Source organism: Protomyctophum parallelum, assembly GCF_964188405.1.
Source record: "Protomyctophum parallelum genome assembly, chromosome: 16".
Classification (NCBI taxonomy): Eukaryota; Metazoa; Chordata; class Actinopteri; order Myctophiformes; family Myctophidae; genus Protomyctophum; species Protomyctophum parallelum.
The window spans coordinates 4,398,471-4,470,559 of NC_139711.1; the positions used below are offsets into that span (position 1 = coordinate 4,398,471).

The following is a 72,089-nucleotide window of genomic DNA, read 5'->3' on the forward strand; positions in this document are numbered from 1 at the left end:
CCGAGTGGCGCGATACGAGCTTGTAGGTCTGCTATTTTTGAAAAATCGAAGAGCGACTGACATTTTTAGAATCTGATCTCAGGTCAGAATGGGCTAGAAGAATTGCAAATGTAGCAAATCCCCCAAGACGAGATCTCACCTCTCTCCTTGAGCAGCACGTCCACGGCTTCGTTCTGCACGGTGGTCTTGTCGATGATGAGCGTGGGCAAATACACGTCCGCCCCGAAGTCCACCAGCAGCTGGACGTACACCACGCCGCAGCCGTAGCGCAGGCACGTCTCCAGCACCGTCTTGGGCTGCTTGACGCGGGCCAGGAGCCTCTGGTCTGTGCAGTTGTAGTCCGGGTTGGCGCCGTGCAGCAGCAGGAGCTTGAAGCAGTCCAGGTGCCCGTACACGGCCGAGATGTACAGGGGGCCCCGGCAGGCCGTGGCGGCGCCCGACGCCCAGTCGGGCACCTTGGCCCGGACGTCCACCTCGGCGCCGAAGCGCAGCAGCTCCGTCAGGGTGTCCACGTCGCCCTCGCGGGCGGCGGTGAGCATGGGGGAGCAGTTGTTGTGCGGGCTGCCGTTGGGGTCGGCGCCGGCCCTCAGCAGGGCGCTCACGCAGTCCAGGTGCTTCCCGCCGACCGCCGTGAACAGCGGCGTCTGGGCCTTCACGTCCAGGCTGTCGACCTGTTGGCGGGACACACAAACGCATGAGCAACGTGCAGGCCATATGAGAAGGGTACTTACTATACATTGGTCTTTATCAGAAGTCGCATACACGGGATTACATCCTTGTTTATTGCCATTTCTTTAAGTCGAAATTTTATCCCACGATTTTTGCTATCCATTTTTTTCACCCAGTGTCAATTATCTAATTCTAATGTAATCCTGGGCGCTACACTTCCTCTGCCAACCTGGGGGGGGGGGGGGGGGGGGGGGGGTGGGCGGACTGACCTCATGCTTCCTTCTATGCATGAGGACTCCAAGCTGCTTTTTTTCACCTGACGGGGGAGTTTCCCCGGCCAGACAGAGCGTGTGGAAAGGAACGTTTCGGAGGAACTAATATAGCTGTGAGGTGACAGCACTACCGACTGTGCCATGCACCGTTCCCCCTGTTTATTTCCTTTTAATCATAATATACTTCATTGACAGCCAGGGCTCTATCCATTGCCCACTCCATTTTCCCTCTAGACCCACATACCACAACGCGGTGTATTGAGACTGAGAGCATGTGTAGATCGGCTTTTTTCACTGAATGTTTACCCCAAAACAGGGCCACTATATATAGGGCTTTTCCAAAAGGTTACACCAAGACATTCCACCATAAAGTAACGGTTGGGGGCAGAGCATTCTCACATCATGCCCCCTGTCTCTGGAATGCTCTCCCACAAACAGTAAGAGATGCCAACTCACTAGACATTTTTTAATCTAGACTTAAAACCCATCTTTTTCCCCTGCATTATGGTTCCCCCTAGTTTCACTGAAATCACTATATTCACCGTGCTCTGCACCCTATATTCTATTTTAATAGATCTTCTGAACGCATTTTTAACTGTTTGATTGATTGATTGATTGTTTGAAATATTTATTAACAGTTTGTAGAATTACAGTACATTTCAAGCACAAACTCAATACAAAGACTGTTAACTGTGAGTGGACGACCCAATTAAGCATTACACTTGTTTACAACATGGGGTCCACATTGTTCAATTCATCCTAACGTATGGTACTTATGTCATCCGTATTGGCACATCGTATTAGGCTTGTTATTGTATCATTGTGTTATTGTGCTATTGTATTTTATTTCTGCTTTTTGATGTGTAGCCTATTGTTGTGAAGTGCATAGAGACGTACTTGGGGTGATAAAAATAAACTGAAACTAACATGCCCAAAATATAAGTCCGGGCCTAAAGAGATTAAATGCAAATAATGACGTTTGGACCATTTATTGTTATCGACATTCTAATAGATCCTCGTTTTCTTTTAAGGCAAAACACACTGATATGTGAGCTGACACCTGTAAACAACTGTAAAAGCAAGCAGGAGCCGTTTGTCTCTCACCTCGGCACCGTGCTGCAGCAGCAGCTCCAGGCAGCGCAGGTGTCCCAGGGCGGCGGCGGTCCGCAGAGGAGTCACCGGGATGCCCCACCCGCTACGGGAGTTCACACACCTCCTGTAGCTCTCCTGGGACAGCAGCTCCGACAGCTGGGACGCGTCGTCGCCGCCCACGGCCTGGTTCAACGCCTCGCAATGTTCATGGTCCTCCTCGTCGTCCTCGTTAGGTTGCAGCAGGGAGAAGATCTTGGAAATGTCCATCAGACTCATGTTGAGAGCTCGACTCCTGCACCTGAACTGTGATGGCTATAACTATACCGCGTGCAGTCAAATAAAGTCAAATCCTCTCCATCTGGAATCTGGAATGACGGATGGGATGGAGACATGTCAGAAGTGATTGCACACACAAGCACACACATACGCTGACGTGACACACACGCGCGCACACAACCCAAATGCATTTTTGATATAACAAAGCTCTTTGTTGCATTAAAAGCACCAATCAATAAGCTCCTCAGTCGTGGCAAATTAATTAATGGAATTCTCAAAACTGAACTAGATATTACAGTGGTTGCCAATATGGTGTCCGGAAACCACCAGGGATCCTTCAGAGCGTTCCATTGGGATGCCAGCCAAATGATTCTAGTCATTTCACTATAACTCTACTTAACAGTGCAGGTTCTCAAATGTTTTTGTGTCAAGGACCACCAAATGATTTGGCATAAGCCCCATCTGAAAACATGTTGTGCTAGGGACCACCAGACGAGAACATTTGTGTTAGAAGCTAAATCATTCAAAAATGTTCTCGTAAAAAAAGAAATTATTTTATATATATATAGCAAATGTACAATCTCAAGCTATTTTTGAATGCAATGTATAAAATAGGGTTCAAGACAAGTGGTTAAACTATTTTTGCTATATTTTTTTACAAACTTTGATGACCCTCGGGGGGCCCTCGACCCCACTTTGAGAACAGCTGTCTGTGATTCCCGTAAAGATACATATAGTCACATTTTGAATGTGTTTTGCTTCCTTTTAGAAAGGATTTCTAAACACACACTGCATAATACTGCCTAAAGTACCCATTTCTTCTAAAGTTTGAGATAAACTTTTTACAGCCCCAGAACCTACAATGCTCAACACAGAGTTTGCTGAGTGGAAAGATTTTCATTTTAAACGATAATTATGATAAGAAATACATTGTTTCAGTGTAAAAGATTGTTATGGGGACAGTGTAATTCTATGACGACCCTTGGGTCTCTATTATCTCATTTAGGGTTCCTTCCTTTGTGACAAAATACATTTGAAAGAATACAGGATATTTCAGAGTGAAGTCACAGCAACACAATATTTAATCCGTGTGGCAATTGTATGAGCAAATAAGAGAATACATGCTGTTAATGTTTACTCAAAGATATGACAAAGAACCACCATAAGGGATGAAAATATATGTGACGTGGAATTCATTATGTAAGAATGTTTATAAGACACGACAAACAAATCACTTGACCAAAGCTCTGTGAAACTGACACTGCATACATGTCAACACATCCTCTGACCTTTCAGTTTCCATCAAAAGGCAGACACACACACACACACAAACACACCACATTTGGACTTAAGAGGTTTTCATCCAACAGCAGAGAAATGGAAGTTCAGAGTGGCGTCTGCTTACCTTCATACAGTAGGTTTCCAGCCAATGTTAACACCAAACTCCTTCATAAGTCCATGGATCTGTCACGTGGGAACACTGGGAGCACACTGAGACACTATATGAGCGAGGGTGTGTGTGTGTGTGTGTGTGATGTGAATCTCTGAGGGCTTCACCGTGTGCGCAAGCGTGTGTGTGTGTGTGTGTGTGTGTGTGTGTTACTTACATGTCTGACACTGCAGAGTGGAGAGGGGTGCTCTGCTGCAGGGGGTCTAATTTTAGGCCACAGTTGGGCCAGGCTAAACTTCCATTCTTGGAGGAGTCGGGGGGTCAGGCGTTATAATTAGAAAGGTGATAGGCTTGTGACACTCTCTCACTCACTCTGTTGGTGGATTTGACTGGTGTGTGAGGCTGTGTGTGTGTGTGTGTGTGTGTGTGTGTGTGTGTGTGTGTGTGTGTGTGTGTTGTTGTCCTTTGGCCATGAGTAAACAATGGAATGACTAATGAGAAGAAGGAACAACTGGGGTGCAGTTGTTCCTTCTAACATGTTACAATTTTTCTCTTTTTTGTTATGTTTCTGCAGCTTTTCTTTGCCTTTATTTATAGTTCACAGTGTATATAGTAAGAGACAGGGAACACTGACAGAGAGCAATGACATGCAACAAAGATCCACCAGGCCCGGGTGAAAACTCTGGGACTCGCTGTCAGGCATCAGTTTCTTAGACTTTCTACAGTAGGTGGTACTGCGCCTCAACCACTCTGCTAGCAGCACCCCTTTTCCATTTTATTTTTCACAGTCTGTTGTGTTGTGCGTATACTGTATTATTAGACTTTCCAATAGTCAAAATAAACAAATGTAAATCAAATCCCAGATGAAATGCCGCTCGCAGACTGTATTTTATTTGGTTTATTATTACTCATTATTACTACTGTGATCATGTGATGTCAGCATGTTTCCCTAAATCACACTGAGAGGGGATGTTTTAGCAGGTCGCAGCTGTGTGAATTATATCTGAAGCTGTGACATGGAGGAGCAGGCAGGAATCAGCTGTTCTCTGCTGTCCCCACACCTCCATTTGCCCCATGTTTGGGGCGCCCCGCCTCATTCTTACACCATTTGGCACACGATTACACATTTTTGGCATTTGATTGTATGGCTGCATGGTGAAAAAAAGACTTAAAAGATTTAAATTCGGCGCACCACATTTTGATAGGATGGGTGAGGTTTGCTTTTAATGCAAATGTTCTGACCCAAGAAAACACAATAGCCACAGAAGTAAACTAATGGCATAACTCTGAGACGTGAAATGGCCACAAGAAAATGCATGCCAACATGGTTCCCAACTGGGTAGTAGTTCCCATGCGCACTTACATTCTAGGGCACTCTATAGAGAGAGCATCCTGACCAACTGCATCTCTGCCTGGTTTGGAAACTGCAATGCATCAGACTGGAAGTCTCTGTGCAGAGGGTGGTGAGGATCAGCGGGACTTCACTGCCTTCCATCAAAGCACAGTGCTCACAACCGTTGTCTGCCTCGAGCCAATAACATCAGAATAGACCCTATACCCACCCACATCATGGACTGTTCACTCTGCTGAGTTTCTTCCTCCAAGCCACCAGACTTTAGTGAATACAAAAAAGTACAATACTCCCCCCACATAAGTGCAATATCCTATCCTTTCTCCTACACTGTATGCTGCTGAGGACTCCTTGCTGTGCGCAATATTTCTGTCTCATATGAGAATTTATGAACTGACTGTGATTATCTATCTATCTATTATATATACAGCTACACATATTATATTACATATTATACAGTAAGCAAGGTAAACACGAGGTAATACATCAAATGCATATAAATAGTCATCTAGGATCAGTCATCTAGCCCATTCTGACCTGAGATCAGATTCACACGAGGTTTCCACTGGACACACACTGGTCTGATTAACCCATTCTGACCTGAGATCAGATTCTAAAAATGTCAGTCGTTCTTCGATTTTTCAAAAAATAGCAGACCTACAAGCTCGTATCGCGCCACTCGGTGGCGCGATATGAGCTTGTAGATCTGCTATTTTTCAATAGCTAAAGCACGACATGATGCCGACACCAAAATGGGTGCCCGGTCAGAATGGGCTAGGAACCAAGAATCATAAGTCTACTCTAAACAGTAGGCCTAGTATAGTATAACATCAAAAAGTGGAAAAAAGAAACTAAATAACCTGTACATTGAAATACATACACACTATTGGAGGCCAGGTCTCCACATTTATTTGGCATCTGTCTACGTAACATGCTATCTAAATTACATTTTAGCCTTTGCATAAGCCTGCAAGGTCATCATTGAGTCTTGTTCAGATTATTGCGGAAGATTGGGAGTGAGTCTGCAGTCCTAACTGCAATGGAGAGTTCGTCCCACAGTTTGGGGCCCAAAGGGAGAAGAGTCTGGGACGTGTGGAGCGGTGTCCCAGATGTTTTAGGGAAGGTTCTCCTGGGCGCATGCAAGGTGCAACATCCATGCCTTATCTAGAAGCAGGCGGGAACCCCTTTTGGTGTTATAAACATTATGTTTAGCTATTGAAAAATAGCAGATCTACAAGCTCATAGCGCGCCACCGAGTGGCGCGCTACGAGCTTGTATGTCTGCTATTTTCTTTTAAATCGTGAAAATACGGCGCAAACGAGGAATTCTCTAAAAAGCTCTGAGAGTGACGCCTGATGGATATGATGTTGGAAGCTGTGAAATTCTCCTCAGAGCTTCTTCCAGGAAGGTGAACCTTTCACATCAGCTACTGACCCCTCCCTCCACAATAACAGTCTTGTGTTGTCCTGATGACAGAGTTTTTTTTTAGTTATTCTTAACTTGTCATACTATTTCACACCATTTCTGTTTGACGTATTATGCCTGGTCAAACACACATAGATGATTGTCTTATTTTGTATTGCAAAACAACACAATGTGTATATGCAGAGTGTCACTGGCACTGCACACATTCCTACAGGCTCGGGCACCTGTCAACAGGCTGTTTTGGGCATGGGAAAAGTAGGAAGGCTTTACATCCTCCTGGGGGGGGGGGGGGGGGGGGTGAGTCAGTGAGATAGTGACACAGAAGTGACAGTGGCACAGAAATGTGTGTGTGTGTGTGTACAATAGATATCACCACCCTTTTGCCTTCAGAGGCGGGCCATTGCCCAACAGGTGCAGAAACTGCCACGTGTCTTGGGGCAGCCCAAGAAGGTGCAGCTTTCTTGTTTTTTCTGTTTTTCCTATTCTGACCTGAGATCAGATTCATATGAGGTTTCCACTGGACACACACTGGTCTGATTAACCCATTCTGACCTGAGACCAGATTCTAAAATTCGATTTTTCAAAAATAGCAGACCTACAAGCTCGTATCGCGCCACTCGGTGGCGCGATATGAGCTTGTAGATCTGCTATTTTTCAATAGCTAAAGCATAACATGATGCCAACACCAAAATGGGTGCCCGGTCAGAATGGGTTAACATCTTGCCAAGTACGTACTCCTGTGGATAGGCTTAAATATAAAATGTTAATTTACTCGTATTGACCCTCAAATCAATGTAATATAGGTAAGGTTTTGCCCACTCAAATGGTACTGTGATGACTGGTTTGGCCCATGGACTAAGGGAGTTTAGATGAGTTTACCAGGGGGGGACTTCTTCCGAATCACAAAACTGCTCAACTGAATGTCAGGGGCTGTTCAAACACCCTTTCCAAACATTACAAAAAACATATTTACTGTTTTCAAGAATACCAAATACCCCTCCCCCCCACACACATTATTTGAAGAGCATGCATTTAAAATAATTTGTTGTCTTGCCTTTAGTGTATTCTCATGCCACTAGATGGCGGTAGCGGCTCATTGAATTGGAATGAGTGCCGCTGGAATTAAATACTAAAAGAAGAAGGTTTTCATTCAAAACAAGCTGCCTGGAATGAAGGATTTACACTATCTCCATTATCCAAGGTCTAACTTATTCTAGGTCATCGAGATCAATGTTTTGAGGAGCTCCTTTGATTAAATATGGAAACTTGTTTTACCCTTAGTTTTGTTAGCATTGGTGATAAACAGCGACAGCGTTGAGTAGTAGCTAAGCTAAAGCTATGAGTAACTAGATCTGTTTACTCTCTCTAAAGGCAGAGCTATGGACTAGCTACGTTTGCTACGCTTATAGCTCAGTGGTTCCCAAACCTTTTCATGTCAATTGGACCACCAAAATGACACTAATTAGCCCGCGGACTCCCATTTGAAAAGATATGCCAGGGTCCCCTGGGCCTTAAGAGAAGATTTGTACAGCTCTAGCGGTGATTTTCAACCATTTTCATTTCCCAGTTTGATATGCAACAGGCTACGGACCTCCATTTAATGGAATTTCTATCTCTGAGTGTCAATTGATATTGTAAAATCAATGGTTTGGTTCCATTTGTACACTCTCAGAGTTACAGAAGTAACAGAATCTTGAGGGTCCATTTGGTTCCAAACTATCATGTAGCTGGGAACCCCCTGGAACTCCCTCAAGGACCCCTGGGGGTCCCCGGACCCCACTTTGGGAACCACTGGTTTAGCTAAAGCGACAATTAAGCGCCGTAGACAGTGCGGTTCTATAGCAGTGAAACATGACTGTCAGAAGCTAAAGGAGCTAAGCTATGAGGTGCTAAAGTAGTTTAACTTCACTACATTCAGAATGTAGCGTTCAAGTAATTTAGCCGTCCCCCCCCCCCCCATGTAATGTGTCTGAAATGAAATACCACAATAGATGAGTGCAGATTGTCATCAGAGAATTATCCACCCCCTCCATGTGCAAATCTACGGAGCCCCTAAAGTGACAATGAGCAGATATTTTTTTTATGTCGTGCGCACGTCTTATATGACGTGTCCGTACAAATCAACTTGAATTATACTTTTATTAAGTAACTTATATCTACTTATTTTGAAAGAGCTTTTAGTGTAGCTCAGTTTCCCTTTATGAAGAGTAATTAGTACTGTTATGGTCAACTTGTGTACTCTGTACTGTACAGCACTACTGTAGTGTACAACTATGAAAAGGAAAAAAACATGTCTACCCCCCCCCCCCCCAAATTAATTAGTTCTATGCCAATCAGACTGTTCATACAAATTGAAACACCTGTGTTGGTCCCCAAAATTGCAGTATAAGGTCTTTGCAAACAGGGAGCGATAAAACGCGCCTATAGTTCATTTTCAATGAGACCTGCGCTTTTGCTCGGTCCTGTGCATTTGTTGCGCGCGTGCTCGTTACGTGCACAGTGCACAACGCCCACGACTCACCCGACCTGGATTCTATTTAGCTTTTTTTTCCCCCTTGCGTTGTTGCGCCCCCTCTTCAACAGACCTGGAGGAGACCTGTGCTGATCCAGGCAACAACGCCTGCGTTCCTCGCTTCACGTTTGCAAGGCCCTTAAGACTATTCCCCCCTTTTTGAAACTAGCTCCTCGCGGCTCGCCCTACACACTTCCACTCTGTTTGAGCATAGGTATATAAATAATAGAGACGCACCGGAATTCCCCTCCCATCCATTTGCATTGCATTGCGTCTCTATTATTTATATCTATGCTCAAACCGAGTGGAAGTGTGTAGGGCGAGTGGTGAGGACTAGCTAGTTTCAAAAAAGGGCCTTAAGGCCTATTCATAGTCTGGATTTTCGGTGGTGAGGTGACCACCGCTCCGGTGGTGAGCTGAAATAACGTTGAGCGGTGGTGAGTAAAAACAGAGAGAAGGGCTGGAGCGGTGGCGGTGGTTTGCTCTTCACCGCTGCTCGTGACCTCATGTTGTAGTTCGGTGGTCACCTCACCACCGAAAATCCAGACTATGAATAGGCCTTTAGTCTCCTTTAGGCCTACTGCCACGCCCACAACTGAATTTTACCCACAGGACCAATAAAGCTCTCTATTATGTATTTTGCCATGGAGTGGACCCCCATCTGAAAATGTTTTGTGCTAGGGACCTACAGCAAAGATTTATGTTAAAAGTTAAAAAGAATATATTACATTTTCCCCTTTTTGGAAAATGGGGTTAAAGTCCCCTAAATTGTTGCAGATTTAGCTGGAGACTCCATGGAACCGCCTCAAGGATCCACATTGAGAATCACTGATCTAGTAGCTTAACCTAGTTATGTTTTTTTTTTTCAAGTAACTTGTCCAACACTGACTATATGTAAATGAATGTATTTGTCAGATCTGTGAACCGGAACAGGGATCTTAACATACACCAGTGTGTGACGACACACAATGGAGGGAGAAGAAGCCTTAAAAAACTACTGCAGGAGAATGATTTCACATGTCCGTAGGAAGCAGCAGCACCCTGTCTCCCAAGGTTATTATAGTTTTGCATTGTCCATTTGTTTTTCATTCATTTTCGCTTTGATTCGTTTTTAACATGGGCTTTCTAGTTTATTTTTTGAGGGGTGCTAGCCCCCTCCTGTGTCCAGCTTTTAGCTTTGTCCTAACACAAACATTAAATGCCATTGATAATGGACAGTTTTTGAGTGTTTGTGTAAACACAAACATTGAAGACGAAGATGAGGACGCAAATTCTAATTGGCTGGAATGAGATGATATATGATAAGAGACAGGTTTTTCGCTGGATAAAAATGGTCTTATAGGTTGTGTTTTGTAATATAGGGTAGTTTGGGGCAAGAACCTGCGTTGTGAACCTGTAGATGGTGATAGTCCGGCAGCCGAAAGGCTTCTTTTGTTAGTGGGAAATTTGGTATATAGTCTTTCTTTTTTTGGGCCTAAAATATTGTCTATATACATACATTCATGAATCCACTTGCTGACCGGCTGTCACTATTGGGCAATTTCTTTTTTCATTAACATCCTATGGCAGGCAAAATTGTCAAACTTTCCTTATGCTTTAAGTAGCATGTGACATGTGGCATGTGCATGTCAAACTAGGGGGTTTTCATGATTCTGATCCATTCCAAGCATTAGTTTTGCACAAAAAACACTCCTTGGGCTACAAACAGCCATAGACGTCACGATAAATGTGATGAGGTCAGCGCAAATGTGGCGAGGTCAGCACATTTTGGGCAAGTGGCTATGGCTGTTTTTAGCCCAAGGAGTGTTTTTGTGCAAAACGAATGCTTGGAAGTTTGACATGTTACATGCTACTTAAAGCAAAAGAAAAGTTTGATCGTTTTTTTTTAATTATATATATATATGTTTTCTTTTGTGGCTTTCGCCTTTATTTTATTTATTTTTTAATGGAGGGACAGACAGTAGGCTGACAGGAAATGGGGAGAGAGATAGGGGGGGGAAGACATGCAATAAAGGCCGTCGGGATCGGGAGTCAAATCCGCGGCACACTGCCAGACTGGATTACCAGCCAAGGTGCCTGGACCACTGAGCCATGGCCCAGGCCAAGTTTGACATTATTGCCCAATACCGACAGCCGGTCCAGCAAGTGGATTCGTGAATATAATGTATATAGACAATATTTTAGACCAATAAAAAAATACTATATACCAAAATTTCCCACCCGTCCACCTCGACTGCCGGACTATGACGGGAACCGGCAGCCTTGTCGTAAAACTTGGAAGTAGGTCTCTGATACACGATCATGTTTCAAAATGTCGTCAAGTAAAATGTCATGATCTCTAGCCCTAGTTGGACGAGGAAGGCATCTGCTCGGACGTCAGACTGAGGTTGACCAACCTCTCCTTCTCCCGGCGGTTCCAAATTCAAAACCGGACGGATGTATATATAGCCCATTCTGACCGGGCACCCATTTTGGTGTCAGCATCATGTCATGCTTTAGCTATTTAAAAATAGCAGATCTACAAGCTCATATCGCGCCACCGAGTGGCGCGATACGAGCTTGTAGGTCTGCTATTTTTGAAAAATCGAAGAACGACTGACATTTTTTTAATCTGATCTCAGGTCAGAATGGGTTCATCAGACCCAGTGTTTGTCCGGCGGAAACCTCGTATGAATCTGATCTCAGGTCAGAATGGGATAGAGGGAGCGACCCACCGGCCTCCTCCCCCGGTCTCCTGCCGTCTCAAGGCCCTGCGGGGCAGCTAATATCACTGCTGAGGCACAAAACCTTCAAGTCTGAGATGCAACGGGTGAGGAAACTTAGAGTCCTAGTTTAGGCTACTAAAGCACAACACGGTTCCCTTCTCGGCTCTGTTGTGAATTGTTTAGTGTGTCTGTCTCTCTCTTTTGTTTTATGTGACTAGGCTGCAGAGGTGAACCGACATGATCCCTCCGTCTGCAGCGTGTGTGTGGCGGAGCAGGCTTCTCTGGCCTTGGACGCTTTTATCAGGAGGAAGACGACACAAATGGATAGCCGGAGACTGGAGGCCAGACTAAACATGCACTTATGCAACTGGGTATGTGTTTTAACCCATTCTGACCTGAGATCAGATTCATACGAGGTTTCCACTGGACACACACTGGTCTGATTAAAGACACACACAGACAGGTGCGCATGCATGCATGCATGGATGGACGCACGCGCACACACACGCACGCACGCTCGTTCACTCTGTATCTATAACCTCTCTCACTTATTGTCTACCTATCGCCTTCCACTCGATTCATTGATCATTTATTGATCTCACGGCCTGCCTGACTGACAATTATTATTTCTCTTGTGTTACAGGACAGCGTGTGCCTTTTGGGGGAGTTGGCACGGAGCCTCCCTAAGCCCTCCGACGCCCCTCACAGGATTTGGGAGGAACTGATTGGTTCGAGACAGGAGGGTCACAGCAACCTGGGGTTGCCATGACTACGAACCAGGAAAGTGAAGTTGCCCTGACAACAGATGAGATGGGGTTACCCTGACAAAAAAAACCTTACAGGAACTCATTTAGCAGGACCACGTTGTGCTTTTTTCCGACGGCTACAGAGACATGACAGGCAGAGTAAAGTATGAATGCGAGGAAGGGGAGCCGCTGCGTTTTGGGGCGGGGAAGACAACCACATATCTATCCCAAGACCTATCTATCTATAGCTCAAGACCCACTTCTACAACATTGCTTTTAATTGATCTATTAGCTTTTGTTATTCATGTCCTCACTGTATTGCATTACTGCTTGTTTTTTTAATGTCGTTGCCTTGCTTTTCTTTTTTATTCGCCATTGTTCTGTAAAGCACTTTGAGCTGCATTTCATGTCATGAAAGGTGCTATACAAATACAGTTTTATTATAATTATTATTATCCCTGTATTCGTACCGTAGAGAGAGCTATTCCATTAGTGCAATAACCGCCGAAATTAATACCGATGATTAATAGCCAGACGGTCTGAGTTTCATCCAGTCTGATTAAGACCCTTTTATGGCTGTTCTTTGTGGCACTGTTAGGAGGCGAGCTGTCTAGGAAGTATCTCCATGCATTTTCGTTTCATGTTTCATTATTCTAAGCGTCCCTCACGTCACAGTTCACACGAGTGTGATTCTTTTACTTGAACTTTTATCCTGGAAGTCAGACAGTGTTTCCACACCCGAGCGGAAAACGGCCGACAGCCGCGGACAGAAGAAGACGTGTTTTACGTAATTTCCGAGTTTTTTTAAGACAGCTGGTGGATGGAAAAGAAGCTCCACCTCCGCGACGGACAGATTCCCGGAAACGCTCTCCTCCACGGCAGTCGGCCGCGGGGGTGGAGCTTAATTTCCATCCACCAGCTGTCTAAAAAACCCGGAAAAGAAGCTGCGGACAGCCGGAAACGTCCGCGGCTCCTTGGTAGACAGTAAATACTTCCGAATAAAATACATCCGATGTAATGTTTTTTGCCGCGAGTTTACATGGGAAATGGTCATTCCGAATGAGTGTTTATATGGAGAAGTGATAGAAGACATGATACATGTTAATTCATGTGAAACTACGCCATCTGTTGGACACATAAAATATAGGCAGTTCATTCATTGTGACTGTCTCAACAATACAAACATATTACAGACGAAAGACGATACTTAGAAATCCCATCATTTCATTCCGCAGTAGCTTTGAGGCTGCTGGTTGGATAGGGCGGGCAAATATGTTTACCGTCTTTTTTTCCCCACCCGCTGCGGCTCCGCTTCTCCGCTGGGAAGGTGATCATCTCGTTTTTATTTGTACTTTATTATCTACAGCACGGCCAGGGCACGCAACACTGATTATTATTGTATCGGGTCGCTCGTTATTTTTGAGAGAGAGAGAGAGAGAGAGAGAGAGAGAGAGAGAGACCGTTGAACACACACACACACACACACACACAGATCAGGGTTATCGTCATCTGCTGCTGCTCCACGTTTTTTTGTGGATTTCGGATCTGAAAAAAGGAACGAAATAACGCGCTCTATGTGCAAACTCCTCGGCGCGCCTTGGATATGAGCGCCTTGGAGCATGCTCAGAAAGACCAGAATGAACTTGCATCCGAATTAGTGTATACATGAGTCCAATTTTCTTTCAATCGCATTGAACATCGGAGTAATCCGGCCAGTGACATCGGAATGGTTTTTAGATCGCATCGAGCGTTTTCATTCGGATGTTAGTTTTTGTAGGTGTTTACATAACAACGTTTAATAGGATTGAAATTCTATTCGGAATGAAAAGGGGATTTAACTGCTCATGTAAACGTAGCCAGTGTCTCCACTCTCCCCCCACAGCCGTTTGGCCTTGGCAAGCCACGTAAGCACAATCAAGTTCAATCAAATCAAATTAGTCTAAACCATTCTCGCTTGCTGCTTAGCAGAAATGTGTGTGAATGGAAAGGAGAAACGGATAACAGCTTGCCTGTCTGTCACAGCTTCTGAGTGGCGGAGATAGACTCTAGCATTTGGTAGAATTAATGGAAGACTTATCTGGCTTGCTCCAGGGCCAGGGGTCGGCGACCTTAGGCACGGGTGCCAACATAGGCACAGTGGAGGGTGATGGGAAACCTCATCTCAGAGCTTAAAGCAGCGTATATATTGAGGTTCCAAAACGGAGCTAAGATCCGTCATGGATATGTACTGTTGGGACTTTTTCTGTTTATCTTTTATTCTCCTTTTTTTTTTAATTGAACCTGTATTTCCTGTATGTTTTGGAAAAATGTTGAGTGGCGCTAGCCCCTCCTATATGCACAGCTTTGTGTGTCTGTAGCACGGAATGTGATGATTTGATTGGCTCATGTATGATGATAAAAGTGCCCCTCACTTCACACAAGTGTGATTTTTCTTCCCTTTGGGGTGATAATTCAACCTGTGTATTGAAAATGTATTTGATGGTTTGCACTTTGCACTGGAGGAAGCTATTAGCTATCGATTTAGTACTAACGGTGGATATTAAACGTGTCTGTGGAAAATTAAAAATAAAAACGTTTGGGGAAAAAATTGGTTTAGTCAGTTAAATTAAGTCCTCTCACATCTCATTTGTAAATTATACAAATTACATCCTGCATTAATTCAAACTCCAAACTGACTGGAACTGGGAGTTACAATCATGAAATCATCATGAAAGTATTTCTGAAGACAGGAAATATTTAATTTAGATGTGGTGTCATAATTAAACTGAATGTTTATGGCATACTATAAAGAAAATGAAAACATAAACCGGCAGCCAACATTCTTCTTTCGGTACTTTGGTAATTGGTACTGTATGTAGTTTGTTTTTTTTATTGGCCTAAAATATTGTCTACCGTATATAGATTCATGAATCCACTTGCTGACCAGCTGTCGGTATTTGTTTTATAGGGGGATATATGTGACCATACCATTAACATCCTATACCAGACGCTTGTCAGATCAACATGGAATTAATTCTGTACTGGCCATATAAGGAGCATGTCTTGTGTACAGGGTTTGATGAGGTCAGATCAACATATGGAATGTCAGAACAGCTCCATATACGGAGGTAAGAGTGGTAGCGGGGACATTCTCTTGAGTGTACAGGGTTTGATGAGGACCGGGCCTTAATATTCAGAACAGGTGACATGTATCCATATATGAAGATCTAAGGGTTTGAGGTCAGATGTGGAGTTGCTGGCCAATACTGATGTCATCAGGGATCTCCATATATGGGCTTAATTGCGACAGCATTTACTTTGACATCATGATGTCTTTGTCAGTGATCTCACGAGACCTGGGTTAGGGTTAAACCGCAATAGCCTCTTGCCCAAAATATGCTGACTGACCTCATCATATTTGTGATGGACGTTCTATACGTCACATGCTACTTCTCATTTTTGTCTTATATAGGATGTTAATGGTATCACATATATTCCCCTATAAATAAATAAACATTGCTCAATACAGACAGCCTGTCAAGTGGATTCATGAATGTATATATATATATACAATATTTTAGGCAAACAAAAACCAATTTCCCACTTCACACCCCCCGGCTGCCAGACTGCTATACCGGTCTTTGCAAGTAGCTAGAGTTGCTAACATAGCATGCCTTGTGTCACATGGATTTTGTTTAAAGAAAGCCAATGCACCATACTTAATTTAAGTACAAAATCAACATTTATTATTGTATTAAAGTTTAACACACAACACTAATTAGAGCAAACAAGTGTGGTTTCCTTTCACCTGTATGCTGTAAACATTAAAACAATACTGTTTATTTCACTATGAATAAACCCACTTTTTATATTGTCACAAGGAATTACAAGACAGCGATAGGGAAAGATGCATGCAGAGCAAACAGTTAACTTAAAAAAAAAAGGGTACAGTAACAAAATATAAACATGGGCACATTTAAGTTCAACTTTTTTTCTCTTCCTCATATCATTATTGCAGTTACATGGTAAGGAGTCTATTCAACCTAATACAGAGGCTACATACATATCAAACACACTCAAAAGCACTGGTTAGAAATGAGAGCATGACATTAATACCGGACCTTAAAAGGTCTTTGGGCGGCTTATATAAACAGTGGTGTACCACACCTTGACTGTGTATGGAAGTTGCTGTGAATCACAGATCTAAGATCAGCACGATCCCGAATCGGACCCCCGTCTCAACCACATATATAGGCTACACAGTAAGATCCTGAGATTTTACAGTGTAGTAGTGTACTAGTACTAGTACACTGGTGCTAAATGCGCTAGGCTGGTCTCGGATCAGCATCTCAGACCAGTTCCCTTTGACACGAAGCAGAGCTGGGAGGTGGAGTGGAGATTACTCGTCGGGTTTTCTCTTGGGTTTCTTGGGGTTGCGTGAGCGACTCTTGGCCTTGCACAGTGGGCAGATTGGAGCGTTGCGGTGGATCTGCTGGTGGCATGACAGACAAGCCTGGACAGAAACAAATGTAAACAACAAAGATAGATCGATAAGATCATTTATTTGTCCTCAGGGGAGAAATTCCTTTCCACAGTTGGTGAATAAATACATAACACGGAATCCAAGGAGATGCAACACACACCTGTAGTGTTGTGGGCCAAGAAAAATAAGCAATAAAAATAAGCAATAAAAATTTAAAATCAGTCCGAAATCTCCCGAATCAAGTCTTTGAGCTGGAGTCTGAATCGAGTCTCGAGTCTTTAAGCTGGAGTCTGAATCGAGTCTCGAGTCTTTGAGCTGGAGTCTGAATCAAGTCTGGAGTCTTTGAGCTGGAGTCTGAATCAAGTCTGGAGTCTTTGAGCTGGAGTCTGAATCAAGTCTGGAGTCTTTGAGCTGGAGTCTGAATCGAGTCTCGAGTCTTTGAGCTGGAGTCTGAATCGAGTCTCGAGTCTTTGAGCTGGAGTCTGAATCGAGTCTCGAGTCTTTGAGCTGGAGTCTGAATCAAGTCTCGAGTCTTTGAGCTGGAGTCTGAATCAAGTCTCGAGTCTTTGAGCTGGAGTCTGAACCAAGTCTCGAGTCTTTGAGAAGCAAGTGTTGTTTGGTCACGAGTCTTTGTGTACTGCATAGTCATGCATTGATTGAATACTTTATTAACAAGTTTGTTGTTGTCCATACTCCTCCATCGCTCCTTCATCTTTTAGCATAACATACAGTATCAGCATTGATACATTAATTTATATACCTATGCTATATACCTATGCTAACTTTAAAAATGTTATTGCAATGCAATTAGCTAACCTTTTACCCTGACTAGGGATGCTCCGATCACGTTTTTGGGGGCCGATCCCGATCACCGATCTTTTTTTTAAAGATCGGCCGATTCCGATCCCTATCTTTTTAAATATTTTTATTAATATGTTTTGTTTTTTTTACTAATAAAAAAAACCTGGCAACCCGCGCCCCGCGGTCATTTTCCGCTAACCGGAGCGGGGCTCCTTAGCCTGCTGGAGGGGCTCCCATCATCCCATGCACCCTCGAGAGAAAAAAAAATGCAGCCTTGAGCCTGCCAATGTAACATTGTGGTCTTGTGGAGCTGCTTGATCACCTCCTCCTCCTCCTTTCGTTAAATTGTCAATCCCAATAAATACGCTACACTTCTCCATTAAGCGGTGCAGAACCGAGAAAGTGACACATTATTTTGGATTTAAAACTGCGCAGATCGGTTTCGCGGATCGGTGGATTTTGCACGGCCAATCCGATCCGATCGATCGGAGCATCCCTACCATTGACTACAGCAGGTTACTGTACATGCTGTAGTCAGTTAATACCTAATTACTTGCGCAAGCAAGTAATTAGGTATTAACATTGATCATAATTGATCATTTATTTTATGCTCTATCATTAGGAGGACAACGGCATGTATTTTTACATTTAAAATGAGTTGCTAGTTGCTAAATCCAACATTCTTAGAGAAAAGCATGGTCTTTCTTCATTAGGATTAATAAACAAACCAAAAACGTCCGGATTAAAGGTTACAATCGTTTACAGGGTCGGAAAAATAATTCATTCAAGCGTTCCGGAGTTTTTCAGGTTACTTAAAGAGAGAAATAAGGAAGATACACTTTCAGTATTACAGCTAGGAGAAGGGAACCAGCCAGAAGGCAAATGTACTCTTGTTGCCAAGAACCTGTCGACCACAAGAGTCATCAAATTGACATATGTGAACAGTCTAGGCCCGAGGGACTATTCAGTCATTCTACTCTAGGATCAAGAAACCAAAGAGTTGCCACCTAAAACACCTAGTCATACTGTGGAGAGACTGGTGCTCGACCAAGAGAGAGCTGAATTAAAGGGAAAACATTGAAACATATCTTAATTACGTCAAAATCAACATCAGTATATAGTACCCACCAAGCATACGCACATAAAAAAAAGCCAGCCGAGCCGACCACAGTATAGTACTTTCAACTTACAACTTACATAGGCCTACGTGTATACATACATACATACGTTACCCGTTTCCCAACCAATATTGAAACATATCGTAATTACGTCACCATTGACAGCCAGTTATAACCCGACTTTAGTATTTCATTTCAATGTTTTACAAGAGAGGCTGAGATTTGAAAGTTCGTAACGGTCGACAGTACTTGCGCGCTCTGCTTGCGCACTACTTGTGTGCAACGCGCAAGTAGGCACTCGACAGAGTGCAGGTCTAGTTAACGTCCGCGCTAACGAGCCAGTCGGTGGCAGCTGAACATGGATGATTAATAACCCATTTACTGCCACCATTTATTGAGAAATTAGGATCTAATTCACGCCAGCATTTTTTTAATTTGAGCTCTTATTTTGAAAAGCCACATTTTGCCTCAACCGGAAGTGGGCTTATCCCTGCCAGCTTTACGTTGCCAAGACAACCTTTGTTTACATCATCGGATCAATGCCGGTACACTATAGCCCTCCACAACGTTGGCTCGTGCCGTCAAAGAAACGCTGTTTTGACCAAAAATGCCATCTGGGACAAGGAATAGGAGATACAGGCGATTGAAAGAAACGGATAGAATGGATTCTTATGGCGACGGCGATCTAAGATGAACGATCCAGTGCAGTGCTAACAACACTGCTAGCTAACCGGCTAACGTGAGTAGCATTATGGCTCGATCGATCAAACGCACTATAAAAGTGCAATTGCCGAAGGGCTTCGGCAATGGCAGCAAGTGTTAATATCAAAATTAGGCTTCAATTGCCGAAGGGCTTCGGCAATGGCAGCAAGTGTTAATATCAAAATTAGGCTTCAATTGCCGAAGGGCTTCGGCAATGGCAGCAAGACGGTGTTACTCTAGTCTAGCTGACGGTGAGCTATGCATGTTTGTTTGTGAACCATCATTCATATGCAGTTATGCACGATAAGATAAATTGTCACATTAACAAGTGACCCTCAAGGTCCCGCTTTCAGGTGCCGGATGAAATATTTTATTTGTATGCCGTTCACGTTGTCGTTTGTGGGGGCGAGATTTGGGCCGTGTTATGTGAACCTACTAAATAGCCCAGCAGCTGCAGACGTGCTCACAGCTAGCCGCTGGGCCATTTATGCAGTCAAGTCATTTATGGCTGACGCCAAGCCCAGGATTGTATAACATTACACATGATAATTAAAAAGAACATAATGCTAATACACTGGATTCTACAACAACAAAAAACAAGTACAGTCGCTATGTGTTGCATCCTCCAAGTAGTGCCTTAAATTATTCTATAGACTCCACTTTTCCCACTTTCCCCAGAGAGTCCTGGAAAGTTGTTCAGTGGCAATATACTAAGTGGTTAGCATTAGCACGTCGGAGCAGCCGTTCTCACCGATTTTGAGATTTTAAAGTTGATTTTCTTAGCCCATGAAGTCCAGAGAAAGTTCCCCTTGCATGACTTTGTCTAAATATTCGATTGAAATCATCTGGGTTTTTTTCCCCATCTAAAACGTTTTGTAAATATGATTTTAGGCATAGATATACCTACTAGGTCTGGCTATTTCGGCCAAATCGACCGCCGTCCCCCCTTTCTCCCCCACTCGTCTAAAGATCTTCACAGTTCACACCTCCCTCTCCAGCTGGAGACGACATTGTTGCCTGCACGCACGCACGCACGCACGCACGCACGCACACACGCACTTTTCTTTTTTTTCTTCCCTCTCTTATAAATACATTATTATACACCCAATGAAATGTTAAAGTCGGACCATTGTCCAGCTGGAGAGGGAGGTGTGAGTGAGGGAGGGAGAAAAGGGGGACGGCGGTCGATTTGGCCGACTGGCAGACTGAGTAGGAGTGAAATTATTTTCTAGTGTTAACCAGCATGCACAGCCGTTTGTTTGTGTACCTTCATGGGTGGGGGCTGCTGCCTAAAGGTAGCCGTCTGGCGGGCATCTTGCTTCCTGGAGACCTGAAGCTGCTGGGCGGCGGCGGCGGCTGCCGCGAGGGATTCCGGGATGGTGGGCTCGTGAGGTTCCTTCTGCCACTCTGCCTTTTGCTTTTCAAAGTAGCTATTGAAACCGGGAGAAAGAGGAAGAATTGGGTTGGCGTCGGGCTCTTAGACGGCACCGAAAGAATGAAATCACATTTCAGATTACTATTAGTTTACAAAAGGGAAGAGACGTATAAAAGGGGAGACGAAGGGAGAAAAGCAAAGCACAAAGCAGGCTCAAATTAAAGTGCACCCTGGTCAGCCTCACACCGTTCTCTAGCATGTTAGAAAAAGTACAGGCACAATGAGTTAGTTTGCGATGAGACTGAGACTGTGTGCGCACGTGTGTGTGTGTGTGTGTGTGTGTATGCAATGCATGCGTGTGTGTGTGTTGGCAGCGGCAGACAGGGAAAGATACATTTGTCCTTGGACTTTATGCCTGACTGGCCCACTTTCAAAAAGTAGTATGATATCTAATTTCATTACTCCCCTGCTTTCTCACAAAAGGGTTGTGTTGGAATAGAATAGAGCAGAAATGTGATGACTTAACAGAGATGAACGGAGAGGTCAGATTGAACACAGATTAAATGGGTCCCGTTACCTATGATGCAGCGTGTAAGCTCACAAAATCACTCAATTAACCAAATAAAAAACAAACACAACAGCTTTGTGGAAGTACAGTACAACTCTGAGCCATGAATTACTAAATGACTGAAGAACTAAGAGCAGGTTAAAGGAAAGCTGCTGGCTGGACAGAAGCCATCTCCACAAGGCCATGACAGTTGCCAAGTCACGGTGAACGAATAAATAAGAACACCACTTTGCCAGCAAGCTCTCCTTCCCCAATATGCCATTTGCTACAACCACACACACAAAGGTTGTCTATAAATGGAAATTTGTGGATAGAAATCCCCCCCCCTAGTTATTTTCATTGTTCTGAAAATAACCCCACTTCCTTTCCTAAAATGGGACATTAACAGGCAGATGTTAACCCTCAATCCTGTCTTAATTACTTAAACCCATACTTCATTGACTGGGTTCCTCAGGGGTCTGTACTTGGTCACACCGCAATGCATTGAGAGAGAGTGTAGATCTAGAGCTTTGCCAAATGATGACAGTTGGATTTTTTTTATCATATAGGCACGGCAGTTTTATTTGTACTAAACCTGTACGTGCCCGTCGGCCACCGGCCTACTTGAGAACGATGCAACTTTGGGGGCCTAATAATACCCAGTTGTCAACTTGTCATAGCACCTGTTTTAACTATCTGTCTGTGTACCCTTTTGTGCCCATACTGTATATGGAGATCTCTGCATCCGTCTGCCTGCCTGTGTGATGACAGTCTTGAGTTGAAACACAAGTGTTTCACAAAGCAGGATTATCAAGTTGGATCATTTAAAATGTTGTTACGAATTAACAGAATCCCAGCATTGGGGCCAAGGGTGTCGGGTGCAGTTGAATTTCACAGGTCGGGCTTCATCCTTTCAGACATGTGAAGAGCTCTACATCCAACAGCTCATTACAAATACTGGCTTTTACTTTGTCACGAACCAGCCCCCTCCCCTGACAATCCCACCAAAGCCCTTCCCTCCCTACCAGTCTCCTTTGGAGCCTTTAAAAAAAACTGCGTCGCATCAACAATGCCAAGACTGCTAGCTAGTAGCTACAAAAAGAGAACTCTTTACATGCATGGATCCTACGTCTGCAATAAAGTGAATGAAAGCAAGTTATGAGTTTGTGCAACATGTTTAAAATAAAAGATAAAAAATTGCATATTTACAAGCAATGGTGATCGTTAAGTGGGGACGTTTGGGAGAATGACAACATTGGAATGGCGAGCTGGAATGAACAGAATCCCAGCGTTGGAGCCAACGGTGTCGGGGTGTTTGGGGGGGGTTATATTGGGGGTTGGGAGGGGCGCGGCGGCGGGGGTCCCGAGACATTGCCAAAGCATTTCCCCCCCCGGCCAAAATCGTTGAGAACCCCCTGGATTAGACTAGCGCTGAACTTTGCCTGACTGACCTACAGACAAACTACATGGGGGAGGTGGGGTAGCTCTTTATGGAAACCTTAAGAGATAGTACAGCACAAGGCCCTCGAAGGTCTTTTAGCCCATTCTGACCTGAGATCAGATTCATACGAGTTTTCCACTGGACACACACTGGTCTGATTAACCCATTCTGACCTGAGATCAGATTCTAAAAATGTCAGTCGTTCTTCGATTTTTCAAAAAATAGCAGACCTACAAGCTCGTATCGCGCCACTCGGTGGCGCGATATGAGCTTGTAGATCTGCTATTTTTCAATAGCTAAAGCATAACATGATGCCAACACCAAAATGGGTGCCCGGTCAGAATGGGTAAGAATGACTGAGTTCAGTGCCACTACCCTGGAATCACTGAGGTAGGTCCTAGTCCCATATCTGCCTAGATAATAATAGGTTTTACTGTTACATATTCTGAATTATAATTTTTCCCCCTCTCCCACAAACTGTACATTTAAGTGTTTAAAAGCTGTATTGCTGTGTGAACACATCAAACTAGAGGACTTCGCGGGTCTATGCGAACTGTTTGCATAGGGTCTCACTTGAGTTTCACTGAGACATAGGGGAGCAACAGTTAATCTAACAAATCAGGTTAAGACATGATGCCGTTTCTAAAACAATCTTCTAGAGCCATGCTGGAAGGAGACAGGGCCCGCAAACCAGCTTAAATGAATAAAGGAATTGCTTAATTATCAGATTTATTCCAAATCCATGTTGCCATATCATATCAGTAGTGCTTAAACCTTTTCCTGACAAAATTATACGTATTGAGCTTGTAGATCTGCTATTTTCGAATAGCCAAAGTATGAAATAATGGTTAAAATAATAGTAGTTTAACCAATTCTGACCGGGCACCCATTTTGGTGTCAGCATCATGTTATGCTTTAGCTATTTAAAAATAGCAGATCTACAAGCTCATAGCGCGCCACCGAGTGGCGCGATACGAGCTTGTAGGTCTGCTATTTTTGAAAAATCGAAGAGCGACTGACATTTCTAGAATCTGATCTCAGGTCAGAATGGGTTCATCAGACCAGTGTGTGTCCAGCGGAAACCTCGTATGAATCTGATCTCAGGTCAGAATGGGTTAACAGATTAAACTGTAGATCCGGATCAGAACACCATCCAGAACAAACGGTATCATTTTGATTCAATGAGCTGGGTGTTTCATCATATCCAGATGACAATTCGATTAATAAAATAAAATAAAGTAAATGACACATCATTCATAGACTGGACACGCTTTTCGGGAAAAACGGCCGAAAAACACAGATGCAGTGTGCAGAGGACCTTAACCCATTCTGACCTGAGATCAGATTCATACGAGGTTTCCGCCGGACACACACTGGTCTGATGAACCCATTCTGACCTGAGATCAGATTCTAAAAAAAAAAAATCAGTCGTTCTTCGATTTTTCAAAAAATAGCAGACCTACAAGCTCATATCGCGCCACTCGGTGGCGCGATATGAGCTTGTAGATCTGCTATTTTTCACTAGCTAAAGCATAACATGATGCCGACACCAAAATGGGTGCCCGGTCAGAATGGGTTAAGTGTTACTGTACATCTTGTCACTCTGAAGAAACCTCCCCATTTTGCCTTGGGATAACAAAACCTAGGGCCGAAACACCAAGACTTGTTGTATTCAATTAGGGCAAACATTCAAAGTATTAATTGATTATAAAACATATGCACGAGTAAGACGCCTGAGGGCGAGAAGTAACCTCGCCCCAAAGGGCGAGGCTGCGTGCACTGGCCATATATGGAGCGTGTCTTGAGTGTACAGGGTGTGATGAGGTCAGATCAACGACATATGGAATGTCAGAAGAGGTCAGCTCCATATATGGAGATCTAAGGGTGGCAGCGGGGGGCAGTGTCTTGAATGTACAGGGTTAGGCACAATATATGGGGGCTTTCCGCATGTATGGGGATGATGATGTCATAGTGATGTCGCGAGACCTGGGCACAATATATGGGGGCTCTCCCCATGTATGGGGATTTTGAGTGACAAAAATGTATGGGGATTTTGAGTGACAAAAATGTATGGGGATTTTGAGTGACAAAAATGTATGGGGATTTCATAGTTAACATATGGGCTTAATATCAGGGATCTCATATGGGTTTAATTGCGAGAGCAGGTTGGATTTTTTTTTTTACATATTTAGCCCCATGTTCGAATGCCAAATGCCCATGTTCGAACATTCAAGTGAAAAAAACTAAAGTTGTCCTTTAAAGGATAATTCTATGCTAGAATGCTTTATTATCTTTCTTACCTTTCTTTGTAGTTGTTACGTCCCCACCAAAGAGGTCCAGGTGTTATTTTGTGCAAAAGCTCCTTATTGGCTATTTCCCCTACCATAAGCCCTCAATGAATTGCATTGCATTGAATGGGAATTGAATGGGGCTATGGGGTGTTATGCTAGTTCGCTTATTTCCATCGAAAGAAGTAGTAAAGTGTGCCGCTTGGGATATTATTTACATTATGAAGAGAGGATATATACAAAGAAATTATAATTTTGAGCGATGGAAATAAGCGAATTAGCACAACACCCCATAGCCCCATTCAATTCCCATTCAATTCAATGCAATTCATTGAGGGCTTATGGTAGGGGAAATAGCCAATAAGGAGCTTTTGCACAAAATAACACCTGGACCACTTTGGTGGGGACGTAACAACTACAAAGAAAGGTAAGAAAGCCTTTTAGTATGGAATTCTCCTTTAAGTCAAGTGAAACAATCGATTTGTTGATAAAAAAAAATATATATATAAAATAATCCCATTGAGGTGAAAACATGCAATTTAGCTGCTATATTCCATTATGTAGTAGCCTATAACTGGCATAGAAGGCATTTCTTATAGCAATTATAATTAGGTTTGTCACGTCCATGTAATAAAACCCAACAGTCGGGGTCAGTTCTGTAATATCTCGGAACAAATCGGATCTCGGAATGAATTTCACGGGTCCATTGGGGTTCCGGCCCCTCATTTTGGACCCGTGAAATTTGTTCCGAGATCCCATTTAGTTGTGAGATATTAAAGAACCGACCCCGACTGTTGTGCTGTGTATTCATCCATGGACCCGACAGCCGGGGGTCGGTTCTGTAATATCTTGGAACAAATCGGACCTCGGGAGCGAATTTCACGGGTCCATTAGTGTCCGGGCTCATCCTTTCAGACCTGTGAAGAGCTCTACATCCGACAGCTCATTAAAAATACTGGCTACGAACCAGCCCCCTCCCCTGACAATACCACCAAAGCCCCTTCCCTCCCTACCGGTCTGTCTACTAGCCACAAAAGACAACTTTTTAAATGCATGGATCCACGTCTGCAATTGCTTGTACGCACTTTTCAACCACTTTCCTCCTCCGACGGCGAAAATAGATACATGCCGGCATAAAGTGAATGAAAGCAAGTTATGAGTTTGTGCAACTCGTTTAAAACGTTGGGACTACCTCGGGTCCACCCCACCACACCACACCCTTGTGATCTTTGGGCCTGGGTCCTAGCTTGGGAAACACTGGTCTCTATATAGACTCTAAACTCTGCTGTTCGACTCCTTAACCCATTCTGACCCGAGATCAGATTCTAAAAATATCTTCTACATCCTGACACAGTTTTCATTCTGACCTGAGATCAGATTCTAAAAATGTCTTCTAATGTCAGTCGCTCTTCGATTTTTCAAAAATAGCAGACCTACAAGCTCGTAGCGCGCCACTCACACATACATGTTGTAGGTCTGCTATTTTTGAAAAATCGAAGAACGACTGACATTTTTAGAATCTGATCTCAGGTCAGAATGGGTTTAATCAGACCAGTGTGTGTCCAGTGGAAACCTGGTATGAATCTGATCTCAGGTCAGAATGGGTTAAAAAATACTACCGTTGGTCTGACTCTATATTATTATTAGACCAACAGCTTTCTAGACTCTATAAAGCTTTGAATGGTTTTCAGGGCCAAAATGCTTTTCTGATCTCATTCATGAACCATCCAGATCTCTCTCTCTCTCTCTCTCAGGTCATCTTGCAAAGGTCTGCTTTCTGTCCCCAAAAACCAAAAATAAACGTGGGGAAGCAGCATTTAGTGCGTTAAATTTTTATAGCACAACATATCTGGAACGAACTCGCGGAGAACTGCAGGTCTGCTGCCGCTCTTTGTTTCTTTAAAAAAAACACAACTAAAAGACCGGCACTGTAACTTTTTTTTCATCGTCAATCGTCGTTGGATAATTGCGTTTCCTTTGCTTGATGTTCTGCGTAAAGCACATTGAATTCCCTTTGTTGTTGAAATGTGTTATCTAACTGTAACTGTGCCACGTCACTGTCTGCCTGTGTGCGTGTGTACTGTATGTACGGTTGTAATGCACGAAACTCGAGAGCCGTTTGCCCCACCGACTTCACATTTCCTCACCCCCACAGGGAGTGCAGTGGCCCGGCCAGCCCTCGAGTCTGTGCCATACACCGTTGTCCAGAAAGTTAAGAAATACCACAAAAGGCTCTGGACAGGCTCTGCCAGTGGACCTAATGAGCCCACGTCCCCCTCAACCGGTGCAATTTCCAGCCTCTGCCAATTGATTGCCATGGCAACCCCACACCTGCCAATTGATTACTTAACCAGTCCACTTTTCACAGTCAGTTTGCACATCAGGCTTAACCCATTTTGACCCGAGATCAGATTCTAAAAATGTCTTCTACATCCTGACAGTTTTCTGAAAAAGCTATGTTTGTGGCAGTCGTTCTTCGATTTTTCAAAAATAGCAGACCTACAAGCTCGTAGCGCGCCACTCGGTGGCGCGCTATGAGCTTGTAGATCTGCTATTTTTCAATAGCTAAAGCATAACATGATGCGAACACCAAAAGGGGTAACATGTAAGTTAGTGATATTATTAAACTTACATTTTTTTAATTAAATGTAATGTTATCAGTAGTCGTATGTGTCCAACACTGAAAATACTGTACTTGAGCTCAGTGTTCGCCTCAGACAAAGCGCACGTGCACGCTCTCTGACACACACACACACACCCGCCACCACACACACGCCATGACGTCACACACCCACACACATGCATGAGGAGACTGTACACAACCTGTGAACTGTCCTAAAGCTGCACTCAAAATAATATGGTATTATGTTGCCATGACCTGCATGGATTATTCTTTCTTTTTTTAAAATATATATATATATATATATTTTGTCCCACGATTTTGTAACCCATTTTTCACCCCTGTGTCAATCATCTAATGTGATCCTGGGCTCTACACACCCTCCACCAACCTAGTCCCCATATATGGGGGACAAGGGGAGAGCAACGGACTTGAACTCATGCTTCCTTCATGCCTGAGTGTCCCAAGTTGCTCCTTTACACCTGACAGGGGGGAGTTCCCTGGTTGGACGTATAGCGCGTGGAAGGAACACGTTATTCCAACCAGTTCCTTTCCCCTCCATCAGGCGACTGGCCAGGGGGAGGCAGTTTAGTGACCAGGATTACTGCATGTTTTTTGTGTGGGTACCTACCCTAGGGCAGTGTTTCTCAACCTATGTACCGCGGCACTTTACTGTGCCTTTGATATGTCCAGGTGTGCCGCCTGATTTGTCAGAAAGTAACACTAAGTTAGTGTTACTTTCTGTCAAAATCAGGCGGAACACTAACCCTCCCCCGAAAGCAATATTATAGCTACTGGGCTGCAGGCTTCCTATTGTTGCGTTGTCACACGTCTAACCATTAGACGTGCGATAACAACACGGAACAATAGACTAACGACGCTCAGCCATTGAAATGTTAATGCTTAGATCAGGGGTTTTCAACCGGTGGTCCGCGGCCCCCTGGTGGTCCGCGGAGGTACTGCTGGTGGTCCGCAGCCAGGCATTCAGAAAAGTTATATTTTTGCCTTTTTTTTCTTTATTTATTTTTTATATTTCTAATATATAATATAAAACTTATTTGCACTCTTTTTACTTGTTTGTAAATAATAATAATAACTTAAGTCGAATCTAACATTTCAAAAAGTCAAGTGCTCAAACCATCAGCTGCCAGCGGAACAACCATCCTGCTCTTCCACCCAACGCATGCATGCTTACCGTGCTTGCTGCCCAAGGCAAGCACGGTAAGACGTTGCCATAAGTTATTCATTCAATTCATAATAATACGTTTGGGAAAGTCAAATCTCCCTGCCATAGAGTTATAATATCTGCCGCGGATCGATTGAATAGTCTCACATAATACGTGACGTATTCACTATTCAATGTGCAACTTCTCAGTCTATCGTTGCCGAAAAGGCAGAGCTACAAGCTCACAACGCGATGCAACCAGGTGTGGGCTCCACCGGGCCCGTCAGCGTCGCGTCTCGTCAGGGAATGTTCCCGTTTTAATCAATGAAGGGTGGCTCCACTGCCCACGTTGTGTTGCGTTGCATGACTGCATTAAAATTGCCCCGGTTGGCCGGTTCGTTTTTTGACACACACGACGGAGGCGCAACGCTCCCGGTGGAGCCCCGGTGTGAGCTTGTAGATTGGCTATTTTTGGTGCGTGACACCGTCGTACGATGATGTATACATTACGCTTTTAAAGTGACGGTACACAATGAACAGTTCCCTCTGTATGTTAGAAAGGTACTGTATAAGGCCCTAGTAAAATTTAGTGCAGGTTGTAGGTTGGTTAAAATAAAGAGAAGATTATTAAAATAGAATAAGATCAAATATATATATTCTGTGTGTGTGTGTGTGTGGGGGGGGGGGGGGGGGGGGAGAAATGTGTGTCCCCCTGAAGCACTGAAACACTGAAGACAAATGTGTCTTCAGTGTTTGGGTGATTAACTGAAATGGATTATTATTTTGAGACTTATTTTGAGTCCTGCTTAGTACAAGTAAAAAACACTTTAGTAAAACTTTTGATAATAAAATACTTTGAAACATAGTTTTTTTTTGTCCAGCTCAGAATGTAGCAAGTAAGAAGAAAACAAAAACAATCTTAACCCATGGTGCATGAATGCCCCACCACTATTGTGTCGGGTGGGTCCATCATAGATCTACGATGAACCCACCCGACACAACAGTGGTGGTCCCCAGGCTGCTGCTAGTCAGACTGGAGCGCATATGCACGTAGACAGCAGACACATGCAGTCCTACATGTCCCCCGACCCAAACACTGAGAAGGTAAAGTAAACGTGACGTTGTTGTGATTAAACACAATGTGCCACGAAAAATAGCCGTCCATAGATGTCCAAACATGATCGCCTCGTTCGGCCAACAAAATATATCTCCCTCCCTCGACAGAAGCGCAGTGATGCCTGATTTATTCTTCGTCGTACACGTGTTATGCTTGCATGCTGAAAATGGCTGATCGACAAGCTCACAACGCGTTGTGAGCTTGTCGATCAGCTATTTTTAGCACGTGGAAATATGCAGGCTGTGAGAACTGAGACCCTTCACAATAAAAGCATGCAGCTTTCACAAGATGGCCCATAATAAAGACAAGGAAAAGGATTAAGAATTAGGTGGCATTTCACATTGCATATGAGCTATTTCTTTCTCCAAAATGTAATATATAATAAGGAATTAATTTGGATAATGGTAATGGAGATATTGTAAAAGTTGTCACTTTATTAATCCCAACACTGTATGTATATATAATATATATATATATATATATATATATTATATTATATATACATATATATAATGTATGTATATATATATATATAGATAGGCCTATATACACACCGTATGGTGTGCCCCGAGATTGTTAGGCTATGAAAAGTGTGCCCTGGAGCAAAAAAGGTTGAGAAACACTGCCCTAGGGGACACGGGGAGAACATGCAAACTCCACACAGAAAGGCCCTTTCGCCAACCCTGCCTTCGGCTATGGGCACTGATGATGCGGAGGAGGAAACACGCCACCAGCACCCACAGCGTCCAGAGCGGGAATCGAACCCAGGACCTTCTAGCTGTGAGGCGACAGCACTACTGCATGGAATATTCTGAAGTGCCTGTTTTTGTGTTTTTCTCAACCAATTGTGTTCCATGATTAAACCAATGCGAAGTCATGACGCACGCAGGCACGACAGCACACAGAATGCATGAATTGAATATGAATAATGACGCTACTAAATCTGCTTGTGCAAGATGAAGCTGGCTATATACATGAAGCTGGCTATATAAAATGTGTACAATACTCCTTTATGTTCAAAATAGTATTCAATACTGTTGCTGTCGGCAGGGCTCCAGACTAACTTTTTTTCACCACCGTCCCGGAACCGTCCCAAAATACAATTTGAACCGTCCCGAAGTAAATGTATACCGTCCCGGAGGGGAAAAAAAACTACAAAAAAGCAACACTCAAATTGTGAAATTAATAACTGTATTCCTATTGTAATAGAAATACAATTAAGCCAAACAAATAATGTACTGTATTGAATACATGCAGACAGTACATTATTTGTTTGGCTTCATGTTTCTTCTGTAGATACACTGATTTAGTCAAAATGCTCCCAGAAAATGTTAATCGAATTAATCAGAGGCATTGTAATTAATTAATCTAAATTAATCATATTTTAATCGCATATCAATATTCGACCTGAGAACAGTGATATTTATTTTCAAATGGATTTTGTTATTTTGGTGTAGCCTACCAGTGAATCAATGAATAGTGACTACAGTAGCTTATAAAACTTTGGTGTAGGCTACTTGATCAAAGACCAACAGATAACGTGCAGCAATGCAGGTATATGAATACTCAAATGTCTATTACATGGTTGGCATGAGAAAACAAATAAAAACTACTTTATTAGGGGGAATACTAAGACGAAGGATCAATAAATAATAATAATAATAAATACAATCAATAAAAACTGTGGAATGAGAGCGTTTTGGGGTGTGCATTCCACTGTGTTGGGGCAGCAATTCCAGAACAATCTGAGCATTAGAAAACATCTGTTGCTTCAGAGGATATATACCAACATATTATGTCGATGCCAGCTAGCAAGCCTAGCATGGAAGCTAACGTTAAACGTTGCTGTAGTGTAGCCCCATGTCCATATGGAACCTTTCTGTGGCACACAACCATGGTTTTATCCAGGCTTCCAACCGATAGTTTTTCAATCTAAATGTCCCATCCACGGGGCAAAAGCAATATAATTCCTATGATTCCGTTGGGTGAATGTAGTGTGTGCGTTGTTGTTGTCAACTGTCTGACTCTGACGGCACGGCAAATTCTCATGCTGCTCATCGCTGCACACGAAATGCGCATTTTCAGTGTAAAAACTCCTCTCGTCCCGAAACCGTCCCGAATGAGATACATTTACGCCCCAAATAGATATTTTACAGTCCCCGGGACGTCGGGACGCCGTTAATCTCGAGCCCTGGCTGTCGGGCTACATTTATGTACATCCTTGTCGTTCATGCATTATACACGGATGGATAAATGGAGATAATATATATGCATTTTTAAAGCAAGACTGCTGTGTGTGTGAGTCTGGGCACACTTTAGCGGACAGCCGTGGACAGAAGAAGCTGTCTTTTACGTCATTTCCGAGTTTTTAGACAGCTAGTGGATGGAAAAGAAGCTCCACCCCCGCGGCTGACTGCCGCGGTAGGAGAGCGTTTCCGGGAATCTGTCCGTCGCGTCAGTCAGCCGCGGGGGTGGAGCTTCTTTTCCATCCACTAGCTGTCTATAAAAACTCGGAAATTACGTAAAAGACAGCTTCTTCTGTCCACGGCTGTCCGCTAAAGTGTGCCCAGACGGTGTGGGTGTGTGTGCGTGTGTGTGTGTGTGCGTGTGGGGTACTGACTCCAGTGAGAGTTTCTCCTCTTCTTCGTTGAGGTTGGGGAGTCTGTGCAGACCCAGCGCCATCCTGAGGGCATCGACGTGCTCCTTCAGAGGTTTGTACTCGTCGTGGAGGCGGCGCGTGGTCTCCAGAAGCTTGTTCAGGTCGTTCTCAGACTGCTTAATGGTACTCTCCATCTGAAACAACACAAGAATATATATAATACAGCAGAATAAACATTTCACGTACAGTACCGTCAAATATATATACAATGTCGGCCAAATAATATATTTCATATATACCATATTTGATATTTGTTATTGTGGACAATGTGAGGGTGACAGTGAGGGGGTTCCAGGTGGTTTGCCAGCTAAATGATAGAGCTGGTAACCAATTGGACCCTTGTCCCATTTTGGGTCGGGAACCCCTTTTGGTGTTAGCAAAAATAGCAGATCTGGGTCTGCTATTTTTGAAAAGTCGAAGAACGACTGACGTAGAAACACAGCTTTTTCAGAAAACTGTCAGGATGTAGAAGACTTTTTTAGAATCTGATCTCAGGTCAAAATGGGTTACATAGACCCCTAGAGTCTATAAGAGTTAAATTATTGTTAAACATCTGCATTACATACTTTGCAACAATTAGAGAATGTAGAATTGCTATTTTTGCAATGGAACTGTGGACAAAATCTTATCCAACGACAACAAAATATTCCACGCTTTGGGTCTGAGAGATTAAATCTCATCAAATTGTGGTCTCTGTGGCTCAAAAATGGCGAATAATGAATGGGCCTTGATGTGAAAAAAGGCCTAGTTTGTGCTGGGTCTCATCCATTCCGTAGCATGACGTTAATAACGGTACACCCACCACGTTGATGTCGGCGTGGATGAGTCGCAGCTCCTCCACGTGGGCCATCTTCTCCTGCAGCAGGAGGTCCATCTCCTGCTTGTACTCCTTCAGGTGCTTCTCCTCGGACTCCAGGGCCTCGAACTCCGTCTTCAGGCGAGACTTGATCTTCTGCATTTGGATGGTCTTGTTCCTACAGGACCCAGAGAGACACACGACGTCGGGTCAGTGACTTGAGCACGGTGCATCACATGCCATTTCATTCAGAGCCATTATTCACTCGGTCAGTTCTCTGATTTATTTACCAGCGGGTTTTTTTAACCAACCATATCATTCATAGCAATTTCACAGCACACTGATCTTCAAAACCGCTCTCAAAAGGCACCTACGGAAGGTAGCCGCAATTTGCAACTCTAGATTGTTTTTGAATAATGGGATGAATCAGCTGCATAATTGCATTACGCCTCCATTGACTCCCCATCCATCCAGTTTGCTTTTGCGTTCTGCTTGTTTACAAGCAGGGTCTTGTTTACAAGAGGGTCCACCATGTTGAATTCATCAAAGCATTTAGAGACGTACAAATAGATGATGAATTGAAAACGGTGGACCCTCGTGTAAACAAGTGTAATGCTTTATGGTGTCGTCCACTCACAGTTAACAGTTTTTGTATTGAGTTGAGCTTGAAATGTACTGTAATTCTGCAAACCAAAATACCAAAATACTTCAATCAATGCATTCCGTTCCTTCCACCACTGCATACACAGCTAAATGGGCTAACACGATCACATCTGGCATTTGTTGATCCACATCTGGAAGGAACATGACTAGAAAATGCAGCAGCCAGCCTTTCTACATGAGATTCTAATTCTGCACTTCCTTTGGCGATAGAAACGTTGCCAACGCTAACCGGAGACAAGTTAACAACAGAAACGCAACACAGTTGATGCCGCTAACATTGGCTAGCATTAGCACATTAGCTAGCTCAATAACAAAAAGCCAACAAGCTATTGTTGGCCCCGGCTAACAAGTCACACACACACGCGCGTGCGCGCGCCGGCCTCTCTGCAGCTTTCCTACAACAATAACATGCATGCACGCATCCTTGTTTGATTCAATATGAAAGGCTCACCGTATCTCCATGATGTTTTCTAATTTGCACATGATTTCTTGCTCGTCCGCCATGGTTTGTAGGGTTTTCTTTCTCTCGACACAGACAGGGCCACCGGGACTGCTCAGTTCACTTCAGTTGGCTGCTCTCCAGTCTCCTCTCTCTCTCTCTCTCCTGTAAGAAAAACACAATAGCCGGCGTGTGCGCGCAGACGGGAGCGCGCACGCAGAGGGAGACTAGACTATAGTGGCTACGTGGAACTGAATTGACCTAATGATCTATGAGGACGGAGTAGTAGCCTACTACAGTTCACTACAGAGAGAGAGAGAGAGAGCAGATGTGATGCTACTAAAATCACTATTGGCATAGGCTAACACGGATAATGGATCATGTAGTGTTTTTAACACACAGTATCGTACTAATAGTCCAATGTAGACGAATTGATTCGTATTTTTTATCTTCTTTGGTTGTGTATTTTTTGAGCAGTTCTGTAATAGTTTTGTTCTTTGTTGCTTTTATACTGCTTTGTCCTTTGATTGATGGATATTATTGAAACCTTTATTTCAGGGGAATCCATTGACACCTGGGTCTCTTTGTCAATGGCGACCACCGCCCTGTTTACTAAAAGGTACATTTACAATGATTGTACATACATGATATAGACAAGGCATACTATACCGGTAATACAAAAATACCTGAAAGCAAATATTACAAAAAAGCAGGTGCATATAAGCCTTCTTCCAGTAGAGGTCAGTTAAAAATGTTTTAAAACTAGCAAACGAAAAAAGGACATCTTCAACTTGTCTTGACAATCATTCCACATGGACCAATTTGGACCATACATACACACCCTGAAGGCAGTATCTCCCAGCGTAGAATTGGCACCTTCATACGTCTTGAGATCATCATGGTACCATAACTTGATGTTTTAGGGGAATTTGGGATCTAGCAGTTTTGTCAAATACAGGGGTAGCTTGCCAACTTACGTAGTGCTTCGTAACAGGGTAACATAACTTCTGTTTTCCTTCTTTGTCTTTGCCAGGCCTCACTTTCACTTGCAAAAGAGGTCTTAAACCTCAATGGGACCACCCCAGGCTACATGCATAGCCTACATGCATACCTGCACAACACTCCTGGACTTTTACCATCTCCCCTGCTGTGCTTCTGAATTGTAATTTCTCCTGAAAATATCAACCCAGACTCTATGGTGAAAGTGCCCATGGGTGTTACCCCCCCCCCCCCACTGATATGCAGCCAGCCAGGGCCATAATGTAAATACTGAGTCAATGAATACTAAAATGAATTCTAAATCAGTGAATACTAACTGAATACTGTCAACGAATACTAATTCATACATACATACATACATACATACATACATACATACATACATACATACATACATACATACATCAATGTAATAATGGTGAAGAATCGTTTAGCCATGGGGGGGGGGGGTCTGTTACAATGAAACCTTATGATTATTTGTGTTTGTTACATTATAACACATAACATAGTATGGCAGCCGACAGGCTTCTTTTGTTTAAAGTGGGAAATTTGGTATATAGTCTTTTTTTATTGGCCTAAAATATTGTCTATATACATTCATGAATCCACTTGCTGACCAGCTGTCGGTATTGAGCAATTTGTTTTATAGGGGTTTCTTGTGACCCTACCATTAACATCCTATGTAAGGCAATAATGCCAAACTTTCCTCATGCTTTAAAGGGGCATTCCACTCATTTTCAACATTTTACTATGTCATTAATAAACCTTAGAGCGGTTGTGTGGAGATAATTAAAAAGTCCCCCCATTCTGTGTTTCCTAGAACTGTAAGTATGCCAAAAAAACATTAACATGGTGAAACACATCTTGATGATGTCATCAAGATGTGATTGAATGCCCCTTTAAGTAGCTTGTAATGTCAAACTATCATGATTCTGAATCCATTCCAAGCATTAGTTTTGCACAAAAACACTTCTTGGGCTAAAAACAGCCATAGCCACTCGTCCAAATGTGCTGACCTCATCACATTTTGTGCTGATCTCATCACATTTGTCATACCGACTATGGCCATTTTTAGCCCAAGGAGTGTTTTTTGTGCCAAACTAATGCTTGGAATGGATTCAGAATCATGAAAAAGCATAAGGAAAGTTTGAAAATGTTGCCTCATATTGGATGTTAATGTTAGGGTCACAAGAAACCCCTATAAAAATTGCTTAATACTGACAGCAGTCATCATCATAATCACCTTTATTTATACTCGGAATACAGTTGAGGGCAAGCACTCATTTTCAATGTAGCCGAGGTTTACAATACACAAAATACAGTAAAAAAAAACAATACATCAAACAACATTATAAACTAGAACTGCACTCTGTCGAGTGCATACTTGCTTGTTGCACACTAGTAGGCCATAAATGGCCAACTAGTGCGCAAGCAGAGCGCGCATGTAATGTTTTCGCCCGCTGTAAACTGCCAAATCTCAGTATCTCTGTGAAGGAATGTTTGAAATGATTAATGTTTAGATGTAATTATTTGCTACCTACTATACATGTAAACATTTAGTATTAAGTATGATTCTAGTTTCTATCTATATAAGAAATACTGTTTTATCGTTGTACGTCATACGTATACTATATACATAATCAATAAAAAAATAATTTACCAAATTGTGCCTGATCTGCTGGGACTAGAGTACGTGGTGTGTATGTAAGAAATATGGTCATTTCGTCATCATTGGTCCAGCAATATGGGTACAGATTTGATGTATGACTAGCTCTAAATGATGACGTAAGAAATATATATAGTATATATATAGTATACTGTATAAAGTGTGTAGTTGTAAGGTGATTAGCGGTATTCTGTGGTCACTTTGGTCCAAAAACCGTGACAGCCGTTCCGCCATTTCAGGACCCCCCCAGAAAAACATCAAATCTGTGCCCGTATTGCTGGACCAATGATGACGAAATGACCATATTTCTTACGTCATCATTTAGAGCTAGTCATACACATATTTCTTACGTCATCATTTAGAGCTAGTCATACACATACACACACATTTGAGGCTTACGCAGAAAAACATCAAATCTGTGTCCGTATTGCTGGATCAATGATGACGAAATGACCATATTTCTTACGTCATCATTTAGAGCTAGTCATACACGTATTTCTTACGTCATCATTTAGAGCTAGTCATACATCAAATCTGTGCCCGTATTGCTGGACCAATGATGACGAAATGACCATATTTCTTACATACACACCACGTACTCTGGTCCCAGCAGATCAGGCACAATTTGGTAAATTATTTTTTATTGATTATGTATATAGTATACGTATGACTAGCTCTAAATGATGACGTAAGAAATATATATAGTATATATATAGTATATAGGCATATACTATATATGTATACATATATACTCTATACTGTATAAAGTGTGTAGTTGTAAGTTGATTAGCGGTATTCTGTGGTCACTTTGGTCCAAAAACCGTGACAGCCGTTCCGCCATTTCAGGACCCCCCCAGAAAAACATCAAATCTGTGCCCGTATTGCTGGACCAATGATGACGAAATGACCATATTTCTTACGTCATCATTTAGAGCTAGTCATACACGTATGTGTATGACTAGCTCTAAATGATGACGTAAGAAATACGTGTATGACTAGCTCTAAATGATGACGTAAGAAATATGGTCATTTCGTCATCATTGGTCCAGCAATACGGGCACAGATTTGATGTTTTTCTGGGGGGGTCCTGAAATGGCGGAACGGCTGTCACGACAAATGGACCAGGCCGATCACATTACTTGCGCGCTCTGCTTGCGCAAGTAATCAGGATAAATTACAAAGAAACATTATACAGAACAACCATCAGTAAAATAGATCAATTGAAGCAGGAGCAATCATGGTGAAAAATGTTCTGGAGCATTCCTTTGAACTGACCGAAGGATGGCAGGGAGCTCAGTTACATTAAAAAAAGAAAGAAAAGAAAAAGGGTTTTTTTGTGGCTTTCGCCTTTATTTTATATTTTTTATGGAGGGACAGACAGTAGGCTGACAGGAAATGGGGAGAGAGATGGGAGGGTGACATGCAGTGAAGGCTGTCGGGATCGGGAGTCGAAACCGCGGCACACTGCCAGACACACCCGGACAACACTAGACCAGACAATGCCATTTTACAACTATTATAACTTAGTCTTAATTGCAATGACTTCACATTTAATAACAAACACTATTTACAGATAGAGGGCACGGCTATGGGCAAGAAATTTGCACCCGCTTATGCTAACATATACATGAGTGAGTGGGAGAGAGAGGCCTTGGCAAAGTGTCCACTACAACCTACCATGTATTTCAGATTTTTAGATGACATCATAGGGCTCTGGCCACACACCTTACAACAGTTTGATACATTTTTACAGATTTTGAACACACACCATGCTTCCATAACCATCAAACACATAATTCATCCAACAGAGATTAACTTCCTGGACACCACCGTATTTTTTCATACAATAGATCCTACACATAAACAACTACTGACAAAAATATATTTTAAGGACACAGACACACACGCACTACTCCATAAACACAGCTACCACCCAAAGCACACTTTTGCAGGAATCATCAAATCACAAATCATTCGGTTTTTCAGGATTTCATCCAATAGGGAACACTTTAATCAGGCCACACACACACTCTTTACAGTCCTCCGAAGGAGAGGTTACAGCAAAAGGTTTTTGCGTACCATCAGGAGCAATGCCCTGGCCTTTCTCTCCCCCACCCAGCCACTCTCCACAAACACTCTGCCTCCTACCCCTAACCCTCTCACCCCCATTTCTAACCCTAACCTCAATCCTAGCCTTCTTCCCCAGCCACCTCAGCCTCTCTCTAGCGCAGGGACAGGGACGGACCTGGACGGAGCCCACACATTACCCTCTCCTCTAGGTCTTCCCTCCTCCAACTCTTCTTCTCCCACCATCCAGGCCATCGGCTCCTCTACCATTACAACACTACTCCCATTCATAACCACATTTTCACATACACTCCAACCACTACACCACAAATTTAAACAGAATTTCACTATTACACAACAATCCTACCCCCCATTACAAACACATCAAGTAATTTCGGCACTTAGAAGGAATAGGAACCTGGGAGACCTCCTTGTGCATTCCAAATTTTCCACTTTACCTCCCAAGCCCCCACAGCCACATACACTCCATTTCAAACCCCGCAAATTCATCAACAATCCCCATAGTCACACTTCCTCCCCCATCACGGACCCCCTGTCTCTGACCACCCCCAATATAGTCTACATCATCACCTGCACACAATGTCATAAACACTACATAGGAGAAACCGGACACACACTAGAAACACGCCTCAAACAACACTTATATCACATCCAACGAGCAGACATACACAAAACTCTGTACACACACTTTCAATCCCATCCTATCGCTAACCTCATCATTTCAGGTCTGGAATGTGGAGTCCGATGGACAAGTGGACAGCGGAAACACATGGAACACAGTTGGATAAAAAAATTACAAACTGTAACACCCACTGGTCTTAATGAAAGAAGTTGATTTTTATCCCCTTTCTGTTCATTTTTCTGTAAAATAAATAAATGGTATCCAGGCCTTGCTGTGAACTTTTACTCCTGTATGGTTTTACGTTGTTTTATTAATGTCCTTTTTTATATCCATTTTACCATTGGGTTTTAGAGTATGGTTTAGGTATGCGGTCTAGCTTAAACTTGGACTCAGGGGGGTGGACGCCTCTGCCTTGCATAGTCCCCAGTGAATAGGCAGTTTGCCCTTCACTGGTAACCCTATTTTGGACTCATTTTAAATATATGAAGGTATTGCGGGCAGGGATTTTTACAAAAAAGCCTCCCCTTTTAAAATACATACACACATACATACCTACATACATACATTTCAGAAGTTTTAGCAGTTTTTAAGGACCCACTTTTAGGCCAGTGCACCAGAGCAAACTCTTGCCTTTTTTTAAACCCTACCCATTTTAACCAAATACATACATATACATACATACATACATACATACATACATACATACATACATACATACATACATACATACATACATACATACAAACATACGTGCTGATCTCATCACATTTGTCATACCGACTATGGCCATTTTTAGCCCAAGGAGTGTTTTTTGTGCCAAACTAATGCTTGGAATGGATTCAGAATCATGAAAAAGCATAAGGAAAGTTTGAAAATTTTGCCTCATATTGGATGTTAATGTTAGGGTCACAAGAAACCCCTATAAAAAAATGCTTAATACTGACAGCAGTCATCATCATAATCACCTGTATTTATACTCGGAATACAGTTTAAGGTTTATTAAGGTAATACAGTCTAAGTTGGGCCCAAATACATGGACTTCTATGGGGCTATGGGTTTTTCTGGGTCCAATGACAGCGCCACAACAGGCCATTATATGAACTTTCAGGAAATCCCGATTTCCTCAGTGACTTCACAAAATATCTCGCCAGACCAACGCGCAACCTGTCGTGCCAATAGGGCTGAGCCCGATTGGCAGGGCTGTTGCGGGCTGGGGGCTACACATGGCAGGGTTAAATCTTAAGTACTTTGACGGACATATGCCTTTTTTGGATAATATTTCGGTACCCAGATGGTTTTTACAAAAAAGAATGAAAAAGCTTTCATGTTTTAATAAACATGCAGTGCACCTTTTACGACGTGTATAGAAGCTTTGTTTGACAGGATTAGTACATGGTCTCGTGCTGAGAGCCACAATATTGGCTCTCCTACAGCTCACAAATAAATGTACTGCAGCAGTGTTTATTTACTTGCTCCTAGTCAAACACGAAAACCCTTTTTTAAATGCAGTTTTCATGAATAAAAACTACAGTTCTTTTTTTTTTTTTTTTTTAGATATTTTTTTGCGGCTTACGCCTTTATTGATTTTTTAAGGGATAGAAAGTAGGCTGACAGGAAACGGGAGAGAGATGGGGGGATGACATGCGGTAAAGGCCGTGTCGGGTCCGGGAGTCGAACCCGCGGCACACCGCGACTGGATCACCAGTCCGGTGCCCAGACCGTTACGCTACGGCCTGGGCCAAAACTACAGTTCTTAACCCAAATATGATCTCTTCTCAGAACGACATTTGTCTTCCACTTCAAAGCTGCGCAGGGCATTTATTTGAGATTCCACCAGGACCATCACTTATTTTCACAATTTAATTGTGCATTTGTTGCCTTGATATCAATTCATCCCAGGAGTTACACTGGTGAGGATAATCTAGATCAACCTTTTCTAAAGTTGGCTGCTTCTCCAATTCTTACTGAGCCTCTGCTGCTCATTTTAATCGCTCCATTTCTTCTGGCAAAAGTCTAGACTCTAGTTGTTTGGAAATATGCCCATCTGATCTTCACTTGTCAACAGACAACACTGTCCTGCACTTTTTTATTGATCTGTCAAAATCTGGCTTGGTTTCAGACAGTCAAAGTCATACGATTTGTCACACACGTTACCACACTGAGATTTGTTCAGGGGCACTTGACTGTCATTGTGTGACATTGGGTTGAGTCAAAGCTGAATTCCTGACAATAACGTAATAAATGTGTGTGTCGCAAGGTTTGATTAAAGGGACACTTTCCTGGGGGTATTTATGACGTAGATGGTGCGCTGTGACTGGCCAGTCGCTGTGATTGACAGCCTACACTTAAACCTAACCCTAACCTTAATCTCAGTAAAACTAAAACTATACCTAAACCTAACCCTAACCTTAACCTCAGCAAAACTATACCTAACCCTAACCTTAACCTCAGTAAAACTATACCTAAACCTAACCCTAACCCTAACCGTAACCTCAGTAAAACTATACCTAAACCTAACCTCAGTAAACTATACCTAAACCTAACCTCAGTAAAACTGGGGGGCGTTTCCAAGAACCCGAATCCGAGGACAAAACCATGCTAGCTTACCCGACGGGAGAGTTTCCCCGGTAGGACGTAGCGCATGGAAGGAACACTTTATTCCAACCAGTTCCTTTCCCCTCCATCAAGCGCCCTGGCTGACCAGGGGGAGGCAGTATAGAGACCAGGGTTACTGCATGTTTTTTTGTGAGGGTACCTACCTACCTAGTACCGCCCTACACATGATTCTAATCTACGTCTGTCTATAGACATAGTAACGCCCCGCCTGCCTCTGATTGGCCTACCGACACTGCCCGTCTTACCAGGTAATGACAAATTAAGAACTTTGTGCAATATGTATGTCTCTGAGACCCAATGAAGACCAGAGGCAGGTGGGGCGTTACCATGGGGCAGGTCTTTGTCTTTGTCTATAGATGGACGTGGTTTAGAATCATGCCCTACGTACCCTAGGTGACACAGGGAGAACATACAAACTGCACACAGGAAGGTCCTTTTGCCAACCCCACCTAGGGTATGACAGGACATACCCACAGCATCCCCGGGCGGGGAATCGAACCCAGGACCTTCTAGCTGTGAGACGACAGCGCTACCGACGGCCCCACCATGCCCCCCAAAGATGTCAATGTCTCTAATTGTGATAGGTCTAGCATTGAGAGAGTCAATGAATACAATATCTGGGTGGGGCTCGATGAAAAACCTCGCCTCCCAGCTGTGCCAGAAAATCGGCTTCCTGTACAGAAACATATCCAGTTCCCCCCTAGGTTGTAGGAAAAGGGTTGGGTTCTTATCCATTTTGGTCTATCATTAAATTGTATCCTTTTCCTATTTAGAAGATTTCATCAGATTGTAGGAATTCAGATATGCCTTTAGGCTATTAATAAATATGTCACTTATCACTGTGCACTTTATGAGATGAAAACTTCCTTCTTATCTCTCTGAGATGTTGTCATGGAACAATGGAAGCTATTCTACAAGATTATTGTCATTAAAAAAGCGTGAGACCTAAAATGATGCCACGAGGCTCAGTTTTAGGTCCCACGCTTTTTACTGTTTATGTTCATGGACATTGGCCATATACTGTTAATTCTTCTGTACATCTTTACGCAGATAATGCTATTGTGCATCTGCAGTCTACATTCAACACCACTCAGTCATTCACCAACCAATCTTAACTACTTATACCAATGAAAGGTGTCCCCCAGAGTCGCATTTTGATATTATGAGCTTATAGATCAGCTACTTTCGCCAAATGCTTGAACTAACATATGGACGCATATAGGATTCATGCGGTTAAAGCCGTGATGAATGCAGACCACGTTCTTTTCTAACAAAAATATGGTGCCAACCTTTCTTTCAAATCTCATATTGATCATCTTCCCCCATGTAAAGCGTCTTTGGGTACTTAGAAAAGCGCTATACAGTATATAAATAGTATTATTATCTTATCTACTCAAATCCAGATTATCTTTTAATGCTATAGGAAACCACCTACTTGCCTCTCCTGGATTATGGGGACTAGAAAACTGCGGCCTTCAAGCGCTTGTCCTCGCTGAAAGCCCCTTTCATTATCCACTGTACATGGGCATGTTTTCATTTATAAATCCATCCTTGGACTGCTGCCTAGGTACAGTATCTATCCACTTAAGTACATGTCACATAAACAATGTGGCTACAGCCTACGCTCCCAGCCAGGGATTCATCACTTATCTCTCCACCCCTCAGCAGTGTTGATTTTGACAGCCAATTCTGATTTAGTTTTAGTCATAGTACTTTTTTTAATTTTTGAATAAAATAAAATGTAGTTCCTATTTTAGTCATCTGCAATGTTTTAGTGTTAGTCTAGTTTAGTCTTAACTAATATCCTAAGAGTTTAGTCAACTACAAACAACAGTACAGTACAGTACAGTACAGTACAGTACAGTACAGTACAGTACAGTACAGTACAGTACAGTACAGTACAGTACAGTACAGTACAGTACAGTTGATTTTGCAGATGAAAAAGTATTTTGCCGTCATAATGCCTGATTTTAAACATGGTTGCATGCTGACAATAGCCGATCTGCAAGGTCACAACGTGGTGCGCTGCGACGCGTTCTGAACTTGTAGATCTGCTAATTTCAGAGCGCAATGCCCGACCGCATCCACACATAAAATGTCTTGTCTTTTAGTTCTATTGGGTCTCTTCTCCACTAGTCCATCCCTAGTTTTTGTTGGCAAAATTGTCATTATAGTCATAGTTTTAGTCATCATATAGGTTATAATAATAATAACTAGAAAGCAGTTCCCTGCAGAAACTGCGTGGGCTCGCCAAAAGACGCAATGTATATAATGTACAGTAGAAAATGTAATAAAGCTGAAGGAAAAGTAAAAAAAATAATGTATAAAAATTTGTAAAAAGAATAAGCATAAATAACTGCATAAAGCGGAATAAAGTATGTGGAAGTAGTATGATGCCCAAAAAGTGGCAGAATAAAGTAAGTAAAGTATTACTGTCTACTAATGATTTGTAATGTATGAATAATGCTTTACAATGTATTCTTGATGAATTAAGAAAAGGTAAAAAAGAAAAGGAAAAAAATAGTCAATCCAATGGAGTATACATATAAAAGCATTCATGAGCTTAACAGAAATTGTATTGAATAGCATACTTTACATGTAAAAAGAAGGTTCAAATAGCATATAGGCCTATCTTTAAAAGCATAAACACAATGATTATTGATAATGGTCTAAGATTTTTCTTTAAATGTAAAAAAATAATAATATTAAGTTCTTTATTAAAAGTGTTTTTTAAGTTTAAAAACAAAGTTAAAGTTTTTAATTTATCTTTTTTAAGGTTTTAAAATTTTAAAATTTTAAATTAATGTTTAAAAAAGTGTTTTTTATTTTCTTTCCAATTTTCTTTATTTTCTTTCAATTCTTTCAATTTTTATAATTTTTTATAAAGTTTATTATTATTATTATTATTTGTGTCACTTAAAAGGCCGTAGTTCACATTCTGTATGTCTCTGTGCTTTGGTCGTCACATTGTGTGAAAGAGGACATGTGTGGCTACAAAATGACCAAAGAACATGCGTGTAAAATGAATATTTTGGTCGGGACGACAATTTGTTTGGTAAATTTTCAAGGAAAGAATTTCAGTTTCCACACTCTAAGTGCCCCGCACTCTAAGTTGGCACTAATTAGGCGAAACGGCCTGCGATTGAACTGCGATTTCGGAAAATCCGTTTAACATATTCGAATACGGTTTGAACCACGAAAAAGTCCAGAGTCGTGTGAGCTTTCTAAAGTTTCTACGACAAAGTATGCCAGAGTAATGAGGCTTCAAAAGTGAGGTTGATTTAGAGATAAAATCCCATACATTGTCTATGGGAGGAAAAAACTATAAATAAAGTTAAATATTTTAAAAAGTATAAACTTTTTCAAAACAACTTTTTCACCAATGAAAGTTCAAAGATAGATGAACATTATAAATTTTGAATGAAGTTTCAAAGTGAAAGTATGAGGGAGTAATAAGAGCTCAAAAAAGTTAACTGTGAAAAATGGGACCTTTCTTCCATCGACTCTCTATAAATAATGTAAAAAAAAGTTAAAAAGTATAAAAAGTATAAAACTTTGTAAAAATTAAAATACAAGCACACATCACTGCAAAGAGCTGAACAGTTTGAAGTTTGAACTAAATTTCTAGCATAAAGTATGTGGAAAAGTAGGGCGGAAATTGGAATAATAAATAAACTGGCAGTAACAATAGTGTGCTCGCTGAGGTGAGCCCACAATAATAATATCTGGGATTTATACAGCGCTTTTCACAAGATGCTTTACATGTGTGGGGGCCAGGGGAGAGAACATAGAAAAGGATAACTTTATTAGGAAAATAATCAAATAAAATCAAATAATTAAAAGCAATAAAACAAAGTAACCAGTTGAAATCAAGTAAACTCGGAAAGGCTAGTCTAAACAGAGTTTTTCTTCTTTGTTTTTATTTTTATTTTCTGGTGAACAAAGTGGGTCGTGCATCACAGTACATTTCGTAATTGTTACAAGTCATTTGTTACATTTCTACAATTAACATTCATTATGTTACGGGTCATACAGTCATACAGTCATACAGTCATACAGTTGAATGGTTTTTAGTCCTTCTTAGTCCGTTCATTCCCAGTGATAGAGTTCATGATTGTTATACATTGGTATTCCAAATCGATCTTCATATGTAATGTACAAGATAATGAAAAATAATGAAGGGAGGTGAAAAAGAAAACAGAGGGGAAATAAGCAAAAAAAAGAAAAGAAAAACATGAGCACAACAAATACATCCATGACATTGTTAATGACAAAGAATAATGACAGTCCAATTGAGTAAGTATAAGTAAATATACCACATGTTCAACTCTTATGCATTCATACAAAGATCCTTCACATACACAATGTATTTTTCCATGTATATCCATTTCTCTGTACATATTCTAACGGAAAAAGTAAGTTCCTCCATTTCGTACATGTTCCGTACAATGGCTGTCCACTCTCCTTTCTTAGGCGGGCTTCTATCCAGCCACTTTTTGTTTAATGCTTTTTTAGCTGCCACTAGCAGTATTTTAAGAAGGTATTTATCTCTGGTATTACATATTTGTAAATTCAAATTCAATTCAATCATTATTGTGTTGATATCTGATACTATTTCTAGACAGAACCTTTGTATTATTGGACAGTCCCAGAATACCCAGAAGTGGTCAGCCATTGTATTATTACATTTTCTCCAACAATTTCCTGATTCCGGTGTCCCATTCTGTAGGCTTATTGGCTTAATATTGTTGGAACCTAATCATGTTTTTCCATGAAATGTTTTTGCCAGAACTAGTGGTTGTGGATATCATATTACATATATTCAGCCAGTCCTCCTCTGCGATGGTTAGGATTTGCCTCCTTTTCCCATTTAAGCTTTTTAGCAGACTGTATCGAATATAGTTTTGATATTAGTTTTGTTGTGGTATCACCTTTATAAGCTTCAATTATGATGTAAATAAGATCTGTCGAATGTTTTGAAGGTAGGGAATGAGGGTGCAGGTTAGTGTTTATTTAGTTTATATCAGTGAAAAAAGGTAGTCAACGAACATTTTTCATCATGGCTTAATCGACAAAATCAACACTGCCTCAGTCTGTACAGAAAAGGCGAAAAGGCGATTACGTTCGACTCTGACAAGTACTTTACTCTGCCCATTCAACCTGGTACACGCCGATTTACCCTTGAACAAATAGGTGTAAGGTTTGCACTTGCATGTCCTGGGGTTTACACTGAGGCTGGCATTTGCTGGCATTCTTTTGAACGCCCCATGACTCCTAGAATGTCCTTCAACACATTTAAAAACTTGATTCGATGCCATCTTTTGCAGAGTTCAAATCCATGGTTGCACACCACTGTGTAACTATATGTTGCAGGGTATTGCCAGGCCAAGCTGCATCCCGTACTCATCACCGATTGTGGTCGATCGTGATGAAGAAAGATGGAGAGATCCACCTCTTCTTACACTATATGCCTGCCAAACTCACGTAAATGGAATATAAAATGTCACTTAAAATAAAATATATCCCCATGTGTAATCAAAGTTAAATTATCAAAGCATCAACATTTCTTTGAGGTTTTATTTTGCCAAGTACCAGGCTGTACCAGGCCTCCACATGGTCCCCAACAAACACTCAAATCAGGCTTCTGGACAAACATGAGGCCTCTTCTTCTTCTATTGGGGTTTTCCGGCAGTGTTGACACTTTATTGCGTATCATTGCCCTCCACAGTTCAGGGGTGATATTCCGCTCAGAGTTCTATGACCTGTGATATAATGCAGAGAAAAGCCAAAGCGCTCCTCTAACACAGCTCGATGCTCCTTGTCCCCGACTGAACAGAGTTTTGGAAAATCCCAATGTTTTCCAGTTCTTCACATAACTGTGCTCTTTCTGCCCTATATTATTATTATATCTCACACGCAAATAGAATGTGAACAACACTCTCTGCTCTTCCACATTCACACACACACAGTCCACCTGGATGTTCCCTCACTGTTTTCAGGCAACCGTCTATAGCCCACAATGTCCAAATCTCAGCCGTGTCAGTTTGACAGAGTCTCTTCTGTCACCTCCCCATATACATGCCCTTTCTTTTTACAGACGCCTGTGCTGAGAAATACAGCCTCCCTCTCTCCTCATTGTTCTATACTCCTCTTACCACTGTTTTTTAACACATTCTGACCTGAGATCAGATTCATACGAGGTTTTCCACTGGACACACACTGGTCTGATGAACCCATTCTGACCTGAGATCAGATTCTAAAAATGTCAGTCGTTCTTTGATTTTTCAAAAATAGCAGACCTACAAGCTCGTATCGCGCCACTCGGTGGCGCGATATGAGCTTGTAGATCTGCTATTTTTAAATAGCTAAAGCATAACATGATGCCAACACCAAAATGGGTGCCCGTTCAGAATGGGTTATGGAACTATATAAAATTCAGGTTTGCCCAACTAGAATGTCCACATCATCTACTGTCTCTTGAGTGAAATTTTGGCCATCTCGTCGGCTATTTCGTTCCCCTCTACACCTGCATGCCCTGGGCTGGGACCCAAAGGAAACCTCATGGGCTGGGACCCAAAGGAAACCTCCGCCACCCCACTTTCTCTATCTTGTATACACGTATGGGCTTACTCCTCAAGGCCATCAAGGCAGCAGCTGAATCAGAGCATATGATATGATTATACTTTGTCTGGCTTAACTTGCTCAGCCTCAACCCTGTCACCCCTTTCATGCACTACCCTTAAAGGGGCAGTGCTACTACATGTATATTACCATAGATGCCGCTGCAGTTCATTGGGGCGACCTGTATCCACTATCCACGTGAGGGCGGAAGCGCGCCGGACATGAGCGTCATGGCACCATCCCCGGCGTCCAGTCACGTGACTAATGTCCCTTCATCTTTTGTTACTTTACTCTATATGGCACCAAACGCGGAAGCTTTCCCTCACTTGAGATATTATTCAGGCAGCCAATCGGCCTCTTCTGTTTAAAGAGCAAAATGTGGTATATAGTCTTTTTCATTTTGCCAAAAATATGATGTGTGAGTCATTCCACAAAACCGGTACGATTTGCAGTCCCTCTGACCCTTTAAGGTGTATACTTTATTCAGTCACTAAAATGTATTTTTACACACTTTTTTCATCAATGAAATGGGAAATTATGTTTGCCTATAGGATGTTAATGGTTCACAACAAGTGGATTCATGAATGTATATGTATATACTGCAGGGGTGCCCACACTTTTTTGACTTGAGAGCTACTTGCACAATGACCAGCTCAACATGATCTACTCACCCAAAAAAGTATTACCCCCATTGCTGAAAACAGCAGCACTGCATGGTGTTACATAGGCTACTATGAGACAAACACACTTGGAATGGGAAATAGAGAGAGGAAAATGGAATTCGTAGTTATTTGTATATGACTTTGTATTTGTATTGCATTTGTATTGCGTTTGTGCTGAAAGGCTCTTTTAATCAGTCACCTTAATTAAAGTAGTTTTTTTTAATGATATATATTTTGGGGCATGTCATGTGGTCTACCTGCAAAGCCTTTGTGATCTACCTTCTGGGCACCCCTATATAGACAATATTTTAGACCAATAAAAAAAAGACTATGTACCAAATTGTAGTATATTAGTATTTAGTTGTTTGGATAAGTTGCTATTTTCATATCCTGTATATGTTCGTCTTATTAATGTTTCCTGTTGTTTGTATATTGTTTGCTGACCACTGAATTAGAGTAACCTCAGTGCCTCTTGAGCATAAATGAAGTAAAACATAAACCAAGGGGTCGGCCAATAGGTAACAACAACATTTCTCTGTCAGGATATCAATATGTTCCAGTCCCTGGCCACAGCCAGACTGGAATGACAACAAACCCAACACTGTATTTGTTTTTGGAACTTTCAAAAGAATTATGCAAGTGTGATGCAATAGTGGACATCAGCGTATAGCCCACGTCCGCGCGTGCATGTCCGTGTGAAGCATCGATGTGTGTGACCGTGAAGTGTGAATATCGTTCTTGATGTGCCAAAACGTCTGTTTCACATCGACACGCACTGTCACAGTAAATGACCAAAGTGCTTATTTCTCCCTTTCTTCCCATTGCTGCATTCAATCAAAAGCATGTGCTCGAACCTTTTGAATTGAAATGAAAGAAAGACAGAAAGATGGAGTGAGCTATGCCCCTTGACAGAGTTGTCTAACTCGAGTCTAAGACACAAAGACCCTACCCCCCACCCCCAAAAAAAAAACATGTGCATGCATTCCTTTTGCAATGTGACGACAAGGAAAAACAACCCTTTTAAAACAACCCTTATAAGCGGAACCAAGCTCTCTAGTCTAGGGTGTGCAGCCATCTGCCTTGAACATGGTGTTTACCTCTTTAAGGTTTGCAGGTAACCCATTTGACAATAACTGCTGCAGAATTATGTGGTACCCTCTCTCTCTCTGAGCAGGGAGAAGTATCCCTGGATAGAGTTTAACCACTTAAACCCCCTAGAGTAAACTAATAGGCTACTTCATTTACCAAGGTCGGTTCCGTTCTTGACGCTCTTTCTCCCCCTTTACTCCGACTTGATCGCCAACGATAGTTGATCTATTCTACAAGCTCACAACGCATTGTGTTGAAAGGTTGCAGATCTGCTATTTTTGACAAAGGTCCTCGATCCCCAGAATGGGGATGCTGCTATAGGGTTCAAGTGCAGGTTATGGAACAACCAAACTCATTTATTGTACCACCAGGTCTGTATAGCTTCATTTTAACGATCTTATTAGGGATATTCCATGTCATCACAAGGACATTGAACAAACGTGCCCCAGCCAGCCAGTGTATAAAGAGAACTTCAAAGTCACCTACCATCAAAGTCTTCTTTAGCTTTGCATTAGATTCACAGAGTATTGACTCTGTTTGGCCAAGATGGAGAGACAATGTCCGTTAGATGCTGATTTTAATGCAGTTATTGCTCTACTTCTGAATGTATCATGAGAGACTATATAGGGAGAGCCGAAACATCAGTGAAAAAGGACAGGGAAAGGTAGAGGTACTAGCCCATTCTGACCTGAGATCAGATTTATACGAGGTTTCCACCGGACACACACTGGTCTGATCAATCCATTCTGACCTGAGATCAGATTCTAAAAATGTCAGTCGCTCTTCGATTTTTCAAAAAATAGCAGACCTACAAGCTCGTATCGCGCCACTCGGTGGCGCGATATGAGCTTGTAGATCTGCTATTTTTAAATAGCTAAAGCATAACATGATGCTGACACCAAAATGGGTGCCCGTTCAGATTGGGCTAGAGAGGAAAGAGAGAGGGCGGAGATTGAGAGGAGGAGGAGGAGGGAATGCAGTCATGCAGAAGGAGGACGAGAGAGGGGGCGGGAGAGAGGTACAGTGTAACTGTTATGAGACTTTATCACAAAGGAGGGTTTTTAGTCTAGCCTTAAACGCAGAGAGGGTACCAAAAGTGTGGGGGGGAGGGGGGGGGGGGGGGGGGGCTAAAACAAAGGACTTTCATTAGAATGAAACCAGAGTAGACAGGATATATGGAGACCAATATTTGGACCGTGAACAACACATCCAAAAGTAGTGACATTTTTCATCAGGACTAACATGGCATTGCAATGAGGACACAGCTCTCACACACACACACACACACACACACACACACACACACGCACACGCACACGCACACACACACACACACACACACACACACACACACGCACACACACACACACACACACACACACACACACACCCTCACACACACACACACACACAGCACAGCACAGCAGACTGCAACATCTCTGCCTGGTGGAGATAATAATTCGACAGTTTCGGCTGTCTGTGTCCCTCCGTGTGTGCGTGTGTGCGTGTGCGTGCGTGCGTGCGTGCGTGCTCAGTGTAATATAGTAGTTATGTTAGGTACAAGATAAAGAGAGACAATTTGATCCGTTTCTTGAATGGAAGCACCTATAATGGACAGGATACCATTGAAGCGGTTGACTGTCATGTGTGTAGCCTATATACTTCTACAGGCCGGAGCTGCACCTGCCAGCGAGGAGTGTTGATTATGATTGTTGAATGCATGGGAGGAGTAGAACAGAGGTGCTACATCCTCCCAGCAGGGGCTATGCTCACTGGCAGGTGAGCCAGTAGGGTACAACAGCATGCAGTGGCAATCAGTGGGAGGTATCAATGGGCATAACAAATACATTGGGGTAAAATTATTATTATTATTATTATTATTATAACGTAATAATAATAATAATACATTTGTTGTAGCATCCTTAACTGCTTCTGGAATGGGGGTTTAGCTATGAGGTAGGCCTACATTTTTTCCACATATGTACAAACTGCCTCCAAGAGTAGGAAAACCGATCCAGGGTCAGTAATAAACTCACGTGATCTGAGAAACGTGATGGGCAATCTGGTCTCGGATCAGACCATGTCTCGCTCTTGTGACATACATGCGGCTTGGTGTGGGATTAACCAAGAGAAAGTCTTCTGAACAATACAATGGTCCATTTTAATTCAGTCTTCTAATCCCAGTAGGTATTGCAAGCACTTTCATATGACTCCGTGGAGAAAAGGTTACTGGGTCTGTGAACGACTCTCTCAAGGAAGAAATAACAGATAAAACAGGAAAGAAATACAAATGTCTGCTGTAAGTAGCTGCTTTTCATTACACTGATTTTAATCTCACCATATATAACTGTCTTTGACGTGTTGACAAGCTTTGATTTACAGGCGTAGAATTCTGTGTGAGATTGAGGACTTTTTCCCTCTTCTGTGTTTAACCACGTTAACTCTAGGCAAAATGTTTCAGGAACTCCCCCCCCCCCCCCCCCCCCCGCCAGCCCCTTCCCCCCCAAAAAAAGAAAAATTTAATAAAAAAATAAATAGCAGATCTACAAGCTCGCAATATGCTGCCATGTGCGACACGATGTGTGTTTTGGTATATATATATATATTAAAAAAAACGGATTAAGTGGTTAAACAGTTTCGTGTTATCCTGCAATATGGCTTGTTGTTTCTTGGCACAGAGTGCCTGTGGCTATCACTTTATGCCCTGTCGTCAGCTGTTCTGTATTTGTTGCATTCGTGTCCTAGATTTCCCAAGAGCTAGTTACATTGTTACGTAATTTAAAAATAAAGGAAAAACAAATCCCCTTAGCTGCATAGAGCAAAAAAAAAAACAATTATGTCATGTGCAAGTGGCACACTCAGCCAACTGCAGGATTTATTGTTATATTATTGAATTTATTTGATATATATTTTATACTTTTCATTATTAACACATTAGCTTTCAAACTATTTGGGATGGAATTAATGATGTAAAGCATACGATCTCTCCTCCACCTGCTTGACTTTATTTGATGGTGAAATATTCTAACGTAATGTGATCACATGCATACCGACCCTGGCTATATCCCTAATTAGTTGTGTGCCTTCATGCTTACGTTAACGCTGAATCATGTGCCTCATGAAATTGACCTCGTTGTCACTTTTCTGTCAAAGACTAAATCACAATATCGGCTTCATGTTTTGACTGTAGTCCCCACCAACCTCTTGTGATTGGATGCTGCTGGTTGAACAGAAGAATGTAAGAAAACACATTGTATTTCTCCTTGGTCTTTTGCTTTACCCGAGAACCGATCCCCATGCATTTACAATCATTTCAAAGAAGCAACACAATGAATGAACAATGTTAGTGTACTCTTCCATTCTGCTTTTGATCTTAATGTCTCATAATAAGGCTTTGTTCAGACCGCAGGGAAATCTGATTTGTTTCGCAAATCTGATCTTTAGGACTGACTGTCATCTTGACTTGATTAAACCAACTATGAGCTATGAAAGTATGAAGCCGATCTGGATAGGCCAATAATCTAATTTGGGCCGTCAGTCTGATAACATGTGACATAATGTGACCTCTCAGTGACACAGATGAACGACCCCTCATATTGTCACTCTCCTGTCCCGTTTCTCTTCCACAGATCAATGTCCGAGTCACCACCATGGATGCAGAGCTGGAATTTGCCATCCTGCCCAGCACAACCGGCAAGCAGCTCTTTGACCAGGTATACACTGCCCACTCCCCTCTCACAGACTAAAAAAATATAAAAAGATACTCCTGTGGAAAGGCTATATTATTTGACTTATATTGAACCTATAAACAATTTAGTATTATTTAGTATATGTAAGGTAATCCCCACATATCCTACAACAACTTCTGTGAACAGACTTCACTGTAGTAGCTTTTCATAAATTATATTTGTACTTTTATAGTTAGAGAAATTCAAAGTCCAGCCGTCTGCTGTCCAGCCTCTCCCACCCCTCACTGGGGAAAATTCTGGGAGGAAAACAGAAACGGGGCGAGTAGTCTTGTTACCCATGTACTATACATAATCTACCTTGGTTAGTGAGTGACAAATGCTACTTGGGAAGTGCTTGAAGTCATGTGCAGGTCATTCTGTTCATATAGCTTCTTTTTGCTAGTGGCTTTGTTCCATTTCCAGAAAGAAGGAAAAACACATTTACTATGTGGTCTCCCAAAGCACTTCCTGTGTTATTTATAATTATAGTTTTTATTGTTTTTTTCGACACACAACAAGATACACACACGCACACGGCACGCGCACACGCACACGCACACGCACACGCACACACACACACACACACACACACACACACACACACACACACACACACACACACACACACACACACACACACACACACACACGCACAGACCACTAACTACACATTGGCATACAATACATTAAGAACACCCCACTGAAATACAGGACCAAAACAGACACGCAAGGAAATAAAATAAAAGTAAAAGTATAAAGGTAATAAGATCACATCACATCGTTCTCAAACAGATTGTATCACTTGCTATACAGGAATAGTTCAGCTATTAAACCACCGTCATATACATCTGAACATCCTCAGCCGGGAAGTTTTGTTTAACCCATTCTGACCGGGCACCCATTTTGGTGTTGGGCATCATGTTATGCTTTAGCTATTTAAAAATAGCAGATCTACAAGCTCATATCGCGCCACCGAGTGGCGCGATACGAGCTTGTAGGTCTGCTATTTTTGAAAAAAATCGAAGAACGACTGACATTTTTAGAATCTGATCTCAGGTCAGAATGGGTTTAATCAGACCAGTGTGTGTCCAGTGGAAACCTCGTATGAATCTGATCTCAGGTCAGGTTAAAATAGTCCAAAAATGGCAATCAGACCATTTCTAGGCGGAGCCCCGGCCGGTGGAATGTATTATTTAGGGCAGACATCAGCAAATACTCTATAGTAGTGGTCTTTGTATGCCAGTGAAGAATTATATTAAGATTAAGAAATAACAGTGTTAATTTACAGTGTGACTTTGAGATAGTCACTGAATTGTTGTAGAAGTATACGGGGAAAGGTGGGCACTCTGTTTTGGTGCCCACATTTCCCTACAATGCCTACTCTTCTGAGGTGCGGGTGCACTCTGTTTTTGTGCCCACATTTCCCCAGTGCCCACTGCCCCACTCTTCCTACAGGTGCCCAGTTTTCCCTTGTGGTCAAAATGTTTTGGCGCCCATGCACCTTTCCTGTTATGCACCAATGCAGAACACAGAGACAAAGCTCTTGTTAACATATTTAAAATCATGAGCGTCGTCCAATGCGTTCAGATCGTAAAGACCATCGGGCTGAGGGAGACCTGGTTCTTCGGCCTGCAGTATCAGGACAGCAAGGGCTTCTGCACCTGGCTGAAGCTCAACAAGAGGGTGAGAAAGAGAAACACTCTCCATGGAGACCTTTATGTCACGTACGTTCATAATCCCCGGAGTTTTGCGTGGTGGGACACAGTTGCATTTTGCCGACGTCATATGGATTGTTGTGATTTTGATTGTGAGTCGCTCATGTGTTCTGGTGTCACTCTCCTCCGAGGCTAATTAGCCCACTGCCCTATACTCTCATGTGTTCTCCTAATGCGACCGGGGGGGACCAACCAGGTGACGGCACAGGATATCAAGCGGGAGAACCCTCTACTCATTAAGTTCAGGGGCAAGTTTTACCCGGAGGAGGTGGCGGAGGAGCTGATCCAGGAGGCGACTCAGCGACTCTTCTTCCTGCAGGTTAGTGGTGGAGGTGTGAAACACATGGACGCTATAGCGATCCCTTATATTCTGGGGTGAATGCTTGACGGAAATAACAGATCTACAAGTACACAACAACAGATCGGCTAAAAAAAAAAAAAGAGTATCGAGTATGGAGCCCAGGGGGACCCCAGTCAACTACGGTGCTGTCCAGACGAGGACGCATTCTGCGTCACTCGGTCAAGTATTTAGCCGATCTGGCCATTTTGTCACACAAGGGCCGATTCATACTCCTATTTTAGAGCCGAATAAAAGTCGGTTCGGCTCTGTAGGGCCTACAATTTGACGTCATTTGAGGTTCGGGGGGGGGGGGGGGGGGGTACCGTCCTAAAGTCGGCTCTTCGGTGCTACTGAGAATTTCTGACGAGCCGAAATCATTTCGGCACTACAGCGCCGAAACAGCGGTAAAATAGGAGTATGAATCGGCCCTTAACCGGCTAATTTTGAAACCACCTTCCAGAGTGGGAAAGTTTGGAGACTTTGTCGTCTCCATACAATACCGCAAATTTGCTGAAACGGTGATGCAATAGTCCCCTCGCCCCCCTCCAAACTAACCTCACGTCACCAGGCTTTCCATGCCCTCCAGTATCACTCACAGCTATTTTATTATTATTTGCAAATAGGCCTAAATGTCTATAAATCTCTTCTCCGAAAATAGCCGATCTGCAGCAGAACAGATATAGCCTATAAATTATGGTGATTACCAATCTGGAAAGACAAGAAAAAAACGGGTGATCTTTATTGCTACTATTAAATGGTGTAGTGTAGAATAGATTAGTATAGGCTATACAAGATAGGCAGCACAGCCACTGCCTGTCTGTCCGTCCATTCCTCTCAGGCAGGTCTGACTGCAGTGCACACTCATCAAAGTGCTTCACTTCAACTTCTCGTTAACTTCAAAACGGCTTTGCATTGAGAGACCCCAGGTAGGATAAACACATTATTTACTGTCCATATTCCTCTATAAACGGCCTGTTTTCACTGTTCCAACTGTTTCACTGAATCAATCTAAACGAGCAATTATCTGACATTCAGAGGTGTTGCGCACCAGCGAATATATATTCAATCTCCAAAGTCAAACTCATAAATTCACAATGCATCATGCCGCCCCTCGTTGTGAGTTTTAAGATCTGCAAACTATGAATCTCATGCTTATGTAGGCTATACTTTGTAGCCTACTTCTGGCAGAAGAGGATATATGAGAATATTAGTAGGCCTGCCGCCTATGTAAAATCATTCAAATTGGAATGATTTGTAACGAAAAGAAAGAAAAACATCAGCTACAGTTGATTATGCCCATGCATGCCTATAGTTCTTTTTTGTTCATTAGCAGAGACAAAGGTTACATTTTCTTGTTCTTTGGTTCACAACTCTCTAATTGGCTTCAAGGTGCAGGTTCTATTCTAAGAAAACGGATCTAACTAAAAATCTAAAGCTTACCCCTAACTAAAGGCCCTAACAAAGAGTTAAACAAAAATACAATTCTAAATCCCTAACTAACCTAACTAACCAAAAGATACAATAACTTAGCAAAATAAAACTACCTGGCACCCCTACATGGTGGAGTAGGAACCAGGCTTCATATTTAGCAATAACAAATAATAATGTACAGTTTTATAAGAACAACAATGATTATAAACAAAAGCAAACATCTGCAACTTACGGCAGAATGAACAGAACACCTAACACAGAACAAACTAAACAAAAATGGCAGGCAAATGGGCGGAGGACTAGAGGGATCGAGTCTCTGCTGCAAACATGCTGTCGTCCCCTGGTGAAGTCCAAGTTCAACTGAGCTTTTATAGAGCAACAGGAAGAGTGCCCAGCCAACAGGAAACTGGTGTTGTCGGGGAGAACCAATAAGGAAGAGAGGGGCAGGTCCAATCAGGGACCTGTCACTCACAGCCATGTCTGTATATGTATTCACTTGAGTACTGTAGCCAACAGTCTCATGTTCTCAGCACCTCATTCACAAACAGAAGAAACACAACTTGTCACATGTCATAAAACACAATACATTTCCCAAACTTAGAATTATTATCCTAATTTAATCATAATAGTCACCATAAATAATAATTATACTTAAACAAATATCAAATAATCACAAGGACCGTACGGTCCGTAACAGGTTCCCAAACTTTTTTGTGTCAAGGACCCCCAAATCAACATTTATTAGGCCACGGACCCCCTTCATTTGAAAACATGTGCCAGTGACCCCGATAAGGGAGGATCTTTACGGCTCTAGCAGTGATTCCGAAACATATTAATTTCAAGGACCCCCAGTTTCACACGCATTATGCTATACGGACCCCCGATGTAATGGCATTTCTATCTCTGGTACCTCAATTTATATTGTAAAACCACTCTTAATTTGGGTCCATTTGGTTCCATTTTGTACACTCTCTGAGTTACAGACCCATAAGGGTCCATTTGGTTACAAATTATCATTTAGCTGCAGGGTCCCCCCTGGAACTCCCTCAAGTACCCCTGGGGGTCCCCGGACCCCACTTTGGGAACCGCTGGGTTTAACCCATTCTGACCGGGCACCCATTTTGGTGTCGGCATCATGTTGTGCTTTAGCTATTTAAAAATAGCAGATCTACAAGCTCATATCGCGCCACCGAGTGGCGCGATACGAGCTTGTAGGTCTGCTATTTTTGAAAAATCGAAGAACGACTGACATTTTTTAGAATCTGATCTCAGGTCAGAATGGGTTCGTCAGGCCAGCGTGTGTCCGGCGGAAAACCTCGTATGAATCTGATCTCAGGTCAGAATGGGTTTAAGTGGCTGATCTCGAGTGGTGCCAGAGATTAGCTGCTCAGAGAGACGTGCGGACGGACACAGACTCACGGGACTGAGAGCAATGGTACTGTATGCCTTTCAGTGAGCTAAACAAAGCCAGACCGCCAGTATGATATGAGTGAGGAAGAGGATGCACACAGATTGTAACCACCCTACTCGACTGACAGGAGTCTCCCAGGGGTCAATAATATCTGGTATATATATATATATATACCTTACAGAGCTTATATACAGATCTGCTGTGATATCCATGTGCTGTCACTGCTATATTGTCACAGAATAATTTGCCCCAGAATTTCATTTGCCGCACTGGCAAGTGTGATCTAGTTTTGCGTACAGGTCAGGTCAGACACATAAATATAAATAATTAACTGATTGGAAGTATAGGAGGTCAAGGTCACGGTGACCTAAAAGAAAATATGTTCATATATAGTTTTTGGAAAATGAAGCGTCATTTTGACTTTTAGAAGCCATGATGCTGTATATGACAGAGTCAATTTCATTCATTGCAGATTCACTGCCACTATATACTGTATACGTTACGAGAGATGAATGCAATATGTGTTATTGTATAAAACAAATGCTTTTCCTTGAGGAACACTGCAGCTCCCTGGGAGGGTACAATGTGCATACAACCTGCAGGCTATAGAAACAGGAGCTACAGGAAGAGGAGGTTCATGTGCTACAGGGAAATTATATAATTATGTAGGTGTGTTACATTCCCCTTTGAATGTCTATTATGTAACAAGGTGTGAATTAACGTAGTCATTGATGTGTTGCTGAAATTGTATACAGGTCAGATTATCATAGTGTCCACGCATAGTGTCCACGCGATTATCATAGTGTACACACACACACACACACACACACACACACACACACACACACACACACACACACACACACACACACACACACATGGCCATGGATTAGTGCAGAGACAGTCGGCTACTGTACTGTCACTGTACTGTACTGTCACACCCGAAATCATCATATACGGTGTGTGTGTGTGTGTGTGTGTGTGTGTGTGTGTGTGTGTGTGTATGTGTGTGTGTGTGTGTGTGTGTGTGTGTGTGTGTGTGTGTGTGTTAGGCTGTGCAACAGTGAGACACAGCCAGCTAGCCAGGGACAGACAGACAGACAGACTCAGAGACACACAAAGCTCCGTAGTGGTTGCACCACTCAAAAAGACAAAAGTGGAATGTAATATTTATGTTAATACAGGTATAGTTCTTCTGGCCAAGCAATTGGTTGAAATAGGCTCTCCAGCCGTGCTGAAATGAGCATGGCAGCACACCTAGCCGTTAATGTCGAAGTGTCGAAAGTGACGCTCGAACCCAACAATCTAAAGCGCCTCATGGATAAAGGCACATCGTAAACCATCTGAGCCGTGGAAGCTGAAACTGAATATCCCCCGTGTCACACCGCACACGCCAATGTGTCGCCGCCACTATAACGCCCGGGATTTGAACTCGGGTCTCTGCACGTGCAAGTCCAATATCCTAACCACTAGAATCAAAGGGATATCCCTTATTATGGGACCGGGGGGAGATATTAGACTTTGGAGGCCATCAGGCAGAGGCTCTGAGCACACTGTGTGCTATATATCCCATTCTGACCTGAGATCAGATTCATACGAGGTTTCCGCCGGACACACACTGGTCTGATGAACCCATTCTGACCTGAGATCAGATTCTAAAAATGGCAGTCGTTCTTCGATTTTTCAAAAAATAGCAGACCTACAAGCTCGTATCGCGCCACTCGGTGGCGCGATATGAGCTTGTAGATCTGCTATTTTTCAATAGCTAAAGCACGACATGATGCCAACACCAAAATGGGTGCCCGGTCAGAATGGGATATACGCACACACATGTACACGCATATAACGCTGCATCAGGACTTCTTTTGCTGAAACAATCCCCCTTTTTTTATCACATACAGGTGAAAGAGGGCATTCTGAACGACGACATCTACTGCCCGCCGGAGACGGCGGTCCTCCTGGCGTCGTACGCCGTTCAGACCAAACACGGAGCCTTCAGGAAGGACTACCATTCCCCCGGCTACCTCAGCAGGGAGAAGCTGCTGCCACAGAGGTGTGAAGTAGTAACACACAAAAATAGTATAGTGTAGTTTAATAGTAGGTGTTAAAAGTGGAACCGAACTGACCGGCAACTGTATGAGTGGATGAAAAGAATGGGGTTCAGTCATTGGTATCTCCCCGTATATGTCCTGCTCTTTAACCCATTCTGACCTGAGATCAGATTCTAAAAATGTCTATTACATCCTGACAGTTCCATTATTAACCCATTCTGACCTGAGATCAGATTCTAAAAGTGTCTTCGATTTTTCAAAAATAGCAGACCTACAAGCTCGTATCGCGCCACTCGGTGGCGCGATATGAGCTTGTAGATCTGCTATTTTTCAATAGCTAAAGCATAACATAATGCTGACACCAAAATGGGTGCCCGTTCAGAATGGGTTAAAGCTGCTATAAGCAATAATATGTCAACATTTTAATGACCTTTTTTATTTAGTTGGTATTCAGACAGCCAGCAATGGGTAGAACGCTCCCAAAAATAGTAGTCAGCTGCAGACACATGTAGGGGGCCGCAATCTGCATTCAAAGATTTTCCTAGAAGCTTTTGTCATTGGTCGATTTGCCTGTCTGCTTCCTGATTGGTTAGTCACTGCGACGGGTTTTTTTTTTTCGACCAATGACAAAGCTTCTATAGGAACATCTTTGAATGCAGATTGCGGCCCTTAGATGTGTCACATGAGACCAACTTCTTTTTGGGGGCAATACCAAAGAAATTAAAAGGTCATTAATATTTTTGACATATTATTGCTTATAGCAGCTTTAAAGGTATATTCAGTGATTTCACTCAAAAAACCTTAGGTTTCGTTTTTGGCTGTGGGACCCAGCCTTTCGTCCAATCAGCATAGAGAGTCAAAAACGAAACCTAAGGTTATTTGACCCCCAGGGGTTAACTGGGGACAGGGAGGAACTCCTTATATGGTCAGCACACTCTATAGTAGGGAGGATTATCACAACAAAACAAAAAAATAAGTTATATTTTAATTAAGTGAAATCACTGAATATACCTTTAATGAACAGAAAATATCAAAATATACATCTTCAGGGCGGGAGGCTAATTTTATCCACGCAAATGACAGAACCCCACCAAAGGCCATTTATGTTCAATTGTGTTCCCGTTCCAATTATGTCACTCCAATTTTTTATCCTGTATGCAGTATATCTCCTGATTGTATCAAAATGGTATAATAGTTGAAAATGTTCACATTACCAAAAGAGATACCTCTATAGCAACCAGCATAATATAGAGCTATACTTAACAAAAATACATATATGCCGTCGTATCACTTCTATCACCTTTAAATCGAGTGTGTTATGCAAACGGAACCCGACGGACCCCGTGACTCTGAGAATTAAATGAACACTCAGGATTTCACAGAGCTTTTTGAGAGGCTCCTTCAAATGGATGCCACGCACGGTACAATCAGCATTAACCGCATGCAGGGTCAGTCTCGCTGGATCTCTCTCGGCTGTCATGGTCCTGATTGATCCATCTCTTCTCTTCTCCCTTAACACCAGGGTTTTGGAACAGCACAAGCTGAATAAAGATGAATGGGAGGAAAGAATCAAAGTGTGGCACCAGGAGCACAAAGGACTACTCAGGTACTTTTATTTATTGAACCGCTTAAACCCTATAGAAGACCCTAGAGTAGACTAGTATGGACAAGGGCTCTATACTAGTCTATGCCCACTCCTTGTTTGCCCTCTACACACTCTTTTTTCCCCACCAAAAATAGCTGATCTATAAGTTGCGAATGTGTTGTGAGGTTGTAGATCTGTTATCCCCCCCCCCCCCTAGAACAGGGGTGTTTGTGGTTAACACCCTGAGCGCACAGGACGGAATTCTCCGCCCTATAGTAACGCCCAGCGCTCAAGACGGAGATTGATCAAAAGGACGGATATTATTGATATCAAAACCGATCTCATCGCTCCATATAGGCTGGGACCGTCTGTCGCGCAACACTCAATGTTATTTTCCGGTGCAGGGACGTCATCGAAATGTTTTGCCGACGAGATCGAAAATCTTAAAACGTTAATAAATGTGTTAGACGGCCCATCGCGGTCCCGTCAATGGTTGCGTTAGAATTAATCACACCTCCCGTTGTTGTCGATCGCATCGAGAGTTTTGGCTACATCAAGCTACTTCAGCCACATCCGGGATAGCATCCGGTCCGTCGCTAAATGTGCTTCCGCTGCTATAAATCGCTGGGCGCTCTGATTTAATGGATTAAATAACCCTGGGCGTTCGGGGTGTTTTAACATGTATTATTATACTACTACTACTACTACTATACTGTAGTACTACAGTAGTAGTACACAGATTACTGTGAAAAACTGCTAAATCTGTCAGTCAGTCAGTCCGTCCGTCCGTCCGTCCGTCCGTCAGACAAAGAAGCGAACACAGTGGTATACTGCATGCCTGCTACTGTATATATGCGACGATCGAATGCTGTAAGAGTGGCCACAAGATGAACTTGTTACTGTCCTATGAACTCCTCTGCAGAGAAGACGCCATGATGGAGTATCTGAAGATAGCCCAGGACCTGGAGATGTATGGAGTGAACTATTTCAGCATCAAGAACAAGAAAGGCTCGGAGCTTTGGCTGGGGGTGGACGCCCTGGGCCTCAACGTCTATGAGAAGACAGACAAGTAGGACCGCTCTTAACCCATTCTGACCTGAGATCAGATTCATACGAGGTTTCCGCCGGACACACACTGGTCTGATGAACCCATTCTGACCTGAGATCAGATTCTAAAAATGTCAGTCGCTCTTCGATTTTTCAAAAATAGCAGACCTACAAGCTCGTATCGCGCCACTCGGTGGCGCGATATGAGCTTGTAGATCTGCTATTTTTAAATAGCTAAAGCATAACATGATGCTGACACCAAAATGGGTGCCCGGTCAGAATGGGTTAACACTTCCAGACAGTGCGCCGTTTCTCTTTTTCTTTCTTCAGAATAAAAGGCGCTAGAGTGCCCAGCAGATGAGACAGATTTTACTCTGAAAAGCCATTTCCCCCAAAACCGCGAGGTAAAAAAAATCCTCCATTACTACTTTGCGCTGTCACATCTCAAGTCTCTTCTAGAAGCGTTTATATTCCAAATGACGATGATTGGTTAAGTCAGAAATGATGAGCGGACGTAGGATACGATGGACTAAATAAACTTCAGTAGGTATTGGATGGAGCCCGCACACCACCAGGTACAAGAAAGACGTTCTTTATTGAAAATACTGCCCCTGGTCAGTATTTTCAATAAAGAATGTCTTTCTTGTACCTGTGGTGTGCGGGCTCCATCCAATACCTACTAAGTCAGAAATGATGACATGAACATTGCCATTTCATCAAAACCATGGAGAGCGATTTAGAGTAAAGAGACAGTTAAGTCGGGCCGTAAACAGGGATATGGACGGCAGTGTGCATGCCCGAAACATGTCTAGCTGAAGAAGGAATGACCAAGAAAAAAAGAAAAATGATTTTAGCGATCTGGTTTCGTATCATTTAAAAAGTCCTTAAGAAGACGTCCCCAGACATCATGGGCTCCCTACGGGGGTCTTCTAAAGACGTCTGGAGACGTGTTGGGCACAAATAGTGTTTAAGTGGTTCACTATACTCTCACTACCCAAACGAAAACAGAGGAGGTGACATTTATTCCTAACCTATAGTGTGTCCACACAATTGAATCACTAAAATTGGCAATAATGTTCTCCACGTCCCAAACAAAAGTTAAACTTTATGGTCATGTTTATTGTAATACAATTAAATACGTCTGGACCGTGGATACACCATCCAAAAACCTACAAAACACACTGTCGACCTACATAGACTCAAATGTGCATATTATGTACACAATATACAGTAAGGACTGGGGGTAAGATGAGACACTTTTTACATTTTGAGAACACATTGTCACGGCCATCTTTCGGGTACAATAATGACAATACATTTTTGTTCTTGTGCAAACAAAAACATTTTGCCTTATTCACAAATTCAAGTTACCCTCCAGTTTGGGATAAATTGCCTCAAAAAAGCTTGTATGTTCTGTTTCTTTAAACTATGGAATAGGATTGTGTTATTTAGGGAAAACCTTCATCCCCTCATTGATTTAATCTAAGCTCAACTTCTCCTAGACCAATCAGCGACATGCGTTTTTGGTTAAACATGCTGTGGCTCATCTTACCCAGTGGCTCAACTTACCGTCTCTCCTACACGATAACATTACATATGTATTACACAACAACAATGTGTGGTTCATATGGGTGCGTCCGCTGTTCAGCAACCCGACAGCCCGTGGAAATTAACTGTTACTGAGATGGCTGGTGTGCGATTTGATGCGTCCGTAATGTTGTTTTGATGGAAGGAGGAAAGAACAGAACATGAGCGGGGTGGCTAGTGACAAGGTTTTGCCATTTTGCATTGGCAGAGAGTGGCGTAAAATGGTATGCATTTGTGGTAGTTATTTCAAAGCTTTAATCTTGAACCACCTTGAACCTTTTATGTTTTATCCTTGAAGCTGCATGTACACAAGACACAGAAAGGCATTTAAGGCACTCAAAAGCATACAAATGCTAAACTTAAAATAAATGATAAGAAAAACACTACAGCCCAGGCGGTGGCGTCCGACTGGTAATCCAGTCGCAGTGTGCCGCGGGTTCGACTCCCGAGCCCCGACACGGCCTTTACTGCATGTCATCCCCCATCTCTCTCTCCCGTTTCCTGTCAGCCTACTGTCTGTCCCTTCAAAAAACCAATAAAAGGCGTAAGCCGCAAAAAAAACAAAAAAACAAAAACACTACAGAACACTAATGAACATGAAAAAACACAGAAAAACAGAGAGAGAGAGAGAGAGAGAGAGAGAGAGAGCAGACCAATTTAAAGATTTGCCTCGAGAAGGAAGATTTGCGAGCGAAGGAGCGCAGGCCCAGTGCAAATTAGCATCTTCTGCTTTGCGTGGGAATGCAACTTTTCAACAGAACTTTGACCAGGCTTACTAAAATAGCAAAGTGTGTGATTGACCGCACTTGGATGTCAATTTGGCTCTTACTAAGCCAAGATGGGCTCCTTTAACCCATTCTGACCGGGCACCCATTTTGGTGTCAGCATCATGTTATGCTTTAGCTATTTAAAAATAGCAGATCTACAAGCTCATATCGCGCCACCGAGTGGCGCGATACGAGCTTGTAGGTCTGCTATTTTTGAAAAATCGAAAAACAACTGACATTTTTTAGAATCTGATCTCAGGTCAGAATGCGTTCATCAGACCAGTGTGTGTCCGGCGGAAACCTCGTATGAATCTGATCTCAGGTCAGAATAGGTTAACGACATGAGCCTTTGTGTGTGATATCACCTTTAGCGGTTTAGGTTTAGCGGTGGCAGCATCTCACTTGTGCGGCACTGCAACAGTCACATCCATCCTCACTCAATAACGAATCTTATTTGAAAGCAGACATAAATGTCAATAATAAAACAAACAGACAAGATAAAACAATCGACCAAACCAACCAATGATATAAAGGAAATAAAAACACAGGATATAGGATCACAGATTCACAATCACAATACAGGACGTCATGTCACAATTAATACAAAGAGCTGTAATCACAAACAGCTCTATGTAAAAAGCCTGTTTGAACAGGTAATACGTCTTTATGACAGTCTTCCATAGCCTAGGGGCGAAGCTCAATCACCCACATAGTCTTTACTCCTGAGCGAGGCACAATAACCAGCAGGGTCTCAGAGACCCACTGCAGGCTACATTATGGGTGGAGCAGAAGGTCACATAAATATGCAGGTATCTGACTATGGAGGGCTCTGTAGTCTGTATGTGTAACAGAACCTTATACAATGTGAACCCAGTTTGATATGCAATAGGCCACACAGACCCCCGTTTGAGACAACTTGCTCTCTCAGGGGGAGGACCCTAATCTACACTGTGAAATCCTCAGTGTTCATTTGAACTCGGAGAGAGTAGATTTGTATTCCCTCCGAGTTAAAGGGTCATTAGGGGCCATTTGGACTGCTGGTGGTCCCCACCTCTGATGTTGAGAGCCGCAGTGTTGCAGAGCTTCAAACATGTCTGTCTGTTTCTTTCTGCTCACCAGAATGACCCCAAAGATCGGCTTTCCCTGGAGCGAGATCAAAAATATCTCCTTCAACGACAAGAAGTTTGTCATCAAGCCAATCGACAAGAAGGCGCCGGTACTGCAAACCTTTCTTAACGTTCAAGCCATTCATTCCAGCCTCTATGTATTACTCGGGGGGCACATCAGGGGGGGGGGAACTTGCATTTACAGAGTGGGCTGCCTTGGGAATAAATTATGAAAACAAAGACACTACACAATACAACTAAAGCATTTGCAAGTAAATTAGCCACATTTGGAAACAGGTGTGTTTCTGTTAGTTAGGCATTAAGTGCATATAATGTCATCAGGCCTGGTTGCCTGGTACTTTACACCACAGAAGCCTACGTGAAGAGCAACATGAAAATAATTGCCGGTCCCCAGCGGTCTCTCTATCTCTATATCTTTTCACTGAATGTTATAAGCCCCCCAGAATAGAGACGCTAGTGATTAAAACTGCTATAGAAAGATAACTTAAACTGCTGTGTATAGCTTTCTGCTTTGAACTTTCTTACTTTTATAGATAGCAATGTTATTGTATAAATTAAAGTAGCAAAATATAGCTGGGAACTGCAGTGTGAATTGCTTATAATGCATTTCATTTAATATGGCTGTTTTGTTAAATCTATATTTAAAGGAGAAAAACAAAGATTGTGTTTTCACATTTGATTCCTTTCAGCTTCTGAGGGACTTAGTCCAGTGGTTATAATAATATAATATGTAATATATTGTTACAGAGGGCATCATCTGATGCAAGGTTATGTGCGTGTGTGTGTGTGTGTGTGTGTGTGTGTGTGTGTGTGTGTGCGTGCGAGACTGACACAGAGAGATAGAGAGAAACAAACCCAACTACATTTGTCTCATTTTTATGCTACTATTTATACTCACTTCACTTGTATTTGTTTCAAATTGAAAATGTTGAGAAGGCATATTGATCCACATACTCCAGGCGGTATTAGTACTAAAACAAACTTACTGAACTCAACTCAGTCCACATCAGGAGGTTCCTTTGTGGTTCTTTCTCGTCAAAGCTAGATCCGAAAGAGAGTTCTCTTTCTGATCTACTGCTGCATGTGAAAGCAACATTTTTTATTTTTCAGTATTGGTTCCAAAAGAAGTTCAGTCAGACAACTCTTGGATTGAATACTTTTTTTTTATAGCATAATTGAGCATAGATATATATCTGAAGCATAGTTTGGCGTCAGGGCTCTGTCTCTCTGCATTCCCCCGTAAGCATGAATATTTTAATTAAGTGATATTGCCAAATAGAATTATTACAGCGAATTAATTAAGACCTCAAAGGGGAATCTAGAAACAGAGCCTATAGGTGGATGCTGCATGGCGGTGGGAGTGCAAAACTTCATGGGGAGCAGCAGACAGCTATGGACAGCAGACATGGTTTGAGTCCACTTCTGGAGCCAGTTGCACCACCTCAGTTCAAACTATAGCCTATAGTTATAGCTTGAATTAAAAGCCATTTAAGCTATAACTAGGCTACGTTTGAACTTGGGAGGTGGTGCAACTGGCTCCCAGAACCCGAAAGGAAGCAAAAAACGTGGTGCTAAAGTTCATGGGATATGGCCCCAGATGTTTTACATTTACAGGCTTGTGTTTTTTGCGTTCAAGGACTTTGTTTTCTACGCCCCTCGCCTCCGCATCAACAAGCGCATCCTGGCGCTGTGCATCGGAAACCATGACCTGTACATGCGCAGGCGGAAGCCTGACACCATCGAGGTTCAGCAGATGAAGGCCCAGGCCAAGGAGGAGAAGAACAAACGGCAGATGGAAAGGTGGGGAAGGTTATAGACGGAGCTCAAGCTGTGCTCGTTACCGTTGACAGTTCGCATGCACTCCCTCGCCTCAAAACACAAAAAAAGAGAGAACTGCAGAGTTTTCATACTTCATATTTTTCTCGATGGAGTTGTCTGTTTTATACACGTGATCCGATCCTCTCACTCATGCAGGGCCTTGCTGGAGAGTGAAAAGAAGAAGCGAGAGAACGCCGAGAAGGAAGCCGAGAAGATTGCCCGGGAGACCATGGAGCTGATGGAGAGATTGAGGCAGATCGAGGAGCAGACCAAGAGAGCTCAGGATGGTCAGATGACAATCTGAATACAAATGTCTCTTGTCTGCTGCATGCTGTAGTTTCTTGTGTCTGGTTGAAGGTCAGAGTCGGCATGTCTTAACACATTCTGAACGGGAACCCATTTTGGGGTTAGCATCATGTCATGCTTTAGCTATTGAAAAATATCAGATCTACAAGCTCATAGCGCGCCACCGAGTGGCGCGCTACGAGCTTGTAGGTCTGATATTTTTGAAAAATCGAAGAACGACTGACATTTTTTTAAATCTGATCTCAGGTCAGAATGGGTTAATCAGACCAGTGTGTGTCCAGTGGAAACCTCGTATGAATCTGATCTCAGGTCAGCATGTCTTAAAGATAATGAAATATAGTTGTGTGCGTGACCCGCACGCGCTCACACATGTGTGTCATGTGTCTGGCATGCACGCATGTTTTGTGTGGGTACTTTTGAGTACTTTTGTTATGTATGCATTTTACTTACTCCTTTATGGTGATGCTAAATAGTGTTGTCTAGGAAGGATTTGTATGCCAGTATAGGCAGATTAAAATTATATGATTGTGACATTTAACGTAATGTTAGATTATAAAACAAAATATGTGTCACGCTATGCAAATGTAAAGGCTTTCTTTGCACTCTAAATTCAGTAGGCTACATGGTAAAAGAGTTATTTCCAGCACGCAGGATGAAAAACAATGTTTAATTTCCATTCACACATTTACAAGAATTAACGATGTATTATTTGTAAATCAAATTGCCTAAACCCCTTTGCCTTTGTGGGCATTTTAACCTTTTTCAACACTGAGTCTGTGTGTGTGTGCGTGTGTGTGTGTGCGCGTACGAAGACAGCACTAGAATTGCATTTCATGTAGTCATAGCACTTTACAGTACACATATATATATTGTATAATATATAATATAGTATAGTATGTATAGTTGACATAGATATGCCACTGTTACGTTCTTAGTTCATACATGATTCATGATAACTACTTTTTATATATGTGTATGCCATGCTTTTGTTTTTGCTTTGCCTCGGAAACCCAGACGTTTTTATTTCCAGGGAGAAAACAAAGTCTGGGTCAGAGTCCACTTCAATTTGGCATAGAGTAGTAGCGCAAACGTCGATCACTCTCTGCTGATTTCTGATCGTCTGCACCTTTGTTAAATTGACGCACACCCGTACACACACAAACTCCTCTCTCTCTCTCTGTCGCTCTAATTAATTAGTCTCATGTCGCGCAGCTGTGTCTAGATTATGAGTTGCCGGCTGCCTATGCCGTAGAAAGCATAGGTGGACCCCAGGCTAGTTTTTGCTTAATGTAAGCTTATTAAGTCGCTCTGGATCAAGAGCGTCTGCTAAATGCCTAAATTTGTGAAATGTGTTTCAGAGCTGGAGGAGCAGACGCGCAGGGCCCTGGAGCTGGAGAAGGAGAGGACCATGTTCCAGGAGGAAGCGGAGAAGCTGGACATGGACTGCCGGGCCGCCGTGGAGGCCAAGGCCGCTCTGCTGGACCAGTCCGACAACCAGCAGCGGAACCAGGAGAACGTGGTGCACACTCTAGTCACACAACAATAACAAGCAACCGCTAACTAATGTCACCTGGTCACGATGGTAACGGGTCAAGTGGTGGCACCTTGGACATCTGGGCATATTTTGTCCAAAATGTTAAGAAAAATGAAATATTAGAAAAATGGTCTTAAACCATTTTGGGGCGGGAACCCCTTTTGGTGTTAGCATTATGCTAGGCGTTAGCTATTGAAAAATAGCAGATCTACAAGCTCATAGCGCGACACCGAGTGGCGCGCTACGAGCTTGTAGGTCTTCTTATTTTTGAAAGATCGAAGAACGACTGACATAGACACTTTTTCGGAAAACTGTCAGGATGTGTAGAAGACATTTTTAGAATCTGATCTCAGGTCAGAATGGCCTTAAAAGAATGTACACAGTCATTGTATGTGCATAGCACCCAGCCAAGACCCTGCCCCACAACAAGCCCTGCACATCGGGGCTCAGCCCTATTGGCACGACAGGTTGTGTGTGTCGGTCTGGCGAGTGCACGGGAGACTGGTTGTTCAATCCCCGCTTTCCTGCGCATCGCTACAATCTGGCGTAGTCGGCAGGACTTGGAGCGCGGGGATCCTTGCAGGAGGGACATGATGGAGGTTGTGTGTGCGGTGGTCCGCGGCACGAGAGTGTGAAGTTGCGAGGATG

General features: G+C 42.6%; 4 protein-coding genes across 6 annotated transcripts in view; 2 read left to right on the forward strand and 2 right to left on the reverse strand.

Moving 5' to 3' along the window:
* Nucleotides 1-3,890, reverse strand: part of asb12a (ankyrin repeat and SOCS box-containing 12a) — a 5,709-nt gene extending 1,819 nt beyond the window's left edge. The window contains exons 1-3 of one of the 2 annotated variants that reach the window (XM_083786186.1): nucleotides 3,715-3,890; nucleotides 2,046-2,391; nucleotides 140-671 (exon numbers count right to left, since the gene is read on the reverse strand). In XM_083786186.1, the coding sequence (XP_083642312.1) occupies nucleotides 140-671; nucleotides 2,046-2,309 (796 nt within the window). In that variant the 5' untranslated portion in view covers nucleotides 2,310-2,391; nucleotides 3,715-3,890. Of the gene's footprint in view, nucleotides 1-139; nucleotides 672-2,045; nucleotides 2,399-3,714 lie in introns of both variants that reach the window. The other variant, XM_083786185.1, reaches the window with a different exon arrangement.
* A 3,728-nt stretch (nucleotides 3,891-7,618) lies between these two features.
* On the forward strand, nucleotides 7,619-13,268 carry LOC310873084 (uncharacterized protein C8orf48 homolog). 2 transcript variants are annotated; one of them, XM_083785372.1, is made up of 4 exons: nucleotides 7,619-7,676; nucleotides 9,903-10,040; nucleotides 11,911-12,063; nucleotides 12,336-13,268. In XM_083785372.1, the coding sequence occupies exons 2-4, from the start codon at nucleotides 10,005-10,007 to the stop codon at nucleotides 12,459-12,461; spliced, it is 315 nt and encodes a 104-aa protein (XP_083641498.1). In that variant the 5' UTR covers nucleotides 7,619-7,676; nucleotides 9,903-10,004; the 3' UTR covers nucleotides 12,462-13,268. The 2 variants fall into 2 exon arrangements, 1 of the variants encoding a protein (XP_083641498.1); XR_014570451.1 differs by lacking the exons at nucleotides 7,619-7,676; nucleotides 9,903-10,040 and adding an exon at nucleotides 11,619-11,796.
* Nucleotides 13,269-16,140: 2,872 nt separating this feature from the next.
* zc4h2 (zinc finger, C4H2 domain containing) lies at nucleotides 16,141-34,890 on the reverse strand. The gene is made up of 5 exons (XM_083786191.1): nucleotides 34,644-34,890; nucleotides 33,536-33,707; nucleotides 32,695-32,867; nucleotides 20,789-20,951; nucleotides 16,141-16,930 (listed from the first exon to the last, which is right to left on the reverse strand). The coding sequence occupies exons 1-5, from the start codon at nucleotides 34,694-34,696 to the stop codon at nucleotides 16,817-16,819; spliced, it is 675 nt and encodes a 224-aa protein (XP_083642317.1). The 5' UTR covers nucleotides 34,697-34,890; the 3' UTR covers nucleotides 16,141-16,816.
* An 18,286-nt stretch (nucleotides 34,891-53,176) lies between these two features.
* The window catches only part of LOC310873266 (moesin-like), a gene marked incomplete at its 3' end in the record, with an annotated part of 31,388 nt that continues 12,475 nt past the window's right edge, over nucleotides 53,177-72,089 (forward strand). The window contains exons 1-12 of the mRNA XM_083785601.1: nucleotides 53,177-53,293; nucleotides 54,185-54,232; nucleotides 54,624-54,707; nucleotides 56,310-56,405; nucleotides 56,634-56,756; nucleotides 61,521-61,672; nucleotides 63,193-63,276; nucleotides 64,178-64,324; nucleotides 67,776-67,872; nucleotides 69,420-69,583; nucleotides 69,758-69,888; nucleotides 71,266-71,426. Of these exons, the coding sequence (XP_083641727.1) occupies nucleotides 53,285-53,293; nucleotides 54,185-54,232; nucleotides 54,624-54,707; nucleotides 56,310-56,405; nucleotides 56,634-56,756; nucleotides 61,521-61,672; nucleotides 63,193-63,276; nucleotides 64,178-64,324; nucleotides 67,776-67,872; nucleotides 69,420-69,583; nucleotides 69,758-69,888; nucleotides 71,266-71,426 (1,296 nt within the window). The 5' untranslated portion in view covers nucleotides 53,177-53,284. The remainder of the gene's footprint in view (nucleotides 53,294-54,184; nucleotides 54,233-54,623; nucleotides 54,708-56,309; nucleotides 56,406-56,633; nucleotides 56,757-61,520; nucleotides 61,673-63,192; nucleotides 63,277-64,177; nucleotides 64,325-67,775; nucleotides 67,873-69,419; nucleotides 69,584-69,757; nucleotides 69,889-71,265; nucleotides 71,427-72,089) is intronic.

Coding starts and splice junctions, on each gene's coding strand:
- LOC310873084 (XM_083785372.1), top strand. CDS start 10,005: ATGTCCGTAGGAAGCAGCAGCACCCTGTCTCCCAAG. Junction 10,041..11,910: donor GCAGCACCCTGTCTCCCAAG/GTTATTATAGTT, acceptor TTATGTGACTAG/GCTGCAGAGGTGAACCGACA. Junction 12,064..12,335: donor ACATGCACTTATGCAACTGG/GTATGTGTTTTA, acceptor CTTGTGTTACAG/GACAGCGTGTGCCTTTTGGG.
- zc4h2 (XM_083786191.1), bottom strand. CDS start 34,696: ATGGCGGACGAGCAAGAAATCATGTGCAAATTAGAAAACATCATGGAG. Junction 33,708..34,643: donor GAAAACATCATGGAGATACG/GTGAGCCTTTCA, acceptor TGGGTCCTGTAG/GAACAAGACCATCCAAATGC. Junction 20,952..32,694: donor GAGGAGAAACTCTCACTGGA/GTCAGTACCCCA, acceptor CGGTTTCAATAG/CTACTTTGAAAAGCAAAAGG.